Source organism: Lampris incognitus, chromosome 19, assembly GCF_029633865.1.
Source record: "Lampris incognitus isolate fLamInc1 chromosome 19, fLamInc1.hap2, whole genome shotgun sequence".
Taxonomy (NCBI): domain Eukaryota; kingdom Metazoa; phylum Chordata; class Actinopteri; order Lampriformes; family Lampridae; genus Lampris; species Lampris incognitus.
Window position 1 is genome coordinate 19,047,805 of NC_079229.1, and position 70,715 is coordinate 19,118,519.

Genomic DNA, 70,715 nt, shown 5'->3' on the forward strand with positions numbered 1-70,715 from the left:
TTGGACTACCCCAGGGCTCGAACCCAGGACCTTCTTGCTGTGAGATGGCTGCACTAACCACTGTGCCACCGTGCCGCCCACATGGGCGCGGCACATGTAGAGTTGTGATATCTTAATGTTTTAGTGCTGCTATACTGCCCCCCGGCTCTATATCTATGACCATAGCCTTAGGCTGTTTTTTGGATGTTAATGTTAAATACACTGATATCTTGGTATTTTGAATTCTGTGTGGCTGTGCTTACTTGTGGCAACATCACTAGATAAGAGGCAAGAAGAGACTGACACCATTCAATGGCCAAATATGATGTCATAAAAAACCTCGTGAAAAGGTAGCTTGCACAGATACGATAGTGGATGTTTGGCTCCCAGCATGTTTACCTTATCTGATTCAATCTATTAAACCTCTTCCAAGTAAACAAACTATCAGTGGCTTGAATGGAGTGTTCCCATTTTCATTTAATTATAAATAGCTCCCTTTGGGTACTTCTGCTTTTCACAAAAGGGAATTGGGGGAGAAAAAAAATCACACCTGTTAACACTTTAATATTTAACTTTACAACCCCTTACAAGATGGTGTTTTCTTTCTCTGGATTATACTTCTATTGCACTTTACCTACTGTTCATATTTGTTGCTCTAAAATCACTGGCAGTAATCTACACAGAAGAGCTACAACAGCAATTTACAACAGCTTTTGTTTACAAACATTTGAATTTGTTCTATACTAAACAGGTTTGTTTGTCCGAGTTAGAAACAGTAACTAAGAGGGACAGAATTTAGTGATAAGTAAATTCTTCTGTCCGGGTTATCAAAGTTCATCTAAGTTTCCTCGCCAGTATAAAAATTTTAATAAGTAATGGTGCCTCACCATCTCCTCTGAGCCTGCGTATACCGTCATAGCAGTGAGGGTAAGAATGCAGTAATACAAGGCAGTGGGATTGTTGAAGTCCTGCAGCACATTACCAAACAGCTGCAACAGTTGGCAGTAATGAGGTTTGAAGGGCTCAGGGTTGGACTCCACCACTTTGTTTAGTAGCAGAAGGCCCACCTGGGAGGAAAGCAGGGTAAATATTTTAAGCTCATCTAAAACAAAGACTGAAACAAAGCAAGAAAAGGCTATGATAATCAAAAGGCTGAATAATAAACTCTAAGACTACTACAAATGAAAGGAAAGACAGCTTAAATAGCACTATGCTATTCTTACACCTGACATTCAGCAGCTCACTGGTGAATGTAGGTACTTCATTTGATGACACCTCTTTAATATGTGACAATTTGCCAGGACTATTTTTGATTACATACAAACTGTTTGTATGTTTAATTAGGGTTTTTAAACTGACAAATAAGAAAAATCTCATTGGCTGGTAAAATAGTCCCAAGTGGATAGTGAATGTCAGGATTCTAAAAAAGTTACTTTCCTGTCTGAAAAATAAACAATAAGAAAAATGAGTTTGCCTATCGTTCTGAATTCAAGTCAATTGTGCCATAAGGCCTATACCTTTCTATCCTCAGGGTTGTTGCTCTTAATGGAATGGTTGAGAAGCTGCAGTAGGGCTGGCCAGTGGTCTGGTGTCTCATGTTTGACCATGACTGCGCACAGCTGGGAGAGAGAGTGGCGCACTGTGTGTCTGGACAACAGAGAAATTTAAAATGAAGTGGTGTTCACTCCCGTTCATACAGCAAACACTTAACATGCATATATAGCATTAAGTGTACCATGATACATGGCCAAATGGTTTCAATATCAATGTAATTTCGTACCAAATAAGTTTGTGTTATTGGAGGCATATTAGGTTATTAATGTTTAGAGTGAATTGCTTACTCCGATTCCTGTGTAAAAGCTTGCAGCACAACTGCCTTCAGGCTGTGAAAAAGCACAAACATTTAAATTACAACTGTCTCAATTTCTGAACCTGAAATGTCACTCAAGCCTTGGTCAGAAGAAGCAAGATTTTCAACAATATGATTCTGTTGCTATGGGCTATTGAAATTTTCATCTGAAGATGAGAACATTGGGGAAAAAATAGACAGTACAGTAAAACGACTTCTTGTAAATTATTCAATGTGTGAAACTAAATTGAACTGAATTGAAATGTTGTGAACTGGACTGAATTTAAGTGAGTTCTGCTGGCAGTGGAGAAGAATGAGACAATGGATAACGCCAACCTCTCTCTGTGATCAGGGCTGATTTTCTTCCAGTGCTTTTTCACTCTCATCCTTAGCATCACTGCAGCTGACTGCCTAATCTAGATAAAGGACATAGGGGTGAGATCTCACACACAAGCACACTGCCACTTGCAGCGATTGATATTTGAGAGGCTATTTTGGACCCAATCAGACAGTCAAATCAGCAAACACACACGCTATACCTGAGGATTCTGCGAGCCAGTAATGACAGCACACAGGGCTGGAATAATGGCTGGGTCTTTGAAAGCCTGCTTCAGCTGAGCTGTGGCCTTGACGGGACCAAAAAATAAAGAAAAAATACAAATCACTGTGCTGGCTAACATTAACGGTGACAGTAGAACCTTACGTATGACTAAAAGATCACAAACCAAAGAGTAAAACGAAACAAGAAAAACGATGGTTCTAAATCCTAACCTAGCTAGTTAACTGCCTAAACAGCTGATATGGGTACCTAGATTGCAAAAGAACTCTCACTGGTTGTCAAGGCAACCATCAGAACTGACCGTTGGCGTTAACGACAGCGGTTTTAAGTTAGCGCTGAACTGCAATCGTTTTAAGTGATCCGTTTGGCGTTAACAAACCAAAGTTACCCTTAGCCGATTAAGTTGCGGTTATTTTACCTGCTGAATAACTGCATTATCGGGCTGTGTCAGCTGTGAAAGAATCTGCTCAAGTTCCTCCGACATCTTGGCACTTCCCAAAATTTCCCCAATTCGGATGGATGCCTGTCGTCTAGAAATGTTGGCAAAAGTTGGGTGAACCTGTCGCCCTTCTACAGCGGGCTACCAACGACGTCCTTAGAATGTAAGTACTAAAGCTGACAAATATTATATATATTTATCTATATATACACATCTATATGTAGATGTATATATGTGTATATGTATCTATATAACTGCAGATGTATCAGTGGACCGTCGAGGGAACACCCAGACCAGTCGTGACACCGTCTCGCGCTTCACCCAGATGCCACCACGCGGGGCAGAGAAGCAGGCAATAGCGCCACGTGAGTAGTCGTTAAAGAGACCGCGTTCAACCGGAAGTCTTCCGTCGGGCGTCTGGATCCACACAGCGCCCTCACCGGGATAGGAGGTCGCATTTCGGTTGGGCATTTCGGTTAGGCAGGTACCTACGGAGCTCGGATGACATGCATAGACAACGCCTAAAATTAAAATTCATCGGCGTAAAATAAAAATATCCATCCATCCATCCATTATCCAAACCAGGGTTAGGGTAACTCTAACCGGTTAAGGTACAGCAGGATAAAATAAAAATATGCGGAATGAAAAAAAATCTGGGGTGTAAAAATTTTTTTTTCTACAAGGGCTAAAAACTGATGTACGTACACGTAGCTAACGATTAGCCAGCCTCCGTAGATACATGCCACCTGTGCCCAGTACAAAAATAGGGGCAGACTGTCTTTCACCTGGTTTAAAAATGGTGGGAATGCTCCAGCCGCCATCAGTTTACTTATTCGATTACTTCCTTCAGCAAATGCCACGCAAACAAACACGATTTGGCACTTGCAGCTGATACGAATCCTGTAATACTACCACTGATGTCAGCTAATTACTGTTGTGCCCCCCCCCACTTACCTCAGATGTCATTATTATGTCTACTACTGTGCCCACTTTTTATCTGCACTTCTCTTATGGCGATGATTTTCTTGCAATACTAATATGTGGGACTGCAAATCTACTTCGTATATTATCTCATGTGCCGTCTCTTGATGATCTCGGGCATACTTACAATAAAAGCATTCGTCATGACACATTCTTGGCCATATGATCGCTACTATATGCAGGTTTACTTGTAATATTCTATGATGCCGGATCTGCTCGTCGTTGACTCTCTTTTAAGTCTCTTTGGATAAAAGCGTATGATAAATGTGCACGTGATGCAAATGATGAATTTTTAAGTCCAAAGGCAGGCAAACTGAGGTGGCCCTGATATGTGTATTCAAAGGCAGGCGGCATAATGAGCCATTTGCACGTGTGAGACTACAGCGGTTGGATGTGATGGCCTCTCACGGCGCGCAACAAAAACATCGCTTTCAAGAGAAAAAACTTTGGGGACTAATCTGTACTCATGCTTATGTAGAGATTAGAGTGTTTCTACGGTCAAATCACAAGGAAAAGGTCATCGTTTGAAGCGAAGCTGCGTGTCGAGTGTTACATGAGTAGGCATGACAAAACGTAGCACTGTCGAAACAGTCCACTTTACAATGGAAATCAAAGTACTGTGTATAATTATTAGCATTCCTGCTACATTACATTACATTACATTACATTACAGTCATTTAGCCGACACTTTGATCCAAGGCGACTTACAATAAGCGCATTTAACTTAGGAAATCAGGAGAACTACTAGTCATCGGAGGTCATAAGTGCATCTAAACAAGAATCTAAGAGCAAAACCAGTGCTAAAGAAAAAGTGCAAGAAAGATTTTTTTTAATGAGTGTCTGTGAATGTTCTCATTCATCCAGGTCATGGTTATCCAAAGGAATTGAATCGAGTGCAACTGGACTTGGTAGATGAGAGGCGAAACGTCTTCACGGATATATACCAAGTCCAGTTGCACTCGATTTTTAACGAGTGAATACAATTAAGTGCTAAGAACAAGTAACAGGGTAGTAGTTCTTAAAGAGGTGAGTTTTCAACCTGCGCCGAAAGATGGGCAGCGACTCCGCTGTCCTGACGTCAGTGGGGAGTTCATTCCACCACTGTGGGGCCAGGACAGAAAAGAGCCGTGACCGGGTCGATCGGCAGCAGGGGCCTCTGAGCGACGGGGCAACCAGGCGTCCCGAGGCAGCAGAGCGAAGTGGTCGGGCGGGGGTGTAGGACTTGACCATGGCCTGGAGATAGGAAGGAGCTGTTCCTTTCACTGCCCTGTAGGCTAGCACCAGAGTCTTAAACTGGATGCGAGCAGCTACTGGCAGCCAGTGTAGGGACATGAGAAGGGGAGTTGTGTGGGAGAACTTAGGGCGGTTGAACACCAGACGAGCTGCAGCTTTCTGAACAAGCTCCTGAGGTCTGATGGCCGACGCTGGGGCGCCAGCCAGGAGGGAGTTGACGTAGTCCAGCTAGGAGATGACCAGAACCTGGATGAGCACCATATCTGCTACGTTTCGAACAGATTTGTTTTCCATCTTAAACTTTTAATATCCATCCATCCATCCATCCATCCATCCATCCATTATCTTAACCGTTTATCCTGCTCTCAGGGTCGCGGGGATGCTGGAGCCTATTCCAGCAGTCATTGGGCGGCAGGCGGGGAGACACTAAAAAGTTCTTAATTTCAACGCGCTGCATCTTCCATTGTTTTTTTTCCCGACCCGCATTCCGGGAACTCTGCCTCTGATTGGCTAGTACTCGTTGCCTCCGTTGATTAAGGTTAGGGTTAGGGCGGGGTTAGGGATAGGGTTAACCAATCAGAGATAGAGTAGGGGCGGGTCTTCCCGGAATCCAGGTGGGGAAAAGTAATAACGCAGACAATTCACCCTTCGCGATGTCCCGCCCCCCTTGGTTACTGTTGCTACGCCTGACAAGCTATCGCCCGTCCGCGAAATTTAAACATGGCGTTTACTGTCATGTCAGTGACAGATATTCCAGGTGAATTGACATCCAATTTCTGGAAAATCAAGGAGATATCAGAGAGAAGTAGACAGAAAGGCTTGCAATATGCATTTGAAAGCTATATCCATGATATAATTTGTCAGCGTGTGAATGAAGGGAAAATTAAAATCGAGGCTAAAGCCTACAGGTCCCAATATAAGACACAGGCACCCCACGTCTTAACTATTCACGTTAAGGACAAGGAGATAAATGAACAACAATGCTCGTGTACAGCAGGGTAAGACAATATAGATAGTTGTATTTTAAGTTGTATTTTAAGCTGACATTTAGTTATGAGTCCATATAGCCTACCAGCTAGCTTTCAGATCTAGCTAACATTAGGCTATGTTTTAGCTAGCCAGGCTAGCCAGCTGGATCAGGGGAGCTCACATGCACTTTCCCGTTTGTTTAAAGTGCACCAGGATATTGCTCACACATCGTGGGCTTGATCCATACACTGGATCTTATAAAGGTAAGAACAGAAGAGTCAGCTAAGTCCTACACAAGTTTGTCACAACAATGGCACAAACCAAGAGGTGGTAAAATAAAGGCTGTGCTCGTATCATTGGTGGTGGTCGCAAAGGCTAGACAGGATCGAAAGCAGAGACCAGTTGACTGTCACTACACCGGGAGCAGGTAAGTTAACTAGATTGTCACTGACTACCTGGAATGACCTGTCATATTCCCCTCAAAATGACATACTTTACATATTCAGCAGCAGTCCATATTGATATTAATAACGTTTTCATATTATTTTCCAAGGACCCCCTCAATAACGGACGAGGACTTCGCACTACTGAGGCGGCAGACGGGAGCACCCATCAGCTACTTGGCTAACAGACCACCTATCAATATAACTACAGGGGAAAACAAATACCCCCTTGGAAGTGGTTTGAGCCAACAGGTAAACAAAAAAGGATTTGACTGAGTCAACATAAGTATTTATTTTGTATCCAAAAGTCACTTGTTACACAGGCAATAGTGTACAAGTAATTTCAAGTAGGTTAGTATCATACAATATTACATAGGACTAATATGACTAAAGAACCATGAAAAAGGTTGTAATGGACATGTACCTGTATTATAGGACAGCAATACCTTGTAGACAGAAAGGTACAAGAGGAGGGGACCCTTAGCCACCAGGGCGCCTCCTGATCACTGGTCTTTGATGACGTGTGATTGGAAGTTGGACAGCATGCTAACCACATACCATATCTGATTTATGTTGGAAAGTCGGGACATTGGTATTCTACCAGAAACAATCTTAAACTTTTTAATTTTGGCAATTGCCCTTTCCACATGAACTCTGTGTTTAGCGATTTTTTTGGTCATCTCAACATTTGCAGGTGGCATCTGACGGTTGGATCTAGCAAAAGGTGGAATGTTCAGTCTGAGACCAATCTCTTCCACTTCTTTTTCAATCGGAAAACCTTTGTCGGTCATTAATCCATCTCCAACTTTAAGGTAGCCACACTGAATACAACCCTGCAGTAGCTCTATGATATTACACTGATTAAAGATCGCTTTGTCTGAAATAGATCCAGTGAATAGAGCAGACACATACATAACTGCACCTCGTGGGTCATAAGCAACTAGTGACTTCAGTGTGTTGGAGGACTTGTAGGTTGAATAGGTTTGACTCTGCAACAGTAATGAGCTTGGCTTCTGTGTCTTCAGTTCTGTGCAGTCCAGAATTGCAAATGTATTTGGGAATTCCTCTTTAAAGTTAACAGGCATGTTCTATGAAATCACATCTCTATGCGGCCAAATGGACAGTTGGCCAAGTCTGTCATACATGTAGTCTACCCAGGAGTTTATCAGTGTGCTGACACTCTGTACACGAATCTGAAATCTAAATGCTAAATCTTTGTGGTCAAAATTTTGTCTTAGTTTCATTAGTGTGAGTAAAAACTGACTACGCACGGGAAGTTTTTGGATCTCGATGTCTGGCATTTTGTAAGAGAGAGGAATGTTTGTTTGTGGAGTGATGGGATCATTGGGTAGTTTGAAAAATTCACATAAGCTGTTGAACTGATCATAGGTGAATCCAGTGCAGTAGTGGAAGTACTCAGGTACATGACTGTTGTTCAAACACTCTGCGGTTAATGCATTTGTAGTGTATGCATGAAGTTCCTTCCCAAGCAACTGGATTTGGCTGTCCTGTTCCTCACTTCTGGTTCTGTAAAAAAAGTTCAGTTTGACAATCATTTAGTTAGAACCAAAAACACAAATTAATTAATAAATGCTGTATTTATCATTTTAAACAGACAGAAAGCGGGAATCCTGGGGTGGGTTTTGATACAAAATTAAATGCATTCATTCAATGTAGCCTAACAATCCAAATGCATTCATGTACATATTCCTTGATCAATCTATGAAATTAAAAGTTGTGTTGAAACTGCGTGGTAGAAAGAAATGTCATGTCCTTTCAAACTCAATAAAATTGTTAATGTTACTTTGATTGCTCGTCACCTTTTTGTTGGAGGCTTTCGGCAACCTCCATACTGTTCCTTCCTTTGGACAGTTGCAGGGATAGCAGCTATGGGATTCGGATATTCAGGTGTAGGCTGTCCATTCACAAAATGCTAAAAGATAACAGTTGATAGTTAAGAGCACGCATACCTTCGCAACCAACGTTACCAGCTAGTTTATTTTATGTGCTAAATTTGCTATGATACTTCCCCTTTCTCTGAACTAGCTAGCTAGCAGCACTATCGGCGTCTGTATAAGAGACTAGGGTTGTCAGATGTAACGTTAGCTAGCAACTTCTCTACATTTGAAAAGATGTTGTTGATTGAGATGATGGAAGAGTTTGGGGCACTGAGATGATAACATAACTCATAACATACAAAGTTAGGTATAAGGTTTGGTGGAACCGGACTAAAATGTAACGAGCATTGTTAGTACTAGATAGCTAACCTAGCTAGCTAGGCTAGCTAACGTTAGCAAGCTTACTTTTGAGCAAACAAATGTGTTTTTGTTTATCCTCGATGGATTCAGCTGTGAGTGAGGTCTTCCGCACTGTTTGACCCACATTCGACATTTTTCCTCTTGCGTTTTAGGCTTAGGAAAAGCCCAAAATACGACCCCGCCCTCCAAACTTTTAGGATATCTGCTGTCTGATTTGCAGATACCGTAAGCGCACCGCTTCGGCATTTCCTCGATAGCTTGCCAGGCCTCCCCTGCTTAGTACCGGTTACTAACGTAGGATTGGACAGAGGCTGTTCTAGGGCGGGGCTTAGCGAAGGGTCAATTACGCTACCTTACTATGCTACGCAAGACTCCAGGAAAAGGACATTCAAAATAAGATCTCATTTTATCCCACTCCATTCTATCAAACACGAAAATATTCTTGATTTGGTATATGGCAATTGCTATTTATTTGTCTAAAAACTCATAAAATCTACATAATAAACTTTATCCACTATGGTGACTTTGCACAGTATCCAAAATTACAAACAGAATAACCTCAAATCTTGTGTTACTCTTGCTTTTCAAAAATTGCCCACGTAAATTTAGATGATTTGTTTTGCATCATTCTATGCGTTGGGGAGGCACAACTCATATTTTAATAAATGCAAAATATCTGCTGTATATTTATGACATTACTCATTTTTTATTGATTTTCACATATGCTGTACAAGCACAAATACTCAGTACTCCAATAATAATAATAATAACAAAAATACACATGCCGGACAAAAATAAAAAGGGTGAGGAGAGGGGGTGGTGGTGTATTAATTAACATTGTATTAATGGAAGGGAACTCAATATCAAAATAGGCCAGAAACGGTTGCCAGACCTTATAATGCTTCTGGGCGGAACCTCAGGCAGTGTATTTAAGCTGCTCAAGTTATAGATGGGAAATTACCTCCTCCACCCAGCGCTTGTGAGATGGTGCCATAACTTTCTTCCAGCTAAGGAGTATCAAACGTCTAGCAAGCAAGGTAGAGAATGCCATAGCCTCAGCCTGGTAAGTCATTATTGGTGTCTCCTGCAGGACTACACCAAACAATGTTGTCAATAGGTCAGAATCAATAACCGTGTTACACATATACATGAAAAGGTATTAAACAGACCTGTCCAAAATGGGATCAGTTTGAGACTTGTCTAATACATGTGACTCAGGCTAGCTGGGTCTCGACTGCACCTGATGCAGGTAGGGTCTAAACCAGGGTATAGTTTTCCCAACTTGCTTGCAGATAGATGTACTCTATGCAGCACCTTGAACTGAATGCATATCAATGATGAGTGTACCAATGTAATTGTAGCCTGCAAATTTACCTCTGATATAGGAATTCCCAACTCTGCCACCCACTGGCTCCTTAAGTGATGGGGAGACAACCTTCTGAATAATACAATATAATACATACCCACACAGAGGCCCTAGAGTTTGCATCTTCTCCCCGTGTCTGCGTGGGTTTCCTCCGGGTGCTCCGGTTTCCTCCCACAGTCCAAATACATGTAGGCCTGGTGACTCGGCTGTACTAAATTGTCCCTAGTTGTGAATGTGTCGGCCCTGTGATGGACTGGCAGCCTGTCCAGGGTGTCTCCACGCCTGCCGCCCAATGTCTGCTGGGATAGGCTCCAGTATCCCGTGACCCCAATTGGAATAAGCGGCTTGGATAATGGATGGATGAATACAGACCCAAGACCCCGTACAACTGGATCCATGTTCAAGCATTCATCTATCCAGATACTCTGTGGGGTTGTTAGGGAGAAGTGTGTATCCCTCCCCCCCTTTTCCTCCCCAATTGTATCCGGCCAGTTACCTTACTCTTCCGAGTAATCCCAGTTGCTGCTCCACCCCCTCTGCCGATCCGGGGAGGGTTGCAGACTACCACATGCCTCCTCTGATACATGTGGAGTCGCCAGCCGCTTCTTTTCACCTGACAGTGAGGAGTTTCACCAGGGGGACGTAGCGCGTGGGAGGATCACACTACCCCCCCCCCCCCAGTCCCCCGAACAGGCGCCCCGACCAACCAAAGGAGGCGCTAGTGCAGCGACCAGGACACATACCTGTGATGTTTGGTGCTTCTCATAACATCAGTAAATGGACAGACAGTGACTGGAGTAGGGAGTGTACTTAGACTAGAGCCCAGTCACCTTGTGGACATCACAATACCCACATCCGGCTCCCCACCCGCAGACACGGCCAATTGTGTCTGAAGGGACGCCTGACCAAGCCGAAGGTAACGCGGGGATTCAAACCAGCGATCAGGCTAAAGAATAGACCACTAGACACCCCCGGGAGAAGAGTGTTTTGACAAAACTATGCCATCTCCAATGCCATAGTTGAAAAAAAATGGGTCTGTGAGAGTGGGGTCTGAGAGTTACCTCAGCAAGGGCCCTTTGGCCAAGGACAACGTCCCTACTGATAGATCTGGTCCTCCTGCATGCCTGTATGGTACTTCCCATGGTGCCCAGTCCAGCCAACACATTGGGATAGGAGAAGGGAACTCTGATTTCAAATCCACCTGCTGCCTTGGGGTTGATGCCTCTTTAGGAAAAGGCTAGGAGAAGGTAACTCTGAATTCAAATCCCCGGGCACAGTCTACCCAGTTGTCAGTACCTGGAAAGGGTAAACCGTGGTGGCTCCGCTCAGTCAACTCGGCAGCAGTTCTGGCAAAAAGCAACAGGATTCTTCTGCGGCCGTCTCAGCTACGCTGTGCCACCGAACAACAGAAAATCTTGCCAAGGGCCATTATAGAGCACCAAATAGTGTCGTCATCTAGGGTGCAGCCTCACATTTGAATATGGAGATAGTGAATCATAGATTTGCTATACGTACTATCTTTGTATTAACTTGTGTTTTACTCGTTTCGGGTGAAGGCGTGTATGTATGAGAATGGGGCCAAATTGGCATTTGTCAGAATAGGAGAAGTAATAACAGCCTGTTTAAGTTTAAAATGGATTCTAAATTGAGACCGTATCTTTGGAGAACCCTGAATAATTGGGTTATTTGCCCAGTAGCGTCTACTTAAGGGTAGTGGGGCACAAATTAAAGAGCGAAGCGAAACTGGATTACGGCAATGCTGCTCTATTAGAGACCAAACTGGAGATTCATCCTCCGATAAATCAGAGACCCAAAACATCAACTTGTGGATGGGGGCCACCCATTTATAACACAAATAATTGGGTAAAGACATACCACCCTCCCCCTTTTGTATTTCCAAATATTCTTTCCTTATTCAAGGTACACTTTTATTCCAAATAAAAGTAGATGTGCACTTATTTAATTCCGTAAAAAATGATTTAGGAATAAAGACTGGGATTGCTTGAAACAAAAATAAAAATTTGGGCATGATAATCATTTTTACAGAATTGATCCTACCAGCGAATGACAAGGGGAGGGTTGATATATATCTGTGATAAAGAAAATATTATTGCAAACCTCGTAGAATTCATTTGTGTAGGCTCTGGAATGAAAGGGTCTTATCTGAGCCCATTGCACACACTCTATTTTGTTTTCATTTAATTTCCCTGCCCCATACACATCACTCTGTAAGCCTATCATCTCTGGTTCTCACACAGACACAGACACAGACACACACACACACACACTCACTCACATGCAACGTATACATTCACGCCCTGTCCAGCCAGAGTTCAGGGGCAATGCAAATGTACCCATTACGCTCACTGTTCTCATGTCTTTTCACCAGTAACTGACTCATTAGCACATCTATAAATCCAAGGAGAGTGGTCACAAACAACTACTTGGATGGTAGAGAGGGACCTAATCTAATTCATTCATCTTCTTAAAAAGGATTGTAAATGAGGAAGGGAGCACCCTGCTTACACACGTTCAACCTACTGCTGCACAGGGCAAAATGGTCATGGGGGGTTGTCTGGATGTGAAGATGTCTTTACCTGAGGCTCCTTAACATTCCAGTTAGAAAGTAATTACACGCCTTAAATGTGTCCTGGATGTGTGAGGGAAAAGTGGTAGCTTTCCATCTCACCATTTAACCAAGCAGAGTGCAAGACGACACCATTTATGTTTGTAACAATAGTTCTCATCGCTAATGTCTAATTTAGAAAGAAAGAAGAAAGAAAGAAAGACATTTTATGGGGGCAGCACAGTCGCCCAGTGGTTAGTGCTGTTGCCTCACAGCAAGAAGGTCCTGGGTTCAAACCCCAGACCATCCCAGGTCCATTCTGTGTTGAGTTTGCATGTTTTCCCCGTGTCTGCGGTGGGTTCTCTCCGGGTGCTCCACTTTCCTCCCACCATCAAAAAGACATGCATGTTAGGGTTAATACTCCTGTCTGTGCCCCTGAGCAAGGCAATGGAAAGAAGAACTGGAGTTGGTCCCCGGGTGCTGCAGCTGCCCACTGCTGCTATACAATAGGATGGGTTAAATGCAGAGAACGAATTTGATTGTAACTGTACAATGACAAAATAAAGTGGTTTTCTTTCTTTTTTCTTCATTTTTGTCATTGTACAGTTTTTTGTTACAATGCAATTTGTCTTCTGCATTTAACCCATCCTATTGTATAGCAGCAGTGAGCAGCTGCAGTACCCGGGGACCAACTCCAGTTCTTCTTTCCATTGCCTTGCTCAGGGGCACAGACAGGAGTATTAAACCTAGCATGCATGTTTTTTTGATGGTGGGAGGAAACTGGAGCACCCGGAGGAAACCCACGCAGACACGGGGAGAACATGCAAACTCCACACAGAATGGACCTGGGATGGCCTGGGGTTCGAACCCAGGACCTTTTTGCTGTGAGTCAAGTCAAGTCAAGTCAATTTTATTTGTATAGCCCAATATCACAAATTACAAATTTGCCTCAGTGGGCTTAACAGCAACACAACATCCTGTCCTTAGACCCTCTCATCTGATAAGGAACAACTCCCTAAAAAAAAAAACAACCTTTAAACAGGGAGAAAAAATAGGAAGAAACCTCAGGGAGAGCAACAGAGGAGGGGTCGTGGAACGTGCAGTGGATGTTGTGTTTACACAATTTACACAATACAACATTGAAAGAGGATAAACAGAAGCCCTCATAAACTGTGAGGCAACAGCGCTAACCACTGGGCCACTGTGCTTCAACTAAGATAAATAGGACATGGGTTCGTACAATATTCACGTTCTGTTATTAGGACTATTTCAGTTTTGAAACTACCCATGATTATTTGGGCAAGCTAAGCAGTATGTGACAAGGCTCCATATGGTATTTATACCTTGGGTCAAAATAACGTTGTTACTGTGATGGAACCCATTGAGTTTCATGAAGCTATACATCAATGCAATATGAGAGACCAAGGGACCCACGATCCAAATTTCAGATATGCTGATGTAGGTATGTCTTTGAAATCTATGTAATGGCTTATTTATCATAAAACATAAACTTGAAATTTAAAGCATGTGCTTCCTTGATTATATTTGCATAGCTCTTTTCTAAAAGTTACTAAGTCACCATAAACATATTTAAGTAAAAGTCAAAGTATCCATGCATTAGCCTGTTATCTGAATTGTTCAGCTGTATGAATGCTTGCTCTGGATTATAATAAAAAGGGAATATGACATCATAACATTGGTATATATTGGCAAATAAGATGGAGAATGATGACGGTCTTGTCGGGAGAGTGAGTCATGTTAAAGCAAATATAGTGACAGGAGACAATACTTTGGGTACTTGCAATCAAATAGTAGATTGGTAGGGTAGTTACAGATAGCAGGTTAATCATGAACTGTGTTTACCATTCGATCTGCTCATGGAGCTTTTATGCAGTAGGAGACACAAATTCTCAAAATGCAGATTACAAAAAACAACAACACACAAGCTGTAAAGCAAAAGGTTGCATGTGAGCTTCAAAATAACAAACAATGAAGATGAATAATTTTGAAATTGCAATGATATAGTAGAGTAAGTGCTTTATAAACAATTGCATCTATCATAGTATATTTTGCCCTTTGCTTTCTCGAGTCATCTAGCAAAGTCATCTGCCTTGTTTGAAGAGTTGGAAAAAAGCGTATATGCCCCCCAAAAAATACCAATCGGCTTACTTCAATGAGTAGCACTCAGCCTACAATATTATCTAAAACAAAACCAGTGATAATGACAATTGGCATGGGCTTGGGGGGGGGGGTAGGAAAACGTGCTAAATGTAGACCTTAAGTTAAATGGAGCTGAGTAGATTCAGGAGGGGGCAGACACATTTGGTGCTGAAAATCACACTAAAGTGCCTCAATACATACTCTTTTCACACTCTTTTCTTTGTGGTCAATGATTTTGCTTATAAGTCTAGTACCAAACCAATTATCATGATGTACAAAAGCCATTTCCAGCGACTTGTCTTCTTCAAGCACACCCCTCCCTTTACAATGTGAACTAGAAAAGTCCATTGTTACTGGACGCCCATCGACCCTCGAGGAAAATATGGCGCACACAAGACTAAACCAATAAATAACATAAACACGCAGTCGTGCATTTTCACTGCAAGAAAAATAATATACGTTCAACAAATCAAACTCTTGACGAGTTAAATAAAACTGTCATCAAAGGCCATGTTAGCCTCAAATACCTAAGTGTATCTTGTATATATTGAATTTGATGTTTTGCTATACATAATTTTTTTTTAATGGAAATGGAAATCTCAGTGTATGACTGGATGTGTTATGCGCAGGGTCACTGACCGCCAACCACAGCGAGGAGATTGGCTCATATGGACGCCGTCACCCCGCCCGCTCCCAACACGCCCCGCCGACTTTGAGTTAAACGGCACGTAGTAATGAGGCGCTGTTTGAAAAATAAGCGCCGGTCTGTGACCTTTCTTCTTTACCAAAGTTTTTACTTTTTTTAATCCTGAGTTTTTATATTAATATTAGCGCCCGCGTCACAAAATCAACACCAACACAAATGGCCGATTGGAAGACGCCGTTGAACTACAACTGCAACCAACCCTACCACGCTTTTACCTACGGGGTCATGTACCAACTCGGGCCCCAACAAAACCATGCCAATCAGTCCGGCTGGTCGGACCCTGGAGCCGCCGACATGGGAGGCTACAACCCGGGAGTCACACCGGCCAACTACAACACCGCCGCCCGGGGTAGAGAGGAGAAGACGTCGCTGCCGGCGCTACCGCCGCCGCCGCCGCCACCTGGTGCGGATAGCAGCGGCCATTACCCGGGCCCGGGGATGTTACACCTGGAGGGAGGGCAGCCCTGCGGCATCTATCTGCCCCGACAGTACCGGGCTCCATACGACACGCAGGGGAACGACATGAAGCATGCCAGGGGCGACGTTCCGGTCCATGTCTCAGTGGCGCACACTTCCCCGGGTATGTAAGCTAGCCCACGGGTAGCACGGCTAATCCGTCCTATCCGTCGTCGCACATTGTCTGATGGGAAGACCGAGGAAGAGATGTAATTAAGGCTGCTACCTGTGCTCATGTTTGCCGGTTCGCCAGCAAAAACTCTTTGATTTCTTTGTGACGTTCCTCCCATGAGGTCCGCCGCAGGGCCATCTTTTCCCCAAAGCAGATGAAATGATTTCAAACGTCCCGCCGCCGAACCGATACACTATGTTCCGTGGCGACATCTAGTGGCATGCTCTGACAATAGCACCCGAGTGGCCATACCGGCGTGTTTTAGCATGTTAAGCCAGCCCATTTAAAACTACTTTTATACTTGTCTATAATTTGTATTTCCTTCCGACCACTTTCCAAAGCGTAGCAGTGAGTTTTGAGTTGATTGAATTGTCCTACACTCTCTGACAGCCAATGTTTTTTCTTTCCGATGCGGAGACGCGAAACTTGTTTGAGATTGGTGATCCATCTCAGTGAACATTTAGTCGCCTATATTTATTGTTAGACTGCATATCCCGTAACGTAGTTAGCTAAATGTTCACTGTGATGGAGTCTGTAAAATAATGTTTCAGACCAATACTGTGAAATGAGTGGAAATCAATCTGCCTGTTTGGAAGGTGTGTGTGTGTGTGTGTGTGTGTGTGTGGGGGTTATAACATTATGATACTGGGGTGAGGCTTTAAGTACATTCGCTTTGTAGTAAATTGAATTAAAAAAAAACCCACAAAAACACCAATATCGTCCTTTTTCGAATACTCATGCTTTCTGAGCATTTAGTAGGAAGAAATTGCCTTTATTAGCAAATTTTTTTTTTTCCGCAAGATTTTTTTGTGTGTGTGCATTTTCCGCCTTTATTTGACAGTGATAGTCGAGAGAGAGACAGGAAAGGCAAAGGAGAGAGAGGGGATGACATGCAGCAAAGGGCCTGGGCCGGATTCAAACCCAGGCCGCTGCGGTAAGGACTCAGCCTTGTGTGGTACGCACTCTCCCAGGTGAGCCACCGGGGTGCCCCCTATTATCAAATCTTTGACACAAGTCTCTTCCTTTTGTCTTGCTCAGATTCATGGAGTTCCGCAAGCAGCCGAGAGGGGAGTCTCCCTCAAGTGGACCCTGACAAAAATGTCTCCAGCACTGTCATTGAGGGGCCTCAAAACTTCACTACTGGAATTAAGCGTGAGACCACCACCCCTGTACCGGGGCCATCGGCTACCCCAAAGACACCTAGCACAGCTGTGAATGCTGTGAATACCCCCAAAGCAAAGGCCCGAATTGCCTTCTCAGAGATTCAGATGAATGCCCTGGTACAGCGTTTCAGTGTGCAGAGGTACCTAACCCCATCTGAGATGAAACACCTGGCTGCGATGACGGGGCTGACCTACAAACAGGTGAGGTGTCACTTGAATTCCCAGCATAAACTTGAGCAAATATTCCCATCGTTAGATAGACACTAAGCCTATCCTAACCAACCATTGTCCATTGTCTCATGTTCAGGTGAAGACGTGGTTTCAAAATCGCAGAATGAAGCTTAGGCGGTATCAGAAGGATAGCCACAGGGTTGATTGCTACAGCATCAATAAGAACAGCCCGCCTTGTAATGCTGCCCTCTTCACCAACATACCCGCCCACATCCAACTAGTGAGTAAACTTTGAATTGTATATATAAACCAGCATGTAGACATCTAGTAGTCCTTTTTGAGAGGCATTACACCGTTTTCTTTCTTTCACCCAAACAATAATATTTAGATATTTTAGGATGATGTTTCGAAGAGTTTTCTGAATTGGTTGTGCTCCTGTGTCATTTCCTGCTTTTGTGATCAATAAATACAACAAGGATAGCATATTTCGCTGATGATGAATGCACCGATATTTGGATAATAGTCAAAGGAAAAATTGTTCTGTCCATGTGTCCTATTCATGAATAACAAACTGGGAGGTGTGGACTTCGATTAAGACATCTAAAATGGAGGCTTGACCATCATTTAAAGGGATAGTTCAGATTTTTTGAAGTGGGATTGTATGAGGTACTTACAGTCAATGTATTACCTAGAGTAGAGGGTGTCGGCACACCTGCAGTTTGGAGAAGCAGGCAAGAATATAGGCAGGATTAGCATGCAGCAATGTACTGCTGCGGAAGGGGCCAGGAAATCAGTTTAAGTGATTGCTTAATTAGAACACTGCTTTACCTTGCCGCCAGACAGCGCGTTTTGGCACTACATTTTCACAACCGTACAACTTCAATTTTCCCACGCATAGGCTCAGCTGTATTACACCACCTGCAGATCAGCTGTAGGGTCAGAAAGTGCAGTTGTGAGATTAAAATGAAATCAAACTTCAATTTTCTATTCAGAGAGGGTGCATAATGTGTTTTTTTGTTTTTGGTTTTTTTGCAAGCTGTTCAAAAAGCTTGGCGTCTTGGTCACCATATAGATTTCACCCGTCTTCTGTTGTGGGATGTAGTTGCACTGAATATAGACATCAACACTCCGACCGCAACACTGAGACAACGCCATGTTTGCAGTGATAATTTTTCTGAAAAGTATTATGTATGATCGCCACCAAATAAGCCAGATAGAGACTTGCTGAAGAACACTGCTGTACCCAATAGCGCCACCTACAAATAAATGAAACGACTTACCACTTCAGTACTTCAGTAAAGTTGGAAATATATTCAATACTTAGATCACTTTAAAATATATTTAATACAACTACAACACTTGGTTTGAAAAAATGTACTTTTGCATGATTTTGGGGAATTTTTACCAAGGAAAATATTCAATAACTTCGCTCTTACTATATACAGTGTAAAACCATCAAGTTCAGTTTAACCACTAAACTAAGTGTTGTAGTGTAACAAAAGGACCACTGATGTGTGAAGTGGTTTTTGGGGACACTGTTGATCCGGGGAGTTTGAACCTGTGAATATATATATATATATATATATATATATATATATATATATATATATATATATATATATATAATTTTGTTAAAAGAAACAACAGTAGGGAAAGTGCTCAACAAATAAGGAGCAAAATAATCCAGTGAGTCAAGTAAATGCTTTAAGAGGCAGTACAAGCCTGTTTCATGCCATAAGCAATCATCAGCAGTCAATAAAGCAGAAGGAGTAAGACATCCGTCATAAAAACTGGACACATTCAACAAGTGTGGGAATTGTTTCTGCTGGAATCGATTGAGAGTCAGAGCCATTATGTTTATGATGCTGCAATCAAATAGGCCTGTGTGTGTTGGTGAGTGTGGGGTGTAGAAAGTTGGGTAAATAATTCCGTGAGGTCAACTCAAGGTCAACTCAAGTGAATAAAGAGACAGACGAGGTCTGTGGTCAACGTGTGAAGCAAGTTGTAAGTTAAAGTAATAGATGTGTTCTCAAAAGCCTCCAAAGTCCAGTGGGTTAGTCCAGTGTGAGTGCGAGCGCATTGGTGTGTGCTAAGACTGAATTAAATTGTTGAGCCCATCCAAAGGCCGAAAATCCACACCTCGGAGAATGGCATGGATTTTTGGCATGAACACCGATAGAAAATGATTCCCCCTTACAACCCCCCCCCCCCCCCCACAGGATTATTTCATGTCCGTTCATCCCTAAGGGACAATCTTGGAGAGAGGAGAAGATTGACAGCTGATGATTGCTTATGGCATGAAACAGGCTTGTACTGCCTCTTAAAGCATTTACTTGACTCACTGGATTTTTTATATATATATATGTATACACACACACACATGCACATTTCCAACTTTACCGATCTGGCTTATTTGGCGGTGGTTTTACATAATCCTCTTCAGAAAATTATCACTGCAAACGTGGAGTTGTCTCATTGTTGCGGGTGGTGTGTTGATGTCTATATTCAATGTAACTATATAGTACCTCAATGGAAGAAGATAAAATCTATATGGTGACCAGTTTTAACAGCCCGGACAAGCACAAGCACGCACCATCTTTGAAATCTTCAGAAAAGTTTAGTTTCAGATGCAACAGCACTTTCTGACCCAAACCTCTGATTTGCGGGCAGTGTAATACACCGCGGCACATGCGTAGGAATACAGAAGTTGCATGGTTGAGAAAATGTAGTGCCAAAAAAGGGTTGTCTGATGGCAAGGTAAAGCAGTAAAAAAATTCTAAATATAGTGTACACTTAAACGTTTTTTTTAGTGGGCCTTTTTTGGGTAGCTAAAAATACATTTTGTTTCTGGCCCCTTCCCCAGCGGTACAATGTTGCATGATAACCCTGCCTATTATCCTGCCTGCTTCTCCAAACTGGGCACACCGATCGCCATATGGATAAGATTGCCATAAGTACCTCATACAGCCAACAGTATCTTGTCTGCAGACTGCAAGACGGGGACATAACGTACAACACACACCCACATCGGTACAAGAAACGCCTACTTGCCAGTTCAAGCCCCCCAGTACAAGAACCCTAGTGGGTGTGTGCTGAGGTTCAGGTTAGGGCAAGTGATGGGAGTCCTGCTGCAAGTTAGGCCCCTACATGTTCTGCCCATGTCTTGCAGTGTGCAGACAGACCCTTCTCCATACATCCATCCATACAACCCCACTTAAGCAAAATCTGTGACAGTCCTAAAGGCCAGATGATACACAGCCACAAATTTAGATGTTTTGTATTTGACAAGCAGCAAGTTAGTGTACAGTATAATGCTGTGTTCCATTCAAAGTCCGAGGTCGGAATTTCCCAGTTGGAATTTCCAATTTCCGACCTCCAAGCGTTCCAGGTGCACGATACCAAATGTAAATAAAAAAACATGGCTGACTATGATAAACTGGTATTTTTATTGGCAAGTGTATCAACAATTGAATTGTCAGCAGGGCAGCCTCCTTGTGGATATAAACAAAACAGGATAACTTTTGTGCAGAGATAACTTTGAGATTGTTTACCATAACCAGCTACTTAACATTATTATTTTGACATCACTTTACATGCAGAACAGGTTTTACTTTTAATTAAATACAGGCAAATATACTTTACGTTGCCTTAGTTGATGGTTTACCATTAACACTGTATACCTCCATGGGTGCTGCCATTGTTGTGTGACATTAGACAACTGCTTCTTCATGAAGTCGGGGTAGGTGGATTTGCCCCGTTTACGAGTAGGAGCTCCGACTTTGAGTGGCATTCCATTGTACTTTTTCTATCTAGTGAAGGTCGGAAAAATCTTGATTTCCAAGTTATCTGGAACGCAGCATAAGTTTAACAATATCTGTTTTTTTATTAGTATCAGGGAGAGGCCCGCTCACAGTACCAGGAGCCATACAACCAGCAAATGAGAGATGTGGCAGCCTTCAAGACCTCCTCCCAGAACCTGACCTACTATCTGGCTGCTATGGGTGCACCTGGATCTGCTAGCTACCAGTCCTGGCCCTCCACCCCTGTACCGTCCACTTCGGCCGTTAGGCCTCAGGCAACCAACTGGCCCATGACCTCAGCCATCAACCACTACGAATACAACCCTGCAGCCTATAGTGCAACCACCGTTACCATTGTGGAGAGTACCAGTATGAATGAAACCAACTTGGCAAGCAAAGATGAGGACCCGGGACATGTCCGCAGCTCCCTGCAAATGGCCATTGCGCAGAATCAGAATGCCTCTCAGTAGTTGTTCTTCGGCCAATGGGGGTGGCTTTTATATATATATATATGTATATATATATATATTTCTCCTTGCAAGTTTCAAAAAGTGAGCTAGTTTAATAAATCACTGCGGTCATTGTTTAACGCTGGGTGTACATAGGCCTTGTCCATAACATTTTTACCTTTTTGATCTGGAGGGTTTTTTTTTTTAATATCAGAATTTATACGTTGATGTTGTGCTTGGTGATACTGTAACACCTACTTAATTCCAAGCTGGGTGTCTACCATGTTCCCTTTTTTCTGCGCTGTCAAGAGTGCAATGTTGTGATACACATCTTAACGTGTTAAATGTCCCGACTAACTCAAGTGTTTGAGATCTGCCTTGAACTGTTTTTACAGTAAAACTTTTTTTTTGGGGGGGGGGGGTTCTAGTTTTTAAGCTTCTAGTGCTTAAAATTGGCTTAGTTATATTATTGCATCTAGCCATGATCACAATTCAGAAGTAGCTGATTAAAATCAAGTCTCAGCTTATTTTGATGAGTTTGAAAATAAGCCTCTTAAGCCAAAACTGTTTTTAACAAATACTCAATCTCATGTTGTAATAAAATGTTTTTTATTAAAAACATATTTACATCAGAAATTAAATCATTCAATGTTGATATTGCTCTCATCACTAATGTGCTAAAGTTAATCATTGGCCACATCCACTGCGAGACAACAATGAGCCTTGCAAAACAAAATCATTGTCATAAGTTGTCCCAATATTTGTATGTGGGTAGTGCGAACCCCAAAACAAAACTAATAAACCTCTGCCACTGTTAAACTAAGTCATTTGTAATGTCCTCTCTATCGCTCTAGCCTTGTTAGATAGACCCTGTGATGGAAGCCAGTGTATTCAATGGCGAATTGAGTGACACAAAGTACTAATGCATATCTGGTCGCGCACCTCTTTATTCACTTTTGATGGGATGCAAATATCACATCGTTATATTCCCTTATACCCATAATTATGTGACCCCCACCACCACAAACATCTGTCCATTCATCCATCCATCTATGATAGTTCTTAACAGCCACTTCACTTTTCACAAAACGATTGAAGGCCCCTGTTTTTTCTCCTCCCATTTAACTCAGGAGGTTGGTGTGTGTGTGTATAAGTTCGCATGTTAGGAACGCAAGAGAATGAGATTGTCCATGTGCAGTCTGAAGAAAGACATGACAAGAGACACCATGTGTGTCCTCGTACATACGTCCTCTTGCATTTCATCTCTTCTCTAGTCCATCTTGAGGCTGCAGTAGATGTAGCGGATAAAGGCCAGAGAGGCCCAGAACGACACCGTGCCCAGCATCAGAGAGAACACCAACGCTGTGAGCAGGGAATACCCAAAGAACTCAGCACTCTGCACCAGGCCGCTCATGGACGAGCGGTTCCTGTAGTAGAAGACGGAGTAGACGAAGATGAAGAGGCCGGTGGAGCCAGTGCTCAGCACGCTCCGCCACCACCAGCGGTAGTCCTCACCTGACAGCAGGAAGTAGGTGAGCGCCACGGAGATGCAGGCACCCACCGACAGCAGAATTGCAAAGACGCAGAGCAGGATGCCGTACAGGGTGTAGTGCTCGCGGCCCCAGACCGTGGCGAAGATGTAGTACAGTTCCACTGAGATGGCACTGTATAAAGATGTGAGGGAGGGGGAGTGTGAAGAATAAAGAAAGTGAGAGGCAGAAAAAAAGGACGGAGAAGTGAAAAATAGCGATGGAGAAAAAGAAACATTATTACGGCAATGAAATGACCGTGAAATTGAATTCAAGAGGATGTATTTGTCTTTCAATCAGTGGACTGGATAACTCCTTCAGATTAAAAATAAAAAAACAAGGTCAACTCCTCACAGCAGTTTCACAAGGAGGATGAAATACACTCCAGATACACTACGACCCAAGGCAGTGATGGAAGTGCTGCTGAGGCATGAGTCACCATGACTCAGAAGTATCTTCTATCTTCTATCATTTCAGGTCTGGGAGGCTATATATAGCAATATGTTTATCCAATTGACTCAGGGACTTATCAGGTTCGTGTGGAAACTGAAAAATAACAGACCACTCAAAAGTGCAACAAATTCACAATGGAAACAACTTTAGTTCCCAAATCAGACATGTCATTTGAAAATATTTCCCTACACAATGACTGCTGACGGTAAGGTAAACAAACACTCATTAAATGTCAATTTATTTATAGATGTCTGGAAACCTTTGTAATTGAATGTTACGATTTGAGAAGAAATTGAGTTATTTCTATTTATATAAAATAAAGTTTTAAATTATGGGTAACATTATTGCTTAAGATGGTTTCAGGGCAATTCAGAGCAAGGGTCTTCAAATGCAGCCCCTGAACTCCCTTTATCACTTGACCTAGTCTGGTGTGAAGCGGCAAATAAGGACCAACTCCTCTGGCTGTTAGCTTTGGGGGAGTATCTGCAGCTCACAGATACTACCTCGACTACTACAAACAGAGATACCTCACGTGCTAGTACGAGTCTGTATCAAAATAATACATTTATTTTCTTAGGTTGTGTGTTATTTGGCTGAAAAGAGCAAAACATACCTGAAGGGCAGGAAGCCACCAATGGCCATGTGCACGGCTGTGTGTTTGTACCAGGGTTGCGTGGGGATCTGCCGGGGGATATTACGGGTACGGCACGGCGCCTGGAAGTTGCCAGCCCGGTTCTTCCCAACAATGCCACCGATAACGGTGAGGGGAAAGCCGACCAAAACCCAGGCACCCAGCAGCAAGAGCACCGTGGTGGCCGGTAGCGCCTGGGTTGAACCGCTCCACCAGTGGACAGAGTTCACAACACTCCATGTCAGGAATAGAGGAGCTTTGGGAACAAATGAAGAAATTAACAATGGTAGAACTAGGCATTTTTTTCTTGGGAAGGGCAGGTTAGAGGGTTAACAATCATAGTGACAGGAAACGGAAAGAACCAAATACTCAAAACTCAAGTTAAATGTATCCATATGCTTTACTACACGGAGGAAACACAGTGGACATTTAGTGTCTACATTGGGTTTATACTACATTACCGTTAGCAATAATGTATCACAAAGTGGCCGAGTACCAGGTAATTAGATGCCGATTTGGTGTTTATTTGAACCAGTTTCACTCAAGACTGCGTGATGTACTGAATGGAAAGTAAAACTGAACCACTCTCTGGTCTTTTTTCAATTCACAAATGTCAGTCTGGCTGTACTGAAACAAATCAAAGACCGACTGTAATGACTTTTAGATAGTTCGTTTGCATAAGAGTGGCACGTGCTTTGTTCGGCACATTGTCATAAAGTCAAAGAGGGAACTGACGCTATGAGTGAAATGAAACGTGCCCCGAACCTCCTTGCAACATTGAAAATCTCTTTAGTCTAACTCACCAGAAAAAAGAGTTGAGGTGAGGATTATGTTCCACACCCATCGCTTGCCGTGGATTTGTGTGTAGAAGCTGCAGGAGACGTAACCTGACACACAGCTGGTCAGAGCATATAGGACAATGGCCGCTGAGTTGATGGCCCCGTGGCGATGCACATTGAACATTCCCAGCAATGCCATAATGATAATCCCTACACAGCAACCACCAGACAGGATATTACATTACATTACATTTAGCCGACGCTTTTATCCAAAGCGACTTACAATAATTACATTACATTACAGCAGACGCTTTTGCTCCCCTTTATTGGTTAATGTCAGAATCCTTTAGTAAAGTTGTGCCACCAGAAACTCCACAAACTTTTGTCAATGTCTCCTTAAAGCAAAAAAAGTATGCTGATGAAATGCAATAAGTTAGTGTTGCCTGGCGTAAGGCTCATGGTGTGGTTTTACTATAACAGCAGGATGGTTCTTTGTACACTAAGCTACAATTTCATCTTAGCTGTGTTGAATCGGTATCTAGTTTGTGAAGATTAGCTGGCAGTTGAAAAAATGTGGTAACACTTTCTATGAAGCTTGTATCTATAACGCCGTATAAGCATCCATAATGCCCTATATGCATCTATTGCATCTATAACGCCCATACTTTCCTATAATGTGTATTACAATGACTAACGGCTATGGCTGAAGACTGTGACATAGTACTGAAATCTCATTATGCATCTCTACAAAACTCCAGCAAAACAAGTTGGCTATGATGCATTATGACATTTGACAGATAAACAGACTAATGATGACATATTTATAATGCATAAATCCGTTTTAAATTGACATAATGTATTATAAAGGTGGTTATGAGGTGTTGTGAGGGCGTATACATGGTTATAATGAATCTTACAATGACTTATAGCTACCCTTTTAGGGCGTTATAGATGCTTATAGGGCTATAGACGCAAGCTTCATAGAAAGTGTTCCCAAAAAAATGTTTTTTTCCAGGTAGCCCAGACCATTCACATATATAAGAAAGCAGTTGTAGATTTAGGTATAGAAAATATGACCACCTTGATTCTATTTGGAATAGAAAAGGTTAGACCCTTTTTGAGTCACTTTACTCAAGCCTTAAAACGAATGAATGAATGAATGAATGAATGAATGAACGATTTATTTCGGTCATACATTTGTGTGCATATATGACAGACAGAAAAAAAACAGCATCGTACATATTTACATCAGTCCTTTCATACAACAAAACTCAATCAATAAATGACTGAAAAAGGAATAGGCGGAAGCCCAAGGCTTATTATTGCCTATCCTATACAGTCCTTAAATTAACATAGAATATCAGAATTACAAAAGGAAAAAAAAGAATTTATACTAAATTGTACTCCTTAATTATTTACATTTTAAAGATTTTCTGAAACTCAACAATGAGCTACACAATTTCAACTAATCATTAAGACCATTCCATAACCTGACTCCCAAAACTGAAACACGTCTGTATTTTACAAAATCCTTATTTAAGCAACCACCCACTTACATACATCTCCCTTTTGAATTGATGAGGGTTAGTAGGTGAAATTAATAACAGTAACAGTTTACATGGATTCACATAGTCCCTTTACTGTAAGGAGGGGAGTCAACTTAATGAGTGCTAGCTTGACTCAAAGGCGGAATTAAATTCTTTGAGATTTTGTGTTTAAATTACTATTGTGCTGCAGCTGCAGGTGGTAGCAGACAATGTCAATTCACCACTGCTCATCTCTGCCTGCCTGTTATGCCTAAATACAGTTGCTTAACTCCCCCCACAACATCTCACTAAGAAGCAATGTGTTTTCATACAGCAATGCTCTGGGGAAGTTTAAGTTTATGTTTCCTTTATTAATCCCCTTGAAGAAATTCAGTAAATGTGCGATTATCAGATTTCCAGTTCTTATGTCACTCTCCCACTCCACTAGAGAGGGTAACAGTACAGGTCAGCACTGCTCTGACAACTGCTTTGCTGTTTTTCAACAGAACAAAGCTAGCTCCCGATACTCAATGGTGTGGAATTTTCTAAAATTAAGTCTGTGTGCGTGCGTGTGTGTGTGTGTGTTTACCTGTGGCTAGTGTCAGGAACTGAGCCCCCACTCCCAGTACGGCACACAGCAGGCTTTTGTAGGGGGGAAATCTGAAGACGTCGGTGTGAATAATCTTCCAGCCATTGTCTCCATGGTCCAGTTCATCACAGCTTCCCTCCTCCTCCACATTGTACCTTGAAAGGAGCAAAATTCCTTCATCAGGGATGCGATAAAAAGGAAGGTATAAAGGAAGGAATCTCCTTTTAGAAATAAAAATCATGTGTGTGTGTGTGTGTGTGTGTGTATGAGGGGGGGGCTGGTTTGAATTAACTAGGTGTCACTGTACAGTGGTTCTTACCGACAGTGCTCAGGGCCCACAACACTACTGTTTTCTATTCTGTCAGGTAGTTAAAACACATTCACCTATAAATCCGGGTCTCATAAAAACTCCCTAAACGGAGAGGTGGAATGCCTGGCAGAAAAGAAAACCAGCAGGACTGTGAGTTTAGAATTTCTGTTACAGCCCTTACCACAGTTGGGTCACTGCTTAATGAGGGTCTCTGCAGTGCAACACAAAGACAAAAACACATGTCTAAAAATTACAAGAACATATATCAAACTACAAAAAAAAATCACTGTCCCAAGAGAACCAACGCAGGATGACTATCAGAACTGCTGGTCTGCATGGGCTAGCAGTTAGCTTAGTCTGCCTCGCTTCCGCGTCCTGTCAGACCGCCCTCTGTGTTTCCTCCTTGGGCACAGCTCCAGCAGGGCCGTGGTCCCTGGGCCCACTGGACACAGCAGACCAAGCTTCCCCAGCCGTTCCAACACCAGCTTTCCCAGCCAGACACCTTCAACACACCTCCCTGCACTCCACACTAAAACACAGTCAACGATAGGTGAGGCCGCCGCCAGACCGCCCTTGATGATATCGGAACTGCCGGTCTGCATGGGCTATCAGTTAGCTTAGCCTGCCTCGCTTCCGCGTCCTGTCAGACCGCCCTCGGTGTTACCTACTCGGGTGCAGCTCCGGGCAAGGTTGTAGTCCCTGGGCCCACAGCGCCGCAGGCCAAGCTCTCACAGCCGATCCAGTGCTAGCTCTCCCAGCCAACAAACGAAGGCAAAAATTTAGACGCAGATGTGGACAAATACACTGCATCAATGGTACTAGGTGAGGCCGCTGCAAATGTGAATTCGCGCTGCCATCCTCCCACACCGGCACTGGGTGAGGCCGCAGCAAACGCGAATTCTCGGCGCCATCTTCCCACACCGAAGCGGAAACAACACCATATAACTGCACTGACTGCCACACTGACTGACCTGGCGAAGTCGTTCTTGAGGACCCTCATGAGGATGATGATGACAAAGCCCAGCAAAAGGACCACCAGCACCAGGGAGTTGATGATGGACAGCCAGTGGATCTCCAGCGTTTTGGGGAAGAAGGAGTAGTCCCTGAGACGCTCGGCTCGCCGTGAATGAGGCAGCGGGGACTCAAACCAGCGCACGCTGTATGTGTGGGTGACCTTCAGGCCGCCGCCTCCCACTGCCACGCCCCCGACCCCCCCGCCCCCCTCCTCCAGGGAAACCGGTTTCACATCCTTCACGGAGACATTGGCAAAGATTACCGAGTCACCATTGTACTCAATGTTGAAGTCTAGGTGAGTCCACAAGCCCACCTGCAAGGGGGGAGAGAAGATAGAACAAAAGGTGAAAAATGAGATGAGTACTAACAGCGCCTTGGCAATGAGTATGCTCTCAGTGAAAGAGACTTTGAAAAACGTGACACGGTCCAAAACAAAAAATAGTCCCAATCACTCACTCTCCAAAAACAGTCACATACACGCGCACACACACTAATGAACAATTACACATCTACCTTGTGACTGTGAGGCAAGAAGCCACTTTCCTCCATGTATCCCACAAAGCCCCAGATGGGAATGTCATCTAGGACAAACTCAAAGTAATAAAGCTCCTCAATTGCCTCACGTAGCTCGTCCACCTGAGACACACATACAGGTTCACATTTTAGTCGCACCAGAGATTTTTATTCTTGCCACTCAGGTGAGCTCGGTTGTTTAGCAAGGGTGCTGCTGGAACACTACTCCAAGATTTAAAGAAAACCATACACACCCAAGGCAAGACACAAATACGGTACAAGGTATAGATGTCAGGTTAACATATTGCCTGTCTCCCTACAACAAGCACATCTCTGAGGTTAAACATTTCACACAACTGGCTATAATACAGACATAGAGCATGAGCACAGCTACAATCCCAGGCAACATACCAATCCTGCACACAGACAAGGTAAACACTATACACATGTGGCACATTTCAGTCCAATATTGCTTAAAGATCTCAAATACATGTCAATCCATGTACTATTCAGTTAAAGAACAAATCAACAACAGACTTCCTCATGTTTTGACCAATTAACTGAGCTTCTACTCGTGGATGTTTGGTGTTTGATAAACTTTTACCCATTGTGAAGTGCCAGGCAAACCAAGTCACTTTGCAACCATACTGTTATATAGTACTTGACCGATAACAACAGATACCATGACAAACTCAGAAATCACAGAACGCTAATCAGTTCATCTGCACACAACTATGTAGAGAAGGAACAACCATCCCTGAACCAGGGGGGGCTAAGAGTACATCTGTTGCCATCTTACAATGTTGTGATTGCAGCTATTCCCCAGTCCTCTGCGAATAGTACACATGGCCATTGTAACTCTAGTTAACGGTCACGGCAATTTGCATATGAAACCAATCGTTGGTTCGGTTGTTATTTAAGTGTGTTGTTTATAAGGGTGGAGAAATCTGCAGTCAGTTGAGACTGGAAAAAGTCACTTAGATGAGCGATGAAACTTTTCTCCCAATAAACGTTGTGTCCAGATGAACTGATTCAACTTTCTGTGATTTCCTTACCTGAATTATTGCATCAAAACAAACTCAGAAGTGCTGCACTTGTGCTGAGTGAGGAGCATGCAGCCTGCATATTAAAGTCATACACCACATGTCACCTCGTCACTGTGGGCTTCATATATTGGACACTGACCACAAGAATGATTTTCAATCAAAATATTATAGTTTCTACAATTTCATGGAATTACAAACTATCCATTGTCTTTAAGCTTAAAATGAAAAATAATAATATAAAGTAACATGAGGTCTGAATCTGTTTAATTTGAACGAGAAGAATCCTCATTTAATCACCTGCACATTATTTATTCCATTTTCAACACAGTGTAGGGGCACGAAAAATGTAAAGTACACTACAAAGAATTTAAATAGTCATACAACTACTACTATTACTACTTTCAGCTGCTCCCATTAGGGGTCGCCACAGTGGATCATCCGTTTCAATTTCTTCCTGTCTCCTGCATCTTCCTCTGTCACACCAGCCACCTGCATGTCTTCCCTCACCACATCCCTAAACCTCCTCTTTGGCCTTCCTCTTTTCCTCTTCCCTGGCAGCTCCATTTCATTTAAACAGTCATACAAAAGCACGATTATCCAAGTCAGTAACTCTGCATTTCTTCTGAACTTGCGATAAACTGCTCTAGAAACTGGGCTTTGCATGATGGTATTTCTGGTCCCAAAAAGTATGACCATACCTTTCTTATGGATGCAGTAAAGAGAACCTAATACATCAGACCTTTCCTTTACTGTGATGATACATTATCTCAAATGCTGGGCCTTACTTTGTACGATTTGAATGAAAATGCAGTGGAAATGGAACCAACCTTGAATATTCCAGCTTCCAGCATCCTATGCATTGCAAATGCCAAACCTTATACCCATATTAATTCAAAGTTACAGTTAAAATTAATATCAAAAACAACCACTGTAATTTATCAATGTAATTTTCTCTGATAAGATTGAGCTTTAGTGGAAACTGCTTTTGTTTATTGCCAGTTGTCCGTTTGTGAAAGTGTTGAAAAAAAAATGAAAAAAAATACCTGTTTCTCTGTGAGAGTGAGATGGCAGAGTGTTTTTTTCTCAGCATTCTCTCTGAAGCGAATATGATACAATGACTCTGCCATTCTGTCACCGTCCAGCACTTCCCCCAGACTCAGTGACTTGTGGTGCACCTAAATTGTTATAATAAGAAGACAGACAGTGGAAGTTAAAAGCACAGAGCAGGATCTCAACTGGTGATTCTATTTGCATGTCTTGTATTTAGATCAGCATGCTAGAGATTTATAAAATCCCACAACACTCTCAGTAAGTTTACGACTATTGGAGTGAACGTTCATATTTCATCACCAGTCCTCTTTTATTGCCACACATTGCAAAACTGCCATTGAACATCTGGCAAATACTCATCAGGTCTGTAGTCATTAACACAATCCATACCTGCACTATCCAACTTTCAGCTCTTGTCATGATTACTTTTCATCATAGCTATGAGTCATAAACAAGTGACCAGAAACACCCCTATCTTGTTCAATTTTTCAACTACAAACTGCAAACACAACTGCTAATGTGTATTCAGAATGAATGAATGAAATTACTAAAGCAATTCAATAATCAATATTCAATCTAAAGTTGTATATAATCTTAAACAGACCACCTTTCAGAAAGAACCATTTGGGATGGAAATGTACTGGCTGTTCTTATTTATTCAGTGTAAATGCTTATATCAGTGTATGGTACAGAGTGGCAATGACTAAACTATCACCGGCTCCTCCTAGTCATGTTGGCCCGATATATCATAATGGATCACAATGACAACTGACCTTCTCAGGCCTGCAAACAGGCAGTGTGTAGAAGTGATACGTCTCCTGGGGGTTATGATAGGGACCCACTTTGTTGACATACAGAGTCACGTTGTCCCCTTGCTTGTAGCTAACTGCCCAGACTGGCAACAGGCACAGGACCAAGACACAGCACAAGCCCATCGTCCTCTGTTGGCCCCGTGGCAGGTGTCCTATTCCGAACTGCATAACCCCTGGTGTAAAAACAGACATTTTTTTCAGCTCGCATGTCAAACTGGAAGAAACTAGACTCTGTCTTTTCCCAAATTCCCTGGCTCTTGAAATTCTCAATTTTCTGTCATGAGTTTGTGAAACTACAGTGGAGATGAAGAGAAATTGCCCGTAAGATAACTGAGCCTGTTTAAATTTTGTGACTCTGTGGTTATTATATGCCAGCAGGATGTTAAACCAATGTTGCAGCATGGTGGCCCGGTGGTTAGTGCTGTTGCCTCACAGCAAGAAGGTCCTGGATTCGAACCCCGGGGTTGTCCAACCTTGAGGGTCCTCCCAGGTCATCCTCTGTGTTGAGTTTACATGTTCCCCCCGTGTCTGCCTTGGGTTTTCTCCGAGTGCTCCAGTTTCCCCCACCATCAAAAAGAATTGCATGTTAGGGTTAATACTCCTGTCTGTGCCCCTGAATGAGGCATGGCAAGACGAACTGGAGTTGGTCCCCAGGTGCTGCACGGCAGCTGCCACTGCTCCTAGCTACATAGCTAGGAAGGGGTAAATGCAGAGAAAGAATTTCCCCACGGGGATTAATAAAGTAGAAAAAAAATAAAAAAATTGTTGATGAGCAATTTTGTTTTTAACTGTGACCAATCATATGGTTTATTACATTATCACTGTTTTTATAGTAGGTACAAAGATTTTGTCTCTAATCCTGACTGAAAGGTTAAAAAGCTTATCATATATCATCATCTCAACAGAAGGATGAAGAAAGAGGGATATTCTAATGTTTAGCAGGGTCCTTATTATTAATGAGTTAATAACAATAAAAACGACATGGAACATCCATCCATCGATTATCCAAACCACTTATCCTGCTGTCAGGGTCACGGGATGCTGGAGCCTATCCCAGCACTAACTGAGTGGCAGGCAGGGAGACACCCTGGACAGGCCGCCAGGTAATTAATTCACAATAATGAAAACGTCGCTTGTTTTTTTTTCTTATTGTAGTTGAAGATTTAAAGGCAACTTTAGTCTTTTTAGTTGTTCATTAATTTAAATATCAAAACTGGTTGCAATGTGGTTGACAAATCTAGTTTATGACTCCGCCAACACATCTCAAACAAGGACATTAGATGGATATGGGTAGCATTTGTTTCACCCCGTGTCCTCTCTTTTTAAGAAGCCATTTCAACATGATAGTTCCATGACAGTTGAGAGTCAAGTGCTCCTTCAATTCTACCTTGCTTGGGCCTGCTCAGGAAAAGACTGCCATTGTACTGACCATACTACTTTGAATGATAAGCCAGTTTCGTTTCAGTGCCCCTACTCCAGCGCGTTCGGATGCTCTGCTTCTGAGGCAGTTGTCATTTGAGGTTAAGATAAGAGGTGTGTGGAGGAAGCGCTCTTGTGATCGAGTAATCAATCCCCCGCCAGAGAATAAGCTAGAAGTAAAGTCGAATGTCAGTCACAAAACTACGCAGGGATACCGTGGTCAGATGAGATTACCCCTGCGCTGTGGACAGCAAGGGTGAGATGTGTTAAGAGGTCTTAATGACTAATGCATAAGGAAAGGTTGCTCTCCATTAAACCTGCACATTTAGAGAAACGCACCTTGCATTTTGACAAACCATCTAGATTGGTCCATACATCAAACTACCGTCCACTCCAGTTGGACACGATTAGTGTTAAGTTAGTAGTTGTGATATTGGGCTATACAAATAAGATGGACTTGACTTGACTACTGTGTACTTGCAGTCTCATCAGCCGAAGCGGGTATATGAAGCGAGGCCGCGGGTCTAACAAAACCTGCCTGTCTGCCGTCCGACTCTCCGGATTCCAGGCCCCAAGACTCTCCTCCTCCGTCCGCCAGTACGCCGCCGATTGAGGGTACAAAAACAAATCTAAATATTTACGAACATCTTAAGACCATTTCACCCCCCCCTCCCTCTCGTTCAGGTATCATTAATCCATCGCACACAGATCCGCGAACAAAATGTGCTTTTGTCGACAGGTTGAAGGAGACAACCGACTCCACGTCACCTAAGAAAATAAAAATAATGACGGTACGGTTGAGTTTTCCGGAGTGGGCGGAGGAGGTAACCCCCCCCCTTCCCCCATTTGCGCGGGCGCGCACGCACACACACACGTCACCAAAACTCCCGATATTTTCCCCTCCGATGCGTTTCCTATTTTAGGAGGAGGGGCTATATCGCGATTCATAACTGGAGGGGGGGACGCAACAACGTTGCACTGTTTTGTAGAACTTTATCATTTTTCGACGTTTACCGGATTTTTTTTTCCTGTACCGGATTTCCCTTTTACCCCCTCAAAAAAAAAGATCATCTACTACTTCCCCTTCCAACAACCAGACCAGCTCAATCTACTGCGCGTCATCGATGTGCGGCTGCGAACGGCTCCGTGTTCGCACGATCGACCGGCGATGCCTGCTTGTAATTTCCCGCGAAACGCGCTCGTTTTCCCTGGCGCCCGTTCCGACGATTACGCGGTGAGTTTACAATGAATAATAAAACGTAAATCTCGTAAACTTTATTGGCTATACAGTGGTATAAATATTTCTTACTTAGATTCTGTGTGGCTGCTTGCTGACTGAAGCTGTGCAAAACTGACTTGCGCTTCGTCGTTTTGCAGATTTTGTTGATTTGCAGCTCGCCAGTGTGTCGCCATGGGAATTCACGGGCTCGCCAAGCTGATAGCCGACCAGGCTCCGGGCTCCATAAAAGACCAAGAAATGAAGAACTACTTTGGTAGTTAGCCGTTTTCATGTAGGCATGTCTTGTTGAAACGTGTAACCGTGGCCTTCCGATAACACGACGACAATGATAACAAGTAGCTCTGGTCCTTAATCTGTGGTATATTTGACCATTGGCGACTCTCAGTCAATTTGCTGTTAAAATATGGCTGTAAATGGACAGTTTTGTCAAATTGTAGCTGGTGTTATAACTACGAACTGTATATACTTCAGCCTGCGACCAACTTGAGTAAATTCAGTCTCTTGTAAGTTGGGCCTACTGAAATATTCTGCTTTATATATCACGTTCTTCGTTTTACACCAGAAACAGGTCTTGATCTGTAGTTGAATACACATAAGTGATATGATGCCTGCCGAGTAGAACAGTTTAAGGGCCGTATACCATTTCATTTTATATTGGACTCATACTCAGAAACAAGGCTTGGGTGTTGGCTTTTGCATGTGTGACAACTTTGCTGATTTGTGCATTAAATTTGCAGGGAGGAAGATTGCTATTGATGCCTCTATGTGCATCTACCAGTTTTTGATTGCCGTCCGGCAGGATGGCAATGTGCTGCAAAATGAAGATGGAGAAACCACAAGGTACAAATCCCACCTTAATGCAATGGTAACTACACTGAGTAAAAAACCCCACCAGGGACTCTTTTATATTGTTGCTGTGCACCCCGTTTTTACCCAGTTTGTTGGGGTATGGACAAGGCAAAGCACTGAAAGCACTTCACAAGGATCCTAGCTCAGTCTTACTACATTGCTTGGTAAAGCAGGAAAAGGCCACACTGTATAATTGATTTTTATTTTTTATTTGTCAGAACGTCTCAACACAGACATGTTTCGGTGTAGTGCCTTTTTCCGTGTGCTATTTACTAAGTGTTCATTCAAAGCTTAAATACCCACAGACACACCCTCATGGTCAACCAATGGTAATTCACAAATCAAGTGTCATTCAAGGCAATGAATATCTCCATCCGTAGGTACATCTTCATAATTGACCAATCATGATCATGCTCACACATAATTGACACGCTATCACGTATTAAACATCAACACAGATTGCTGAAATAGCAAACATTATCATATGGACAAGCAATAGGCTAGGTTCATAAAAGACAGGTAAGGGGCAGGTCCTCATTCATACCATTAGGTTTGACCATATTTAGAGTGAAGATATACCAGACCTCCCTCTTCAAAAGGCAGCTCTCATGACTTCCTTCTCTGGGAGGCTGATGAACAATCTCCAGGCCCATGATCCTCAATGAGTTGGCATCGTGGCCTGCAGCATAAAAATGTGGCAACCGATGACCTTTCATCTTCTCTCAGTGGCATATTTATGTTTGCAAATTCTAGTTTTCTTAAGTTGTCATTTTGTTTTCCCTGTGTAATATAAACCACAAGGACACATAACAGATGCACTACAAATGTTGATAAACACTTTTGCCCTTTACCTTAGAAGATTTATTAGTATTAGGATGTGCAAAACTTTTCACTGGGAATGACGAAGAAGGGCAGGATTAGGAATGATTTTATTAGCGGGACCGCTCAAGTTGGACGGTTTGGAGACAAAGCGAGAGAGGCAAGATTGAGATGGCTTGGGCATGTGTGGAGGAGAAATGCTGGGTATATTGGGAGAAGGATGCTGAATATGGAGCTGCCAGGAAAGAGGGAAAGAGGAAGGCCAAAGAGGAGGTTTATGGATGTGGTGAGGGAGGACATGCAGGTGGCTGGTGTGAGAGAGGAAGACGCAGAAGACAGGAGGAAATGGAAACGGGTGATCCGCTGTGGCGACCCCTAACGGGAGCAGCCGAAAGTAGTAGTAGTAGGATGTGCAAAACATTTCTCTGTGAGCATGCTATTGCAAACCACACAAAATATTTAAAATTACCCTCCAATATTTTGAAAGGAAAGGGTGGTGGTGTAAGGGCTGGAGAATAAGAACGCACTTGGCAATCTATTTGGAGCTTGTTTGTAACCGAATCGCAGGAGATCTTGAAAGGCATGGCCAACATTTGGGTCACTGCTTTAAATATGCCAATGACACTGCACAATACTAGTGGGTCAGATATATGTCTGAAGGTGGAGAAAATTGTTACTGGGATGTTAGTGTTTGTATCTGGTGTTCCACAGCTCATGAGATTAGAGTGCTGGATATTACGTATTCAGTCCAAGAAGTCTTCCAGTAATGCATTGCTGTATCCCCTGCTTGAAAATCTCTGACACCAACTCCCCTGCTTGTTTCTCAAATGCCTCATCGCTATCACATATGCAGCGCACCCTTAGGAGTTGGCTGTATGTTTATCTTTGCGTTACTACATTGCTTCCAACAATTGTGTTGATTTGACTGGTGTTGAATGCCATGCAATCCATCCAGCCATCCATCCATCTCATGTCATAGAGAGCTGGTGAATATACAGGCCACTGCTTTAAGATGAATTTATTTTCATATTTTGTTTGAACTAATTCTGGACAGTTCTAGTCTCATGTATGCAGCATTACAATGCTCAAAAACACCTTCACAGATGGAAACACTGCTTTCATTGAATAATGTAACTGATTGGAAAGAAAGTGATTTTATGACTAATGATTGGATGTAGGCGGCACAGTGGCGCAGTGGTTAGCGCAGTTGCCTCACAGCAAGAAGGTCCTGGGTTCGAGCCCCGTGGTAATCCAACCTCGGTGGGTCATCCCGGGTCGTCCTCTGTGTGGCGTTTGCATGTTCTCCCCGTGTCTGCGTGGGTTTCCTCTGGGTGCTCTGGTTTCCTCCCACAGTCCAAAGACATGTAAGTCAGGTGAATTGGCCGTACTAAAAAATTGTCCCTAGGTATGAATGTGTGTGTGTCGGCCCTGTGATGACCTGGCGGCCTGTCCAAGGTGTCTCCCCGCCTGCCGCCCAATGACTGCTGGAATAGGCTCCAGCATCCCCGCGACCCTGAGAGCAGGATAAGCGGTTCAGATAATGGATGGATGGATGGATGATTGGAATAATGCTCGTACATCCTGTGGTGCTCAAATGTTGCTCCACCTTTGCAAAGTGTGCGGTAAAAATGCCACCAGCATGCAGTGTTGACAAGATAGATGCATAGAGTTGTGTTTGTACCCCTGTCCTGGTCCTCCAATCAGAGTAAAGCAGCAGGAACAAGGATTCATCAGATCAGGCAAAGCCCATCTAATTCTCTAGTGTCTGGTCTTTTCATTGCTCAGCTCACTGCAACCAGTTCCTTTTTGGCTCAAAAAAGAAGAATTTTGTGCATTCTTTTGCAAGTTCTTTGGCACTGGTGTTATATTGGACTTTCAGTCAATACTTAGTTGCTCTGCGCATTTGGCTTCTGCCTCTTTTTATCACTTTCATCGGCCAATCATTTTAGACTGCTGAACTACTTTTGGCTGGACTTCATCCAGGTATTGGGCCATTTCAGATGTAAACTGGCCATTGCTGATTGGAAAAACTCAGCAACTTTATGGTTATTGACACTGAAGCCACACATGTTTGGTACCTAATACTATACTCTGTTCTTTATTTCCTTGCCCATTCTCACTCATACACGGTCCATGTCTAGGTTTTCTCAAACTTTGAAGGCCTTTCTTTAAACTGCTTCCCATGTCTTCTTTGATAATTAAAGTGGATTTTGGTGTGAAACCAGTGAGGAATCTTGGCATTTTATTTTTTTCAAGTAGAAAGGGCTGCCACATTACTTTTTACAGGTTTAATCTTTATTTCTACAGCGGTAAAGCAGTAGTGGGTAAGTGAGACAGAGTAGGGAAGAAAAAGGAGAGAAAACTCTAGCTTGTGGCTCCAGACAGTTTTATGCTCCCATGATGGAGCCAGGGTCTCACCTTGTTTTTCTTCTCTTTCTCAGCCACCTGATGGGAATGTTCTACAGGACAATCCGCATGCTTGAGCACGGCATCAAACCTGTCTACGTTTTTGATGGCAAGCCCCCACAGCTCAAGTCTAGTGAGGTAAATGTGTGAGGTTCTCCCTTACTTTCTTTGCATGGTTTCACTGTTAACTACTACCACACAAATTTATATTTTCATTTGTTTAAATCGTCACTCCCAGTCTCTTCTTATTGTATCCCCCTACAGCTGGAGAAGAGAGGAGAAAGGAGGGCAGAAGCTGAAAAGATGCTTGTTCAAGCACAGGAAATAGGTAGAGATGGTCTTCTCTTTTACAATTTTGGTGCATGATTTGAATTCATTCTTGACTGCAATGAAAAGTGGATAACTGATAAACATTGTTTGTAAAAAAACAAACATGTCAGCTCCTTTGAGTTTGAGAGCGTAGTTTTGCATGTCAAATTGAATAAACTTATTTCCTCATGTCGTGCCCAGGAGAGCAGGAGAACATTGAAAAATTCACCAAACGTCTGGTCAAAGTCACCAAGCAGCACAATGATGAGTGCAAGACACTGCTGACCCTGATGGGGGTGCCCTACATCGAGGTAAGCTCAAGTCTCACTCTAGTAAATAACTACACGATGAAAAAGATACATGACAGTGATAGCCTTGGAGAGCCTACTGGTAATTTAGCTTGATTCGGAAAAAAATTCCATTGTTGTGGGTGTTTTCTTTGAAGATTTATAAAAATGGAAAACTAGGAGAAAAAATGGAAAACTAGGAAAAGTCTTGCCGTTTGCTGGCTATGTATCACTTTCCCTAACTTGTGCTGTCCTCAACAAAGTCTTCCTACCTGTGTAAGTGATTATTGTCAGACCTGGTTGGTTAAAGATAAAAACTAATAAGGTAATTAGATCCCAAATTACTGTTTGCAGAAGTCTGTAGAGTGTCATATGACTGTAGTGTCATAAGAAGGCAAACAAACTTTCATGCATAGAAGTATCAGAAATTGTGTAATATCTTGTGAAATATTTATAAAGTGATAAAAAAAAAGTTTTTGTTTGTTTTGCTTCATCTGTATACATCAGTGTGCTTGTAATGTTTCAGTTTACTTTTATATGTAACAGGTGCGGTGAAAGACAATTTTTTTTTTTAAGTGCTGTTCAAATCTGCTATTCTATTCTGTGTGAATCTTCTTGGTCAGGTCCCACACGAAAGAGGAACCTCTTATTTCTCAAGAACTAACCAGGGTAAACAAAGTTTTTATTATTTATTTTGTTGCAGGCACCCTGTGAGGCAGAAGCTAGCTGCGCTGCCCTGGTTAAAGCAGGAAAGGTCTTTGCCACGGCTACAGAAGATATGGACGGTCTTACATTTGGGACAGGTGTCCTACTCAGACACCTTACTGCCAGTGAAGCAAAGTACTACTGCTATTGCTCTTATGTTCAACTATCTGCATTATTGTTTGCCCCTGTTACACTTGGTGACAGAAATTAAGGGTATGGTGTGATGTTATTCCATGCTCTTGGCCTATGTTTTGTTTGTGCACAGGTCGTGGAGTTAAAACAGTTCCTACTTCGATTCTTGATCATGATGAAATTAATGCTTGTCAAGGCAGAGTTATGTGGGGGAATTAGGGGGTCATAATAACTTCATATTTAGTGTGCAAATCTCAAACTCAAAGGATTTGAAAGTACATTATGTGTAGTCGACAGTACATACTTAAGGCCAGTTTGGGCTCTTTACAACTCTACACAAACGATTCTCTGTTTAAAAAAAAAAAGCTTCTCTTTACTTTTTTAGTCAAGGGGCATAGCAATATGTTGCTCTATCCAGTGAATAACAGGATTAGAGTTTTTATTATGTAACAACCTGTCTGTTCTAGGAAACTTCCTATCCAGGAGTTCCACTTTAATCGCATTCTCCAAGATATTGGTCTGAGCAATGAACAGGTAAGCATTTCCCAGACTGTGAGAAAGGCTTATTTCTCAGATGTTTCCAATGGGTGGCTTGTGTATTGTTTTCAACTGGAGATAAAAATAAAATATGCTGGACATATTTTCACACACACACACACACACCTTACCCCACCCCACACCCCCTCACTTGCTACCCAACCTCTTGCCTTTCCCTCCCAGTTCATAGACCTGTGTATTCTATTGGGCTGTGACTACTGTGGAACCATAAAGGGCATCGGCCCCAAGAAAGCCATTGATCTGATTAAGCAGCACGGCTCCATTGAACAGATTCTGGAAAACATTGACTGCAATGTAAGTCCCCTATCAGGGTTTAGGTGGGGGATTCTCACTAGGGCCACTTTTGCTAAAAATCTATACGTAAAAGTTAACAGTTGTAAAAGTGTACTGAAGTGCATATATGTCACTGCAGTATTTGGAGGAATATGATTTTACTTATCAACCTAATTGCTCATAAGGATTTTTTTAGTTACCCAGCCAAATGCACATGTTATTCAATGCTTCGTTTAATTATTCACAATTAAGATTTTTGGAGAAAGCCTTGTTTAGTGTAATGAAATTTAAATTATCTTAACTTTCCGCCTTGTTTTTAATTCAAACATTATTTCTATTGGTATGTTTGTGTGTGTCTCTCTGTCCATCTGTCTGTCTCTGTCCTTTCTTCTTTTTCCATTTCCCCCCATGCAGAAGTACCCTCCTCCAGAGGACTGGCTGTACAAGGAGGCTAGGGCTTTGTTTTTGAATCCAGATGTGGTGGACTGTTCCACGGTGGAGCTGAAATGGAGTGAGCCTGATGAAGATGGGCTTGTTAAGTTCATGTGCGACGAGAAACAATTCAGGTACTTGTGGACAAGAGCCCCATCCTTGGAATTAACAAGTGACTGAACAGCCTTTTGTTTCTCATGCAGCTGTGATTCAGAGCTCACAACTCATAATAATTCAGTGTAATATAGTAGTTGCAGTGCTGTGTTCATGATAGGTGACATTAATGACATTACACTAGACTGAGTGGTTGTGCCACTTTGCTCGTCTGTTATCTTCACATTATTACATCCCCTTGGTCCATTATTACATCCCCCTTGGTGCATCATTGTTTTAGCTAACTGGCAGAGTAATGCTGCTTCAAGGAGTAGACACACTCGCTTAAAAGTATGTCATTTGTACTCTAGTCTGTTGGGAGACATGGTTTGTTAACTCTTTCTGGGGCTTTTCTGTACAGCTGAATGAAAATTCGAAGTCGGTGTCTGCATGCATTGGCCAATATCTTTTGTCTGAGTCTGTGTCTCTGACTACAGTGAGGACAGGATCCGCAATGGCTTTAAGAAGATTGTGAAGAGCAGGCAAGGCAGCACACAGGGGCGACTGGACTCCTTCTTCACTGTTACTGGATCACTGTCCTCTAAGCGCAAGGTAACTACAGAAAAATTTAAAGCCAGGTAGCATTGCATGGTCAAAAGATCCCTGCCATCATCATTTCCATCAGTCAATTTGATTGATGGTATGTTTTGATTTGTTGCTCAATTTAAGGGGTAGGAAACCTTTTAATTTTTTTTAAAGACTTTTTGAGCTGGAACTATGTTAGTATGGGCCTAGTATGGTAGAACTGATTGATCTCATGATAAATTGAACAAAGAATGAGATGCATCAGACGATCGCTTTGAGGGGAGAAAATCTATGATTTATCCTACATCCAGGGCAAAACACGCATTTCATTCAGCCCTTTCCAAATAGTCTAGTATTCCAAATAGTCTACTATAGGATTATTCAGGACACAGAGACCCATGTGATGAAGGCAACAAATGTGGGGTCCAATGTGTTAGACCAATAAAATATGAGGCAAGTATTTAAGTGAGATGCCAGTATTAACCACCTAAACTCTCTGGGCAGACTTGTGAGAGGCTGAGTGGAGGCATTTTACTACAACACTGCCACCTTCAATCTAACCCACACCACCATCACTGTGTTCTCTACATCCACACCATTTTTATACTTTTTCAAAATGTAAGTAATCAGACATAGGCTAAAAACGAAAGCTTACATATTCTTTAAAGGTTGCTGTTGGGTAGGACTTTGAGAAATTATACACTGTGTCGCATTAATCACATTTCACCATCGCTGCTAAATGCAGAACAATAAGGTAGGTAGCGATCCGTTTGAAAAGGACGTACAGATTATATGTCTAAAAAGCAGGTATTGTTAATTGAGCTCGTAGAAGACCTTTCCCCAACAGATAATACAACACCTCATCTTTGTGCAGGCGCCGATCAGGATGGCCAGTTGTTGCAGTTGCTCTCGCTCTTTTTGAATAACTCTTCTATCTTGTTCTTACTGTTTAGCTAAGTAACTTGTTAGGTTTTTCTAAGTTGTGCCCTTCTGTAACCATGCCGTCAGAGTTTTAATCTTTTTGTCTGATGTTTGGAATACTCCTTTCTGAGCATTGTGTCGACAGTGCTCAACAACACAGCAGCTCCGTTGTTTACAGTGGAGATCAGTTGTTGGTGCTTCGACTGGCTAGCTTTATGGACCAAACTCACCAAATCCCCAGAGGAACTTAGGAGGACAGTTAGATCTTTTCGGGGACGGCGAGGTAAAGGATATACATAAATCAAGAAAGCGGAAGGCTGATGCACGCAGAGAGAGAGAAGGCGCTATAAGCCATATGTCCCCTCTCTCGTCATAGGCAACGTGAGATCACTGGCTAATAAGATGGGACGAGCTAACGGCACTAGTCAGGAATGAGAGAGAGTTTGGTGAGCGTAGCCTCATGTGTTTCACTGAAACATGGCTGCACCAGGACATCCCTGACCACAACGTTTCCATCGACGGCTTTCAGACTGTTGGGACCGACAGGGATTACTCAGGAAGTGGTAAGAGCAAGGGTCGAGGAGTTGTTATTCTTGATAACAACAGATGGTGTAAATCTTGGTCACATTACCATCAAGGAACATATTTGTTCCTCTGACATTGAACTGTTAGCCGTGGGACTTGGGCCATATTATTTGCCCAGGGAAATCTCACATGCTATTGTGGTAGCTGTTTACACCCCCCCCCCCGCCAACCTGATGGCGGCGAGTGACGTCATTCACACCGCCATAGCTCATCTACAGACACAACACCTGAGTGCCCTCATCATAATCTCGGGTGATTTCAACCACATCTCCATGGTGAAAACCCTGCCCAACTTAACCCAGTATGTGAACTGTACAAACCAGAGAGGAGAGGACACTGGACTTCATGTATGCCAACGTGAAAAAGGCTTACAGCTCTTTCCCCCTCCCTCCCTCCCCTTGGTAGGTCAGATCACAACCTAGTATTGATGTATGCTAATGTGAAAGAGGCTGACAGCTCTTTTACCGTCCCGCCCCTGGGTAGGTCATCACAACCTAGTATATCTGAACCCCTGCTATGTGCCTGTTATGAAACAGCAGCCTGTGACCACAAAAAGAGGGAGGAAATGGTCGGGGGAGGTCTGTGTGAAACTTCAGGGCTGTTTTGAGGTAACAGACTGACAGGCTCTCTGAGCTGCACGGGGATGACCTGGATGGGGTCATAGGGTGTGTCACCGATTATATAAACTTCTGTGTGGACTGCATTGTCCCTGAAAAGACTGTCCATTGTTATTCGATAACAAGCCATGGCTAACAAAGGACATAAAAGCCATCCTGAATGTAAAGGAAAGGGCCTTTAGAGCTGGCAATATGGAGGAGGTGAGAAAACTCCAAGGGGACTTTAAAGTGAGAATTGGGGAGGCTAAAGATAATTACAGGTGGAAGTTGGAGCAGAAACTCCCAACAGAGCAACATGAGAGAGGTCTGGAGTGGTATGAAGATCATCACTGGTTTCAGGCCGACTGACAGCAGAGGAGTTGAGGGCAGCTTGGACAGGGTCAACGAACTTAATGTGTTCTTTAATAGATTTGACACAATGACCCCCCCCCCCAGGGTCTCATCTGTTGCCTGCTTTCATCAACTGTCAACTTCACTGCCCCCCCCTCCTCCTTACATCCCCCCATCCTCCAGTGGGGGCCATACCCCCCCCCCCCGGTTCCTGGACTAATGGCCCTCTCCAACCTCACAACCCCCCCTATCTGTAACACCTACAGTGGTGCTTGAAATTTGTGAACCTTTTTGAATTTTCTATATTTCTCACAAGTCCTAAAAGTAGATAGAGAGAACCCAGTTAAACAAATGAGACAAAAATATTATAGTTGGTCATTTATTTATTGACGAAAATGATCCAATATTACATATATATATATATATATACAGTGGCTTGCAAAAGTATTCATACCCCTTGAACTTTTCCACATTTTGTCATATTTCGACCACAAACATAAATATATTTTGTTGGAATTTTATGTGAAAGACCAACACAAAGTGGCACACAATTGTGAAGTACAAAGAAAATTATACATGATTTAAAAAAAATTTTACAAATAAAAAACTGAAAAGTGCGGTGTGCAAAAGTATTCAGCCCCCCTGAGTCAATACTTTGTGGAACCGCCTTTTGCTGCAATTACAGCTGCAAGTCTTTTGAGGTATGTCTCTACCAGCTTTGCACATCTAGAGACTGAAATTTTTGCCCATTCTTCTTTGCAAAACAGCTCAAGCTCAGTCAGATTAGATGGAGAGCGTTTGTGAATGGCAGGTTTCAGATCTTGCCACAGATTCTCAATTGGATTTAGGTCTGGACTTTGACTGGGCCATTCTAACACATGAATCTGTTTTGTTTTAAACCATTCCATTGTAGCCCTGGCTTTATGTTTAGGGTCGTTGTCCAGCTGGAAGGTGAACCTCCGCCCCAGTCTCAAGTCTTTTGCAGACTCCAACAGGTTTTCTTCCAAGATTGACCTGTATTTGGCTCCATCCATCTTCCCATCAACTCTGACCATCTTCCCTGTCCCTGCTGAAGAGAAGCACCCCCAGAGCATGATGCTGCCACCACTATGTTTGACAGTGGGGATGGTGTGTTCAGACTGATGTGCAGTGTTAGTTTTCCGCCACACATAGTGTTTTGCATTTAGGCCAAAAAGTTCAATTTTGGTCTCATCTGACCAGAGCACCTTCTTCCACATGTTTGCTGTGTCCCTCACATGGCTTCTGGCAAACGGGACTTCTTATGGTTTTCTTTTAACAATGGCTTTCTTCTTGCCACTCTTCCATAAAGGCCAGATTTGTGCAGTGCACGACCAATAGTTGTCCTGTGGACAGATTCCCCCACCTCAGCTGTGGATCTCTGCAGTTCGTTGAGAGTCTCCATGGGCCTCTTGGCTGCATCTCTGATCAGTGCTCTCCTTGTTCGGCCTGTAAGTTTAGGTGGACGGCCATGTCTTGGTAGGTTTGCAGTTGTGCCATATTCTTTCCATTTCCGGATGATGGATTGAACAGTGCTCCGTGAGATATTCAAAGCTTGGGAAATCTTTTTATAGCCTAACCCTGCTTTAAACTTCTCCACAACTTTATCCCTGACCTGTCTGGTGTGTTCCTTGGACTTCGTGATGCTGTTTGCTCCCCAATATTCTCTTAACAAACCTCTGAGGCCGTCACAGAACAGCTGTATTTGTACTGAGATTAGATTACACACAGGTTGACTCTATTTAGTCATTAGGTCAACATTCGATCATTCAGCAATCATCAGGCAACTTCTGAAGGCAATTGGTTGCACTCAGAGAAAAGGGGGCTGAATATTTTGCGCACCGCACTTTTCAGTTTTTTATTTGTAAAAAAAATTTAAATCATGTATAATTTTCTTTGTACTTCACAATTGTGTGCCACTTTGTGTTGGTCTTTCACATAAAATTCCAATAAAATATATTTATGTTTGTGGTCGTAACGTGACAAAATGTGGAAAAGTTCAAGGGGTATGAATACTTTCGCAAGCCACTGTATATATATATATATATTTAGCTGTGAGTGGCAAAAGTATGATTCTGATTTCTGATTAATAGGTATAACTAAGGTCAAGACATGGGGTTTTTTGGTATGGGAAAATTGCTGCTTTCATGGAAGTAGAGAGGCTATCATTAGCAGTATTCAGTATGACTGACTGATCAACTGTGTTTCCTCTTTATATGTAGGAACCTGAAATAAAAGGCTCTGCAAAAAAGAAACAGAAGATCGGATCCACCAAAGGCAAATTTAAGAAGGGCAAATAGACTGCAAAGAGGAAACGAGGTAAAGCAGAAAGAAGATACAGAAACTGTTGTAGAGTATGTCAATTCAGTCTGGAGATGTATAGTGTACATGACCAAACAATGTTTTTTGTTTTTGTTTTTTTTGTTTTTTTGGGGGGGGGGGTGTTTTTTTTTTTCATATTGAAAAATGTGTAAGAACTGGGAACATCTTAATGATTTGAGAAGTTTAATGAAGATGAGGTTTTATCAGTCTTGTTTTCTGTTATGGAATAAAGGTAACTATGAAAGTCGAAGTCCCCAAAGAGTATTTATTTCTCCTCCACTTAGTTGTTTTTTTTTTAATTTTACATTGTGTGTTGTGAAGTAAGACTACAAGCCATTCACAATTTGTCCCTTTTCTAGATTTTTTTTTTGTTTGCCATCGATTGGGGAAGAGAGAAAAGAAAAAAAACTTGCATGCAAAGTAGCCCCATGACATTGACTTGCTCAGCCTTTAATAATTTTGTCTGCTAATTATCAAGACTCCCAAAGACACTATTTGTTATTTCATGGATCCCATGTCATTGGGCCGTCGACGGCAAGACATAAGTTTTTTTGGGGGGGGGGGGTTAACAATGCAATAAACTGGTTTGCAACATTTGACCTTATTTGAAAGTAGTTATTACAGAGGTCTCAATGCACTTCACACATAATCTGTAAAAGAATAAAATAACATTTCAGAATGTGACGAAGCAGATTAAACTATCAGGGGTCTCATTGATAACCATTTCGTATGCACAAAACAGAATATGAAGAGGCCTACGCCACTTCCCGTGCAAAATTTTTTATCTATAAAAACGAACTTGGCGGGAGAATGTTGCGCCCCTGTGCGTCAACTGACCCATGCGTACGAGCATTTTGGAGACGGGAAATGACGACGCAGATGGTGAGGTGGTAAATTGAAGCCAGATTGTATAATGATGCCTCTCACACATTTAATTTCACTTAATATCAAACGTTAGTTATAGATCCACGTTATGATAAACATTCAAACCAGCAGTGTTATTTGTACTTGTGCTAAAACAACAAAACCGACATACATTTTTTTTTAAAATTGTGTTCATCTATCAAACTTCCATCTTCAAATGCTACCCCAGCGTGATGGATAGGCCTACCACTGATGGACGCAATCGTCTTGGCAATGCGTGAAGCAATCAGTCTGATTACTGTTAACGGGGGTTAAAGTGGGATTTGGTAAGTGGGGGATCTCCGTATTAGAGAGGTGGGCAAAAGCGCGGGAGTGATAGGTAGCTAGCTAACGTTAGGCTAGCTAACCACTGGTCCAGTAGTCCCGACGTTAGCATTGTTAGCTAATAATAGCTACCGGTAGCTAACGTTTGCTAGCTAGTTAGTTATTTGAATGAAAATATTGCATGGCCAGAGCTAAGGTTGGACAAACATAACTAGCTAGCTACCGGTAACGTTACCGGACGCTACCGATAGTTAGCTTGCCAAGCAGCATTCAAACAACTAGCCAGCAACGTCAGCAACTAGCTAGCAACGTTATCGGGTGGAAGATAGCTAGTTAGCTAGCTAGCTAACGTTACGTTCGCTAACGTTAGTTGCTTGAATGAAAACCACAGCAGAGCAAAACTATTGGAAATACACTGAAGATACTCGCTCTTTATGCCCCCCAATCCAAGATAATAGTGCAGGTAGCAGGTTGACGCTCTCTCGAGTCTTGTCTGCCTGGTGCGGTGAACTGACCCTGACCCGTGAGTGTGAAGCCAGTCTCTTCTGATGTCAAGTCTGGTGAAGCCAGACAGCAGGCAGGTGCGGGTTGTTGTAGGGTAATGTTATGCAGCCAACAGCTCCCCCTGGGGGCACTGATGGATGTATACTTGCCCTGTGTAACATGCCTCAGTTCTGTTATGGGCACAGCCGGTGAATACATGTTACTAAGCGACACAGCCCGACTCTGTCTGTTATTCATATGCACCTACACTTGCAACATGGTGTCAGAAGCTGTATTGGAACCCAACATGAGTCTTACGTTGCCTGTTGCTTGAACAGCGAGCGTTTATTTTTTTACTAAGCGTAGCTAGACGTTTCAGTTAGCCTGCTAGCATTAGCATCGAGCCAAGACGATGGCTTCCAATATTCCGCCGCCGGAGCCCATGAAGATGACTGGGGATCTTCACAGCAACTGGGCTAGCTTTCCATCAGAGTTTGAGGATTATGTGCTTGCGACCGGGATCGACAAGGCAGAGAAGCCGGTGCAGGCAGCGACGCGAAGGAGGCTAATGGGGAAGGAATGCCTCCATGTTTACGTGCATAACCTGGGACTCACAGCGGAAGAGCAGAAAGACGCCGGAGCGATACTCGACAAACTGGGGGAATACTTCACACCTACCAAAAACGTCATCTTTGAGAGGTATGTTTTTGGCAACCTTAAACAAGAGGAAGGAGAACCTGTGGATGCTTTTGTCACGAGACTGAGAGAAAAGGCTGCCACATGTGAATATGGAGCTGTAAGAGACGAGCTTATAAGGGACAGGCTTGTTCTTGGAACAACTGATGAGGGCGCCAGACGACGCATGCTAAGAGAAAAGGAGCGTAAGTTGGAGGGAGCTATTGACATTTGCCGTGCAGCGGAGGTGTTGGACAATAAGTTAAAATCCATGTCACTTAGCAGCTCTGTGCCTGGGGAAAGCATCAATGTAGCACATGGACAGCGACCAGGACGGAGACCTACCAGCAGGCCATCCGAGCCCACCAACACATCTGCACAGCCACAGAGAGGCACAGGTGAATGCAAGTACTGTGGCACACCGCACAGACGGGAGCGAGACCTGTGCCCCGCATTTGGAAAGTCATGTCGCTTGTGTGGCACTGCTAATCACTTTGCCAAAGTATGCATGAAAAGAGGCCAGCAAGCACGTCAGTTGAACGCTGTGGATGACCCGCCGCTAGCGGACCCGGAGGACAGCGACCGCGATGAGAGGGATGTGTACACGGCTGAGAGCGTGGGGGCTGTGAACACTCAAAGGAAAAAGTGGTTTGTAAACCTGCCACTGCACAGAGGGGTCCAGAGGTGCCAGCTTGACTCTGGAGCCACCTGCAACGTGATGAGCTTGAAAGACAAGATGAGACTGGCGCCTAGAGTGCCTCTTCAGAAAAGTCTCACCAGGCTGAGACTCTACAACAGTGAGTGGATGAGCTCAATGGGCGTGTACAGCACACAGTGTGTCATCAGGGGCAAGACGCACAGACTGGACTTTGAGGTCGTGCGCACCAGCCAGAAGCCCTTGCTTTCAGGGGAGACATGCGAGAGACTTGGCTTGATACGCTTCACCATTCCCGAAGAGCTGAATAAAGTGGAGCACTGCAAGACAGGTGAGCTAACCAAAGGCTGTCTCATTAACACTTACAATGACGTGTTCACCAGCCCAGTCGAGTCACTGCCGGGTGATGTTCACTTCGAGTTGGATAGCACTGTGGCCCCTGTCCAGTGCGCACCAAGAAATGTCCCGGTGGCCCTCAAGGCAGCTGTTAAGGCGCAGCTGGACCAATATGAAAAGGATGGACACTTAACCACGGTCACTCAGCCCACAAACTGGATTAGCAATCTGGTCATAGTGAAGAAGCCAGACAAATTGAGGCTTTGCATCGACCCCAAGCCACTTAACCGAGCCCTGAAAAGGTCCCATTACCTCATGCCCACTTTAGATGACGTGCTGTACAAGCTGCCTAAGGAACGTATCTTCACCCTAGTGGATGCGCGCGACGCATTCTTGCAGTGTCGCCTTGATGAGGAGAGCAGCCTGATGACAACGTTCTGGACGCCGTGGGGTAGAAAGCGATGGCTGAAGCTCCCTTTTGGCGTGTCAGTCGCACCAGAGCTGTACCAGAGGAAACAACATGAGCTGCTGGCCGGTTTGAAAGGAATCGAGCCCATAGCCGATGACATCCTCATAGTCGGCTGTGGGGACATGGAGGAGGAGGCCGTTCGCAACCACGACGCAAACCTCATTGCTCTGATGGACAGATGCAGGGAAGTGAAGCTGAGGCTGAGCATAAAAAAGCTACAGTTTCGTGTGAGGGAGGTCCGCTTCCACAGCTACATACTGTCGGTGGAGGGCCTCAAAGCTGATCCCGAGAAGGTCAGGGCAGTCCTGGACATGCCAAACCCCATGGATGCAAAAGGCGTTCAGCGGTGTATCGGCTTCGTTAACTATTTATCAAGGTTTATGCCCCGCTTGTCAGAGGTGTGTGAACCGCTGAGAAGGTTGCTGGACAAAGGTGTGCTGTGGCACTGGTTGCCCAAACATGATGCTGCTATGAAAGAAATCAAGACGCTGGTCACGGCGGTGCCAGTACTACGTTACTATGATGTCAGCAAGCCAGTCACCATACAGAGTGACTCCAGTCAGACCGGTTTGGGCTGCTGCCTGCTTCAGGGGGGACAGCCGGTCGCGTTCGCCTCCCGCGCGCTGAACCAGACGGAGCAAAACTATGCACGGATTGAGAAGGAGTGCCTGAGCATCATATTCGCTTGTCAACGCTTCCACTACCACCTATATGGGAGGGGTGATGTGACGGCAGAGACCGACCACCGCCCGCTGGTGTCAATCTTCACTAAGCCCCTTCTCAGTGCACCAAAGCGCCTTCAAAGCATGCTCCTCACACTTCAGAACTACTGCCTCACGGTGATGTACAAGCCAGGCCCTGAAATGTACATCAGTGACACGCTCAGCAGAGCCACCACCCCGCCACAGAGAACGGACACTCCGTACAGACGTGAAATGGTCTGCAGCATGCAACAGGTGCAGTACGACACGGCAGCCATTCAGCAGGCAGACTATCTAAACGTCACCAGCCAACGCCTCGCACAGATTCGAAAACACACAGAGGAGGATGTGTGTCTTCAAACACTCAAGTCGGTCGTGCTGGAGGGATGGCCAGAACACAAAGAGGAGAGCCCCATAGCCATCAGAGAATACTGGGCCATCAGAGATGAAATAAGCGCACAGGACGGTGTGCTTTTTAGGAGCCAGCGTGTCATCATTCCGAAAGCTATGCGTCCTGAGATGCTGAAACGGATCCACTACAACCACGTGGGGGGTGAGGCTTGTTATAGACAGGCCCGGGATACTCTCTACTGGCCAAATATGCAGGGGGAAATCAAAGACTATGTGCAGCAGTGCTCAGTGTGTAACGAGTATGCACACGAGCAACAAAAAGAGACTATGATGTCACACCCGCTCCCCACACGTCCCTGGCAGCTGGTGAGCATGGACTTGTTCAGCTACGCAAGGCAGGACTTCCTGCTCATGGTGGATCACTATTCAGACTTCTGGGAGATTGATCTACTCCCAGACCTGTCGGCAGAAACGACCATCCGAAGGTGCAAGGCGCAGTTTGCACGGTACGGTATCTCTGACCGGGTCATTTCCGACTGCGGAGGTCAGTTTGATTGTGGGGAGTTTCAGGCGTTTGCGAGGGAGTGGGGCTTCGAACATGTCATGTCCTCCCCGAGACACCCAAAAGCTAACGGCAAAGCAGAGTCTGCAGTGAAGATTGTGAAAGGCCTATGCAGAAAAGCAGACCGGGCCGACGAGGACCCCTGGAAGGCTTTTCTACACTGGAGAAACACGCCCACTGAGGACATGCGCGGCAGCCCAGCACAACGGCTGATGTCACGGAGGCTGAGAACTCTTCTCCCTGTGGCCGACCAGCTGCTAGCACCTCAGATCATCACTGGGGTCACCGACAAGCTGAGGGTGAAGCATCAGGCAGCGAAGCTGACATATGACAGAAGTGCGAGGGATCTGCCAGAGCTAAACGTCGGCCAGCCTGTCAGGATGAAACCAATCCCGGGTGACAGGACGGGCCGATGGAGGAGAGGAGTATGCCTGCAGCAGGTGGGATCGTGGTCCTATCTCGTCAACGTGGAGGGAACCACGTACCGTCGCAACAGGGTTGATCTCCGACCAGCAGAGGTTGCCCCTCCACAGCCGTCAGCCCACACAGAACGGCCACCGGAGCAGCCTGTGGGCGCGTGTGCAGCTGAAGGGGGCCATGTGGGCGGGGGCAGCATGGAGGAAGTCGTCAGCAGCCCTGTAATGTCTCCAAGGTCGTCAGCCCCGAGGTCGCCGCCATCTCCCCCACAGGCTGTGACCACACCATGCCGTGAGTTACAGGGCCGGGCCTTCTCCCGGAGCGGGAGGCAGATTAAGCCTCCAGAAAGACTTGACCTCTAGGTCATACACTGTACTGAGATTGACACACACACGCTCACACGCACACACACACTGGACTGTGGACATTAAAAAAAAAAAAAAAACGAAACAAAAACTGTGATGTTCACTTCTAATGTTCTTATTCAGTGGTCTTGTGGATGTTCTGATGCTACCATTTTGTCGTTATTGTTCTGCAGAGGTTTTGGTTGATATTGACTTGCTGTTCCTTCTTGATGCACTATTTCCAATGCACTACTTTAATATTGGGATATGAGCACTAATGTTCTAATGGCTAATACTATCCATTATATTACTTAGTATTGTATTCTACGAAAGGAAGGGAGATGTTGTAGGGTAATGTTATGCAGCCAACAGCTCCCCCTGGGGGCACTGATGGATGTATACTTGCCCTGTGTAACATGCCTCAGTTCTGTTATGGGCACAGCCGGTGAATACATGTTACTAAGCGACACAGCCCGACTCTGTCTGTTATTCATATGCACCTACACTTGCAACACGGGTCACGTGAGGACGCGATATCGTTCAAACTTTTAGAAAAAGTAAAGTAGTATAAAAATAGAAGAACGACTTTATTTGCGATTTATTTTGTAATGCTTGTGAATTGGCTGCATCATGTTTTTTGTTTTAAATTTTACTGTGACAAAAAGGTTGAAATTACTCCTGTCTACAGAGTGCCGGATCTCAGCTCCGGTTGACTTGGAGGAGGAGGGGAAGTGCCGGTGTCGGGATCCGGGTAGCTCCGGCCCACTTTAATCACTGGCTGTTAACATAAATACTGCGGTGACACTCGTGCGTAATGACGCATGATGATGCGCTGGCACTGCTAGAGGACTACGCGAATGGAAGGATTAGGAGGGAACGAGTGTTCAGGGACGATTTGCCGGCCCATGCTGGCTAATAAGCCGATTTTGATTCATTAGAGCCGTGCTCTTGGATCTATGTGCTGAACTGGGTTTAGCATTAGACAGACCAACCCGACGGGATGGCGCGGCATGGGTAGATAAGCCTTGATAAACCTTCTGTTTTGAAATGAGGGATTCAACCCAATATAGATGAGTCTCGTGTGAGCCAATGATTTAAAGACTTGGAATGGCTTTCACCCTGGGAATAACATTCAATATTTCTCTATTCTGTAAGTTTTTTTGTTATTACTAAACCAAGGTATTTTGCCTAATCTTTAACTGGGATATTGGCTATACTACTTAGATCACAGCTATGAACAGCCAAAAGTTCACATTTCCTAAGGTTTAAGGTCAGACCAGATGCCTTAGAGAAAAGACTTATTTTATCAATTGCTTTTGAAACCATCCATCCATCCATTATCCAAACCGCTTATCCTGCTCTCAGGGTCGCAGGGATGCTGGAGCCTATCCCAGCAGTCATTGAGCGGCAGACAGGGAGACACCCTGGACAGGCCACCACGCCATCACGGCCTATGTAGACTATGCAGGGACTTCTTTGTTTTTTAGAAAAAGGGCTGTGTCGTCCGCAAATTGACTAATTATTAATTCTTCCCCCAGTATTTCAATACCTTGGATGTCTGATGAGTTTTTAAAGTGTATTGCGAACAATTCTGCAGCTAAAATAAATATTAAGGAACTAATCGGACACCCCTGTCTAATTCCCCGTTACAGGGAACCTCATTGAAAAACCATGGCTGAGAGATACACTACTGTTTATATCATTGTAGAGCATTTGAATACCACTGCAAAAGTTAGTACCAGAACCAAACATTTCCAAGGCTTTAAACAAGAAGGGGTGTTCCACAGTATCAAAAGCATTAAAAAAGACTAAGAATAAAATTAAACTATCATTTGAGATCAATGAATTGTAGTCAAGCAAATCTAAAACTAATCTAGTATGATTGTGAATATGTCTACCTTTGATAAATGCGGACTGTGTTTCATCAATTGGCTTACTTAGACCTTTTTTTTAAGTCTATTGGCGTAAACGTGCTAAAAGCTTGTAATCCCCACAAAGAAGTGTAATAGTTTTGGTATAAGCGTGATTATACCTTGTGTCATAGTTGGTGACAAAATGGAATTATCCATACACTCGTTGAAAGCATCATGAATCAGTTCTCTAATTTCAGACCAAAAGTGTTGGTAAAATTCTGTTGTGAAGCCATCTGGGCCCGGGGACTTTCCAGTACACATCTGTGAAATGGTAGTGTCCAACTCTGTTATAGACATTTCAGCTTCTGTTAGACCTTTAACATCCTCATCTATTTTAGGAATCCAGTCTTTTAGCAAACCCAGGGAAAAAAAATCAGCCTCTTGATTAGAGTACTTGGAACTATAAAGGATCTTATAAAATGTAAATATGTGATCATCAATCGTATCCTGATCGTCGCACAAATAATTATTCAAATAGAGTTTGTTTATAGCTTTTGTAGCCTGTCTATTTTTTCCCAAATTAAAAAAATACGATGAATTCTTTTCACCATCCTCAATCCATCTTGCGCTTGAGCAAATGAATGCACCTTTTGCCTTTTCTGTGTAAAGGTCGTCTAATTTCGACTGCAATTGAAGGAGTTGAAGGTTCAGATGAGTTAGGTTACATAGGTGATTTATTTCAGATATAATGTCTAATTGTTGATTTCTTCTTAAATAAGCCAATTTTTTACCTTCCTGAATACCAACTTTCCGAACATGGTATTTGAACCACTCCCATTTATTCATAGGGGATAAGTCACCCTGTAATTTGACCTCACTGATCAAGAACAAGAGACTGTTACAAAAAGAATTGCTTTTCGATAAATTGCTGTTGAATCTCCAGTAGAACGTCCTAGATTGTGGTGAACTGTCTTTGGTCGAAATAGAGAAAGTGATAACACAATGGTCAGTAAGGGGTGAATGACAGATATCACAGTCAGAGGAGAGTTTGACTAAATTGCTTGTTATTAACCAAAAATCTAACCTAGAGCATTGAGTCTGTCCTGTTTTGTTACTCCATGTCTCATCTCATCTCATCATCAGCTGCTTCTCCGGGGTCGGGTCTCGGTGGCAGCAAGCTAAGTAGGGCACTCCAGACGTCCTTCTCCCCGGCAATGCCCTCCAGCTCCTCCTGGGATCCCAAGGCGTTCCCAGGCCAGATTGGACATGTAGTCCCTCCAGCACGTTCTGGGTCTACCCCTGGGTCTCCCCCCAGTTGGCTGTGCCCAGTAAACCTCCAAAGAAAGGCGCCCAGGAGGCGTCCTCATCAGATGCCCGAACCACCTCAACTGGCTCCTTTCAATGTGAAGGAGCAGCGGCTCTACTCCAAGCTCCTTCCGGATGTCCGAGCTCCGCACCCTGTCTCTAAGGCTGAGCCCAGACACCCTACGGAGGAAACTAATTTCAGCCACTTGTATCCGCGATCTTACCCTTTCGGTCGCTGCCCAAGGCTCATGACCATAGGTGAGGGTTGGAACTTTGATTGACTGGTAAATTGAGAGCTTTGCCTCCCGGCTCAGCTCCCTCTTCACTACAACGGTCCAGTACAACGTCCGCATTACTGCTGATGCTGCACCAATCCGCCTGTCAATCTCCCGCTCCATCCTACCCTCACTGAACAAAGACCCCGAGATACTTGGAACTCCTTCACTTGAGGAAACAACTCCTCCCCAACCCGGAGGGAGCAATCCACCATTTTCCGGTAGAGAACCATGGCCTCAGACTTGGAGGTGCTGACTCTCATCCCGGCCATTTCACACTCAGCTGCAAACCGCCCCAGTACGTGCTGGAGGTCGCGTTCTGATGATCAAGTGATTTGGAAAAATCAGATATCAAGGGATTAAAAGAGTGAGTGCTGAATTGAGCAGGAACTCTGTCTTGCCATTCGTCTGGGACCACATTAAAGTCACCTGTCTGTTGACTTCCAATCATCAGTCATGGTACCTAAATTATAAATCAACCTCTTATTTTTGGCCCGATTATTAAAACCATATATATTCACCAAAATATAGTTTACAATCATTAATTTTAACGATAACCATAAGCTAGTGGCCCTCAATATCACTCTTATGATCAACAACTTTGCCGTCCAGGCGATTCAGGCGATTCAGCAAAATTGCCACACCCGCTGAATGTGAAGTACCGTGGGAGAGAAATATGTCCCCACACAGCCCCATTGGGATTTCCAAAAACTGCCATCAGTATCAGTAGAGTGCGTTTCTTGTAGGAAAAAAAGAATTAACCCTTGGTTGCTCCTTGCAAAAAAAAGAAATATTGCCTTGCGCTTTGTGCTATCCCTTAAACCTCTAACATTTAATGATAAAAAAGAGAAAAAAACATACAGTATAACTTGAATGCGTTTGCTAGCTCAGCGCAGGATAAAAATAAACAGTAACCTTTCAGAATCTTGGTAGAATCAGCCAACAGCCGAACACTATTTGAACTCCATAGTAGGCTATAGAAAAAAGGAACCAGGCTTGAAACGAGCCAGTCAGTTGTGAATAGAGAAAAGAAAAAAAATCCCTCTCTATTCACAACTGGATCATGTTGCCCATCCCTATGAGGGATGCTGTTTGAGTCTAGACTTTAACGTCCTAGCAAATAGTGAAGTAGTTACAGACACCAAATATCTTACTTACCTTTTACAAAGGAACAATTAAGTGATTGATCTTTAATTATTCGGGGTCCACCCCCCCCCTTTGAATTGCCCGTGATTTGATGGCACTTCCGGTTTGGTTGCCGTCCAGCTACGGTTGAGCTGAGCGGAGCTGCTTCAGACCGGTTCTACTTGACATGCTGCTGCGTGTTCATGTTCAGCTAAATCCGCCGCAAACTGCAGCTATGCTAGTCAAGACAGTACCACAGGCCTGCCTGTGAAATATCACACCAAAGCAGTGGTGGTAAGATAATAAACAGGGAAGTGTGGTTCCTTATCCACAAGTGGCTTAAATGACCAAATCTTATAGCCAACATAAAACGTAAAAAAATCAGCTGATTAAACTTAAGATGCACCAGAAGAACCAGACAATGGATGAGGCCTCCATCTGTCTGCATGGACCAGCAGTTCTTCAATTCTTTTTGTCCACTGTTAGAGCTGTAGGTTAGCTGATAGGGACAGGAGTTATTACCCGTTAACGGATATTACATAGGCCGAATAACGGGTGTTATTGCCACGACTGTGGTCAAAAGGCATCGGATGGGTCGTTTTACTTAGCAGGAAAAACCCCCAAAACGAAAGGTCTAAATAAAGTGTATTCAGTGAAACCAAGGAACAAACTATGCTCTTATTTATTACCATATCATGTTTTTAAGCCTGAATTTCTCGTTATTATTTAGTGATCCCTCCACTAAATGACAAGTTTTAGCAGACTATAAAGTAGTCCTGTGCTCACACCACCTCTTTTTAATAGGCTGTCTACAGCCCTGATGGAGTTCCCCACTAAGTGGTGGTTAAACCCCTTTTTTTTCAATATACAAAGACAAAATAGAAATTTGACATAAAAAAGACTAAATAAAAGTTCTCTGTTCCGCTGGTGTCTCGGTCTTTCCTTCTCAGGGCCTCTCTCCTGCTCTTTTGCGCCTTAATGTAACAATCACATTAATTCGATGATTCATCTCCATCAGGTGACTGACTGCCTGTAAACAGCAATGGTGACCTTGTGGAAATTGCAGACTTGTGGAAATTGCAGAAAAGTAGAGACGGACAATTTCTCTCATTGACTACACGAACGCATATGTCCTTCCGTACAAAAATCACAATCTCTGCAACATGGTGCTGCTCCATCCTAGTCATCGCTCTGCCCTCTCAACCTTTTTTTAAAGGGCTCGTGTCTACCAATTATGGTGAATTGTGCCCATATAGTCTGCTACATACGTCCTCTCAGAATTCACCATAATAAAAAAAAGTCAACATGGAGGGGGGTGGATGGCCCGGCCGAAACGGCTACACCGAACAGATGCGGAGGCCGGGGTGCCTACAGGAGGGGCTTTAAGGACCCTGCGGCAGCGTGGTGGTAAGGCGGTTGGTGGAGGAACCTTAGGGGCCCCCACCATGGGGGCTGGGCAAGTCCAACAGATCAGTCTAAGTCCAGGTGAGCCAGTTTGAGGTGATCTACTGAAATGTGCTCTGGCTTGTTGCCGACTTCCACGACAAAGTGCTTGTTTCTGGTCTCCAGGACGCAGAACGGCCTGTCATAGGGAGGCTGCAGGGGTCCACAGTGGGTGTCGTGGCAGATGAAAACATATTCTGCCGACTGCAGACTTGCGGGGATGTGAGACCGTGGGAGGCCGTGTTGCGAAGTGGGGACTGGTGTGAAAGCTCTGGCGTTATCCAGGAGCGTGGTCCATTGATGGGCTGCAGACCAGGGAGCTGTGGTGTTAGGGACAAAAACCCCTGAGACCTGCAGCAGCTGTCCGTAAACCAGTTCAGCGGACGAGGACTGGAAGTCCTCCTTAGGGGTGGTCCTGAGGCCCAGCATGACCCACGGGAGCCTGTCAACCCAGCTGCTATCCTTAAGGCTGGCCCAAAGAGCAGCCTTCATAAAGCGATGAAATCGCTTGCACAACCCATTGGCCTGCAGGTGGTATGCGGTGGTGCAATGGAGCTTCACCCCTATGCTCTCTGAGACTGTGTTCCAGAGCTCAGACACAAGCTGTGAGCCCCAGTCCGAGGAGAGGTCAGATGGGGTGCCAAACCGGGCAACCCAGGTCCCAATGAACACCCGGGCTACGTCGGTGGATGTCGTCAATGACAGTGGAACGGCTTCTGGCCATTGAGTGGTCCTGTCCACCATGATGAGGAGGTAAGTAAAACTGTGGAGGGGGGCAGGGGGCTCACTAGATCCATGTATACGTGGTTGAACCTCCTCTCGGGCACCGGGAACTGTGCCAGGGGGGCTCTGGTGTGGCAGTGCACTTTACAGCGCTGACACTCCACGCAGGTGTCTACCCAGTCTCTCACGTCTTTTTTGAGCCTGTGCCAGACGAACTTGGCTGCCACTAGTCTTTGAGATGGCTTTTTGCCAGGGTGGGTGAGGCAATGGACAGCATCAAAAACATGCCGCCTCCAGCCAGTGGGAATGATGGGCTGGGGCCGACCCATTGAGACGTCGCATAGGAGCGTGATGCCAGTATCGTTGAAAGCCACATCCTGCAACTGCAGCCCTGTGACAGCCATCCTGAAAGCCTGCACGTCTGGGTCGGCAGCCTAGTCAGCTGCCATGCGGGCATAGTCAAGACCCAAGTGGACAGCCCCCGCAATGGCCCGGAGAGGCAGTCGGCGATGAGATTGGTTTTGCCAGCAACATGCTGTACATCCGTGGTGAACTTTGAAATGTAGGAGAGCTGTCGTTGCTGGCGGGTGGACCATGGCTCAGCCAACTTGGCCATGGCGAATGTCAGTGGTTTGTGGTCCACTAATGCCGTGAACTGGTGGGCTTCTAGCAGGGAGTGGAAGTGTTGAACGGCGAGGTAGAGAGTGAGGAGCTCCTGATCGAAGGCTGCTCGTGCACCGCCCTGACTGCGTAGTCTGAAGCGTTTGTAGTAATGGCAATCGGAGCCTTGGGTGACGGGTGCGCTAGCATTGTCACATCAGCCAGAGCAGCCTTAGTGTCCACAAACGCCTTGTCCCTCTCCACAGACCAGTCCACAGCGTGTTTGGTGGCCTTGCCTTTCAGGGCCTCATACAGGGGTTGCATGAGTTGAGCAGCTCGGGGGATAAAGCGGTGGTAAAAGTTCACCATGCCGAGGAACTCCTGTAGGGACTTGACTGTGAGCGGTCGCAGTAAGTTCATGATGGTGTCCACCTTTGATGGGAGGGGTACCACCCCGTCTTTGGTGACTCGGTGTCCGAGGAAGTCAACGGTTGTCAGCCCAAACTGGCTCTTGGCTTGATTTACGATCAGCCCATGCTGGATGAGCTGCTCGAAAAGAGTCCGAAGGTGGAACAGGTTTTCCGCTTTGGAGGTGCTGGCGACGAGGATGTCATCTAGATAGACGAAAACAAAAGGCAGATTCCGTAGCACCGAAAATCCATGAGGCGCTGGAATGTCTGCGCGGTGTTCTTGAGGTCAAACGGCATGCGCAGGAACTCGAACAGTCCAAATGGGGTGATCACTGCCATTTTGGGGACATCCAGCAGGTGGATTGGCATATGATGGTATCCACGGACGAGGTTTGGTGGCCTTCCCTTTCAGGGCCTCATACAGGGGCTAACCTTGACACTTCAGGGACTTGACTGTGAGTGGTCGCGGTAAGTTCATGATAGTGTCCACCTTTGATGGGTGGGGTATCATCCCATCTTTGGTGACTCAGTGTCCGAGGAAGGCGATGGTTGTCAGCCCAAACTGGCACTTGGCTGGATTGACGATCAGCCCGTGCTGGATGAGCCGCTCGAAAAGAATCGGAGGTGGGACAGGTGTTCCGCTTTGGAGGTGCTGGCGACGAGGATGTCATCTAGATAGACGAAAACAAAAGGCAGGTCCCGTAGCACCGAATCACAGCACTGACACTAAATGTCCACGTTTTCCTCAGGAAAAAAGTCTTTGTTGGATCTTCTTTGATGCGGAAGCAACATGAGTTTCAAAACACAATTTTTGACAAGAACAACCCCCGGATATTTGTAGCTGTCCACAAGCTCAATGTCAGCACCTTTAATGCTGGTTGGTACAGGACTAGGAGGAGTCTCTCTAAAACTGATTATCATGTCTTTAGTTTTAGACACATTTAAGTGGAGAAAGGAGTCATCCCACCAAGACACAAAATCATCAGCCTCCGGTCCGTGTTGTTCCTCCTCCCCTTCAAGAAGACTTACAATCACTGAATCATCCACAAATGTGAATATGTGTCTATTGGTATGGTTGCTGCGACAGTCATTAGTGTACAAGATGTAGAGTAATGGGGAGAGGCAACAGCCCTGAGGGGAACCAGTTGAAGAGTGCAGCTGATTGGAAAAGCAGCCATTAACCTTCACACACTGGGACCTATCAGTCAAGAAGTCCAGTATCCAGCCAACTAGATTAAGCTCCAGTTTAAAAAGATGAATTAGCTTATCTGCTAACAGATGTGGCTGGATTGTGTTAAAGGCTGAGGAGAAATACGTATATAAACCACTGTCTGGCATGAGCATTTGTCCCCTCAAGATGGCGGTACAGAAAATTTAAAAGTGTTATTATGGCATCTTGTAAACAAACCCCTAACGGGCCTGTATGCAAATTGCAGTGGATCAAGGGATTTCTCCAGCTGCGATAAATTCACTTGTTATGGTGAATTGTGCCCCTGTAGTCTGCTACAACCTATATAGTTTAGTATGGAGCATATGAGATCATCTAGCAGAGCCACGGAGGAGCCGTTTGGTTTTATGTTAACGAGCAAGAGGTTATTTGGGTACCAATTCCCTGGAGTTTTGGTTGGATCATTTGTGTTCACACTAAAGAGGGAGAGGAAACAGGCGAGGTCAGGATGAATGCAAGAATGGGCTTAGTTCAACCTTTTTTTATCTTGAAAATCACTCATTTAATCGTCATCCTTGATGAAATATTTGCAAATATCCCCACACATATCTTCTCTCAACTGTTCTGTGTTGTTTTGCAGACCCTGAATGGATTTGCTTAGCAATACAGCAACGGAAATGGCAAACCTCTTTTTTGAGTCCATTATCCAGCTGGTGTGTGAAAGAGCAAATGAATCATAACGACCAGTTATGAACTCTTCTGTTCAGTTTAACGTTGCACAACAGCTAATAGTAAACAATAAATTGAACAGATATTGATAAATTATTAATAAAGACATATGGCATGGTAGAGAGACAGGTATACAGACACCTGGCCCATTTATGTCAACAGACACGGGTTATTCTCATCACTCCTTTTGTAATCATTCATTTGAAATCAGCAGATTTTGAAAGTTTTAACCTGACACAACATATTTCCCTTTCAACATTGTGGTCCTTTCAACAGATGCATCCTTCAGCCACTGGCTGAAACCGCTTCATTACTCAAATATGCTGTTATTTGTCGCTGTCGAATGGGGAAGTGGGTACGGTGGCGTTTGACTGATGTTACCTCACATTCTGCCATACAGATTCATGATTCTGTCTGTGGTAAGCCAATGATGCACTTCTTCCTTTTTTTTTTCTTTTTTTTTTTAGAGGGGATTACAAGTGTTTTCAGGAAGTTAATATTGGTCATCTATTGCAGTCTTGTGCACGAGTTCACCCTGCTATACTCTTCAGTTAGACAGTTAGTACTTTATTTCCCCCTTTCCTGACATATGCTGTAAAATCCATGCTTAGACGTTTGAGTCAGACTTTAGTAAGCAACACTGACCATGCAACAGAGTTTCAAGAAGGTTTTGATTTGACTGAACAAATATTTACTGCTGAGATGTTTGTGATCTTACATAGAAGCGCACATTTTGTCCACTTTTTTTCTCTAATGTTTTTTTTATTTTATGTATATATTTCTAAAGGGCAGCTGCTGTTAGCCAGCAGATACTGATTGTTCTGGGCAGTTCCCAAAGTTGCATAATTGTAAAGCATACCACAAGCTGAAAAAGAACTACTTACTCACCCCCCCTCCCCACACGCACGCAAATTACTTAGTACTGAACACATATTGTTTTGCTGCATTTTTCCGGATAGCCAGGTGATGAGCTTCATGGCAGCCCTGCATGTGAATAATGTGATAGAGAGCATATTGCTCAGTATCCTCTGTCTGTCAGGTGAGCTGCTCAATTAATTCACTTTTTTTGATCGCATTGTCTGAATATGACACTATCATAAACTGTATTCTTGATTATGAACACAAAATAGTGGGGGGTGAAGGCTCCAAAACCGGTGCTTAAACCCTTCTTTGGATTAGAGTTGCAATGTACACAGTGTGTTGAAGGGGTTTGGATGTAAAATGTTATTGTGATGGTGAAAGGAGCACCAAAGACCAAATTGTAAAAAAAAAAAAAAAAAAACCCGCTCATAGATGTGTTTGTTGAACTAACTATGGACATTGTTTTACATATGATGTATTGATAATGAGAGATTTCTGTGTACAGGTGCTTCGGACGTGTGTGACAGGGCGGGCTTAAATATCATAACACCGCAGACGATGGTGGGACTGGAGGGCTCCTGTTTGCAAATCCCATGTACGTTTGTAGTACGTAAAGATGAAGAACAAAACTTTAACGTGAATAAAGACATTTTTGCTGTGTGGCTTAAGGGTAAAACGACTTTCGGCCCAAATCCAGAAATTGTGGTTTTCAACAGTAGTGGGAGCAATAACCTATTTCCAATGGAGCTAATTGGAGACCTGAAGAGGAAAAACTGCAGCACCAACTTCTCAGAGCTGATCAAAGCGTATGCAGACAAATACTTCTTCAGATGTGAGAATAGCCCTTTTATGGCAATGGCTGTTTGTAATCCTGTTGACGTAAAGATCATCGGTAAGAGAGCTTTTATTTTTACCTGTTACTGTGAAGAATTCTAACAATACAACTCAACTACATTAGTTTATTGCTGTGGGTAATATTATTATTATATACTGTGAGGAGAGGGAAGGAAATTCTTTAGTTTTAGCTATGTCTCTAATTCACCCCACAACTTTAAACCTCTTTAAATTAATGATGAACAGTGTGATTGGCATCCCTGTTTATACCACAACCGCCAATGTGGCATTATCCAATAACGTCTGTCCATCAGATGAACATCACACATGACTATTGCATGTGCCTTTAATACTCGAAAGACTTATAAAAGTATTTCTCTTCCTTCACATTTAGGTTCTCTCTCTCTCTCTCTCTCTCTCTCTCTCTCTCTCTCTCTCTCTCTCTCTCTCTCTCTCTCTCTCTCTCTCTCTCTCTCAATTCAATTCAATTCAATTCAAATAGCTTTATTGGCATGAGGTAACACTGTACATATTGCCAAAGCATGGGTTTAAACATTGAAAAAGCTCAACAATAATTGGAAACCATTATTGAAAACAAACTTACTACAGAAAAGAAACACAGCACAGCAAAGAAACATAGTACAAAACAAATATACTGTCATCAAGTAGAGCAGCAACAACGTGTGTCAGGTGACTGTCACTCTCCGGCCCTCGCTTTATTGGCAGGCAGCAACATGTACTGCTGCTAACTTACAGCTCTTTGGGTCTTCTGCTAGTAGGACTAGTAGTTTTTCTTCATTTGATAGGTTTGGAAAACCTTTTGTTATTAGTTGGAATAGTTTAAAATGTGCTTCTCTGACATGTTTACATTTTCCACATGTGGTGAGGAAGTGTAGCTCTGTTTCAGGCACACAGGGTGCAGTGACAGCACAGCCTTTGCTCTGCAGGGAGCAGGTCTTCCTGTGTCTCCCCTTCTCAACAGCAAGGCTGTGCTCACTCAGTCTGTACACAGTCAAGGTTGTTTTTAGCTGCTGATCAGTCACCATGCTCAAATAATCTGCTATGGTGTACTGTCCTTTAAGAGTCAGATAGCACTGCATTTTGCTCTGTGTTTTTGTTTGTGTTTGCCAATGTGTGATGTAGTTTTGTTCTAACTGTTTGGCAATTTGATTGGGTCTGATTGGTGATGTGTTCTGTTTCTGAGGTATGTCCATAGAGCAGGTTTGTGCTCTGAGCCTCAGGACCAGTTGGGTAAGGGGATTCCTATTACTATTCAGTTCTTGACATTGCAGAAGGTATTACTATTCAGCTCTTGGCACAGCAGGTCTCTCTCTCTCTCTCTCTCTCTCTCTCTCTCTCTCTCTCTCTCTCTCTCTCTCTCTCTCTCTCTCTCTCTCTCTCTCTCTCTCGGTGCATGCTGGGGTTCGGTATGTAAGTGAGTGTTTGGGGAGACCGACCTGCTGTCAGAAAATCTGATGTAATTATACAATTTTTTGTAGGTTATTTTTGTCTTTAGGGCTGATGTTTTCAGATTTAGTTTTTTTTTATTGGTCGTGGGCTACGTTTGCTGTAGACCGTGTTTGTTTGTCGGACCTTTTCTTTCTCCGGTGTGAGCAAGTTGGGGCCCTCGGAAGCGCCCTCTCTCACTATCCGACATGGAGTGCGGGTTCAGCGTGATCCATCTGTTCCGATACAGGCGGTTCTCCTGGCTGTAGGAGACCGTGTGGGACACGTCAACCTATCGTATGCCTCCAGGATGAACAAAGGTGTGGTTGTTTTCCGTAAAGAAGAGCATTTTGTGGTTGAGCTAATAACGAGCGGCATCTCTCTGAATGGCGTTTATCTGCAGGTTTCCCCACTCGCCGTGCCTTCCACCCGGGTCACTGTCTCCGTTGTTCCCCCATTCATTCCCAATGAGGCGTTGGAGCGGGAGCTTCATGTCCAAACATGTCCAATCCCTCCGGAGACAGGTTTTTATGCATCTGAATTGTCCGTCACAGATGCTGGAGGTTTCCTTCAGAGTGAAACATGAGGAGGGACATTGCATGGTGTACGCCAGTGTAGCCAAGCCCAATTTCTTAATTTTATTCTATTTGTTTATTTTCCCTGAAATGTTTTTTTTAAATTTATTTCTGATTTTTCCCTTTTTCTCCCAATTTAGTGGCCAATCGATCCCTATTTTAATTCAAACACCCACCCTCGTACTGCGTGCGTTCGCCAACTGCATCTCTCCGGCCGGCAGTCTCGAAGCCTCGCCACTTTCGTGACAAGGCGACTCCAGGCCGAACCACGTTTTTTTCCGACACACCCAGAGACACATTCATGTGACGAACACAAGCCGACTCCGCCACCCTCCCGAAGACAGCGTTGCCAATATCGTTACTTCGTCGAGTCCGGCCATAGTCGGATCTGATGAGACCGGGGCGCGAACCCCAGTCCCCAGTGGACAACTGCGTCGACAAAAAGCCGATGCTTAGACCGCTACACCACCGCGGACTTCCAGAGGACAAGCTATGTGACTGGTGCCTGTGTTTTTTTCTTGTGAAGAAAAAAGAAACCCCACAGATCTCCAACTCCGTTGTATGTGTCTCACTCAACGACACAACGCAGAGACAGAAAACAGTTAGCCAGTTACCCCAGCATTGACATAGAGTTGGTTAGTAAAGGTGTGAGGGCCGAAGGCCCGAGCTGCGTCTAAGGAGTGAGGCCGCAGGCCTGGACGAGCGAACGCACGAGGGCCGAAGGCCCGAGCCGCGTCTAACGTCAATCTACTGTTTCCCACTGTTCCTAAACTGAACTAGCCCCTACCCAAGCCCCTACCCAATCATAATGCATGGAGTAGTGATGTCATCTGTAGTCGCAGGACCCCGAGCACATCCGGTGGGGCGAGTAGATCAAGTACTCACACCGGGCCGGCTGAGAAGCGCACTAACACTAGTGCTCAACTGGCTGAGGAGCCATCGGACTCCGCTGCTCCACGGGGGGGTGGCGCCCCGCCAACTGAGTCCAAGGCAGGGGAGGGATACAACAGGCAGGTAGATAATCAGGAAGGGAAACAACAAGTTGATTCGGGTGGTAAGAATGTAATTGATGACAGCTCGGCTATCCCGAGTGTCAAAACAGAAGAAAGGAAAGGAGTAGAGGAGAAACCGGCATCAGGGAAAAACAGCGGAGAAGGGCCAGCAGCTGGACCTGACCATAGTCAGGCTGGTGGTGCAAAGGGGAGAAAGGGTGAGTCGGCGTTATGGAGAGTGTTGCTGGTGAGAATAAGGTGGAGGGAATGGGGTATGACTCTGACTGTGTCTCTGTTACAGACCCAGTCACAAACTGCAGATCTGTATTCACTTGAGGAAATAAGTTGTTTTCCAGATGACACCTTTGAAAAATCTGTGAAAGTATCTTGAGCATTTTCCAGATACGGAAAATCTATTGAAAGCGTGTCGACTGCAGAATTTTTTTGGGGTCGATGTGGTCGATGAAAAAAAAACAAACATTTCCATTGGAAAAAACACGCAACAGCTCTTATGAAGTTGCATAAGGCTATGACTAAGTAAGTTAGGTCTTGATGGGTGTGTTGCACTGGGCGATCTTCCTCTTACTGCTGCTGGACTCACTGATTCATGGAGCCAGCCTGGATGTCCACGACTGGTGCTCTGCAGGACTTCCCCAGAAACTGGTTTCCACCAGGAACATCACCCTACAGCGCATAGTGGCTGCAGCAGGATCGGGACTTGACAACACTGAGGCGGTAGCTCAGCTGCTCAACATGAGGTCTACATGCCGCACAAGAGACTTTTTAAAGTTACGAATTAAAAAAAACCCCGAAGAAGAGCTGAAGATGATGAGGGAGTACAACAGGGGAGCAGAGCATCCACACGGAAATGACCTTTTTTTCCCAGAACTTGGGGTAGTATTGTGCTTAGTGGGAGTTGATGAAAATCTGGTTTTCTTTTTTCTTTTTCTAATTTGTGTAACAAGGGGAAGTCCTGGCTGTATTATTGGCTTTGTTTTATTTTATTTATTTGTTGTTTAAATTGTGTAAATACAACATCCATTGCACGTTGTCCGTCTTGGGAGAGAGATCCCTCCTCTGCTGCTCTCCTTGAGGTTTCTTCCTATTTTTTCTCCCTGTTAAAGGAGTTTTTTAGGGAGTTGTTCCTCATCCGATGCGAGGGTCTAAGGACAGGATGCTGTGCTGCTGCAAACCCACCCTGAGGCGAATTTGTGTTTTGTTATGTTGGGCTATTTAAGTTTGAAATTCTGTCTGTTGTTACAAATACTTGTTTAGATTACTCAATGGTCTTTCCCCCCCCCCCCCCTGAAACTTTTCTTTGTATGAGCTGGATTATAAAGAGATAATTATGTTTGGATATCAGCTGTTGGACTGTCATGTAATCCGAATAAATGTACTTTTTAAAATCAAATCTCTCTCTCTCTCTCTCGCTCTCTGTAAAAAAGAAAAAACATGTTAAACTTTGTCCAGGCACATGTGCTAAGTCTTCGCTTAGTCTCGTCTGACTGACGTGCACAAAATACTTTATACTTATGCAAAATAGAAGTGATACGATTTCCAATATGCAATGCTGTGCATTCAACTGACATGAAGTCCTGTGTTATTGTGACTTTTACTATACATTTCAGTGCATTTGCCTCTAACCTTACCACAGAATCACCCCCAAGCCCCACCATTGATATCCCTGACGAGCGTAAGGAAGGACGCATGGTAACCATCAACTGCTCAGCCATCGCCCCCTGTCCCGAGCAATATCCGACCCTGACATGGAGTCCTCCATGGCATGCTGAGACTCAGTTAGAGAAAAACGAAGACCAAACCTACACGGCTAGATCACATCTGAACGTTACTCTGTCACACGAGTATGATGGACTCAACATCGGTTGTTCTGCCATCTACAACGTGAAAAATGTACACAAGACGGCGAACAGCTCCTTCACCCTCAACGTGTCATGTAAGACGATTCACCCTAGCTACTGCATGCTTTTAGACCACAGATAGTCGTTCGTCCGGGTAGCTTAGCGGTCTATTCCATTGTCTACTGACATGGGGCTCGCCAGTTTGAATCCCCGTGTTACCTTTGGCTTGGTTGGGCACCCCTACAGACACAATTGGCCGTGTCTGTAGGGGTGGGAAGCCGGATGTGGGTATGTATCCTGGTCACTGCACTAGCGCCTCCTCTGGCCGGTCGGGGCGCCTGTTCGGGGGGGGGGGGGACTGGAAGGGAACAGCGTGATCCTCCCACGCGCTACGTCCCCCTGGTGAAACTCCTCACTGTCAGGTGAAAAGAAGCGACTGGCGACTCCACATGTATCGGAGGAGACATGTGGTAGTCTACAGCCTTCCCTGGATCGGCGGCGGGGGGGGGGGGGGGGGGTGGCGGAGCAGCGACCAGGATGGCTCAGAAGAGTGGGGTAATTGGCCGGATACAATTGAGGTGGAAACAAAGGGGGGGGGGGGGTAGTCATTCGCTGTCAAATATGGCCCATCTACAAAGCATGAATGAGAGGGGGATTCAATCAACCAGCAGAATCTGTACACACTTTGCATGTTGTTTGACACCTTTGATTTGTTGTGAAAGCGTAAGGTGTTCAGCAGAAGCCCCGTGCTGTAGTCCCCCACACATTAAACACATTTAGACACCGGTATTTCCATTTCATTGCTGCACCCCTTTGATTACTGTATGTATCAAAGTGACTTGATAAACATCATAGTATTGAGAAGTAACAATGCACATCCTTCAGTCAATCAGGAAGTTGATACAACTGAACAATACCAATATACGACGAACTGTTTTCTTTTTTGTTGTTTTGTTGTTTTATTGTCTGCTGGCACATACTGTGTCGATGATGAGATCACGCGGATTTTCTCTTGTATGACGACTGTATCTTCGGATCTTGTTGTTTAACGTTGGCTCCTCTCCTCACCCGGCCCCTGATACTAATATCCTCTCTCCAAACTTGATCACCTGCTTCCTTTTCCACAGACACCCCCAAGAACACCTCAGCCCACATCAGTCCTGTTTCAGGTGTGGTGTCGGTCGGTAGCTGGGTGAACATGACCTGCTCCAGCAAAGCCAACCCTCCCGTCACACGCTTCACGTGGTTCAAGGGTCGCGCGCCCAGCAGCATGACTGTACACCAGGGAGACTTCTACAGCTTCAATGTGACCGATGAAAGGGATGCTGGCGTTTATTTCTGCATGGCTGAGAATGAACTTGGCTGCGCGAATTCATCAGAGATCCGCCTGGAGATTAAAGGTAAAGCCCAATGTGTGCGTAATGCACTGGAGATGGAGTTTACTTACTTTTTAGATACAGTATGT

The 70,715-nt window shown here is 44.1% G+C and overlaps 5 protein-coding genes across 8 annotated transcripts in view; 3 read left to right on the forward strand and 2 right to left on the reverse strand.

The window, feature by feature from the left end:
- Window positions 1–3,145, reverse strand: part of ipo4 (importin 4) — an 18,173-nt gene extending 15,028 nt beyond the window's left edge. Inside the window, exons 1-6 of the mRNA XM_056299510.1 lie at window positions 2,806–3,145; window positions 2,368–2,454; window positions 2,165–2,244; window positions 1,821–1,862; window positions 1,497–1,626; window positions 867–1,046 (exon numbers count right to left, since the gene is read on the reverse strand). Of these exons, the coding sequence (XP_056155485.1) occupies window positions 867–1,046; window positions 1,497–1,626; window positions 1,821–1,862; window positions 2,165–2,244; window positions 2,368–2,454; window positions 2,806–2,871 (585 nt within the window). The 5' untranslated portion in view covers window positions 2,872–3,145. The remainder of the gene's footprint in view (window positions 1–866; window positions 1,047–1,496; window positions 1,627–1,820; window positions 1,863–2,164; window positions 2,245–2,367; window positions 2,455–2,805) is intronic.
- A 12,519-nt stretch (window positions 3,146–15,664) lies between these two features.
- Window positions 15,665–21,740, forward strand: nanog (nanog homeobox). Its single transcript, XM_056299207.1, has 4 exons — window positions 15,665–16,088; window positions 17,175–17,500; window positions 17,607–17,750; window positions 21,360–21,740. The coding sequence occupies exons 1-4, from the start codon at window positions 15,665–15,667 to the stop codon at window positions 21,738–21,740; spliced, it is 1,275 nt and encodes a 424-aa protein (XP_056155182.1).
- A 546-nt stretch (window positions 21,741–22,286) lies between these two features.
- Window positions 22,287–34,186, reverse strand: tm9sf1 (transmembrane 9 superfamily member 1). 3 transcript variants are annotated; one of them, XM_056299379.1, is made up of 9 exons: window positions 33,929–34,186; window positions 31,933–32,144; window positions 31,153–31,284; window positions 29,064–29,186; window positions 28,508–28,863; window positions 27,227–27,381; window positions 25,136–25,321; window positions 24,315–24,588; window positions 22,287–23,383 (listed from the first exon to the last, which is right to left on the reverse strand). In XM_056299379.1, the coding sequence occupies exons 2-9, from the start codon at window positions 32,137–32,139 to the stop codon at window positions 22,990–22,992; spliced, it is 1,827 nt and encodes a 608-aa protein (XP_056155354.1). In that variant the 5' UTR covers window positions 32,140–32,144; window positions 33,929–34,186; the 3' UTR covers window positions 22,287–22,989. The 3 variants fall into 3 exon arrangements, with proteins under 3 accessions (XP_056155354.1, XP_056155355.1, XP_056155356.1); XM_056299380.1 differs by lacking the exon at window positions 33,929–34,186 and adding an exon at window positions 32,405–33,873; XM_056299381.1 differs by lacking the exon at window positions 29,064–29,186.
- A 168-nt stretch (window positions 34,187–34,354) lies between these two features.
- Window positions 34,355–47,113, forward strand: fen1 (flap structure-specific endonuclease 1). Of its 2 annotated transcripts, XR_008812083.1 has the most exons (13): window positions 34,355–34,624; window positions 34,768–34,883; window positions 35,368–35,470; window positions 38,740–38,842; window positions 38,969–39,032; window positions 39,215–39,324; window positions 40,004–40,140; window positions 40,605–40,671; window positions 40,858–40,989; window positions 41,383–41,534; window positions 41,991–42,105; window positions 43,376–43,562; window positions 46,772–46,847. XR_008812083.1 is itself a non-coding variant. In XM_056299624.1 (12 exons), exons 2-12 carry the CDS (start codon window positions 34,802–34,804, stop codon window positions 46,847–46,849), a joined length of 1,143 nt encoding a protein of 380 aa, XP_056155599.1. In that variant the 5' UTR covers window positions 34,355–34,624; window positions 34,768–34,801; the 3' UTR covers window positions 46,850–47,113. The 2 variants fall into 2 exon arrangements, 1 of the variants encoding a protein (XP_056155599.1); XM_056299624.1 differs by lacking the exon at window positions 43,376–43,562 and having other exon boundaries at window positions 46,772–47,113.
- A 14,218-nt stretch (window positions 47,114–61,331) lies between these two features.
- si:dkeyp-28d2.4 (sialoadhesin) overlaps window positions 61,332–70,715 on the forward strand; it is a 20,275-nt gene continuing 10,891 nt past the window's right edge. Inside the window, exons 1-4 of the mRNA XM_056299208.1 lie at window positions 61,332–61,410; window positions 64,050–64,436; window positions 69,046–69,345; window positions 70,378–70,650. Coding sequence (XP_056155183.1) covers window positions 61,332–61,410; window positions 64,050–64,436; window positions 69,046–69,345; window positions 70,378–70,650 — 1,039 coding nt within the window. The remainder of the gene's footprint in view (window positions 61,411–64,049; window positions 64,437–69,045; window positions 69,346–70,377; window positions 70,651–70,715) is intronic.

Bases quoted from the DNA above. Each gene is read 5' to 3' on its own strand.
- nanog (XM_056299207.1), top strand. From the start codon at position 15,665: ATGGCCGATTGGAAGACGCCGTTGAACTACAACTGCAACCAACCCTAC. The intron at 16,089-17,174 runs GTATGTAAGCTA...TGTCTTGCTCAG, and splicing joins AGTGGCGCACACTTCCCCGG to ATTCATGGAGTTCCGCAAGC. The intron at 17,501-17,606 runs GTGAGGTGTCAC...TCTCATGTTCAG, and splicing joins CGGGGCTGACCTACAAACAG to GTGAAGACGTGGTTTCAAAA.
- tm9sf1 (XM_056299379.1), bottom strand. From the start codon at position 32,139: ATGCAGTTCGGAATAGGACACCTGCCACGGGGCCAACAGAGGACGATG. The intron at 31,285-31,932 runs GTCAGTTGTCAT...ATAACAATTTAG, and splicing joins CTGTTTGCAGGCCTGAGAAG to GTGCACCACAAGTCACTGAG. The intron at 27,382-28,507 runs GTCAGTCAGTGT...GCTCCTTTCAAG, and splicing joins CTCAAGAACGACTTCGCCAG to GTACAATGTGGAGGAGGAGG.
- fen1 (XM_056299624.1), top strand. From the start codon at position 34,802: ATGGGAATTCACGGGCTCGCCAAGCTGATAGCCGACCAGGCTCCGGGC. The intron at 38,843-38,968 runs GTAAATGTGTGA...ATCCCCCTACAG, and splicing joins CACAGCTCAAGTCTAGTGAG to CTGGAGAAGAGAGGAGAAAG. The intron at 40,990-41,382 runs GTAAGTCCCCTA...CCCCCCATGCAG, and splicing joins TGGAAAACATTGACTGCAAT to AAGTACCCTCCTCCAGAGGA.